The sequence below is a fragment of the Podarcis pityusensis genome (assembly GCF_964106645.2).
Source record: "Podarcis pityusensis genome assembly, chromosome: 8".
Classification (NCBI taxonomy): domain Eukaryota; kingdom Metazoa; phylum Chordata; class Lepidosauria; order Squamata; family Lacertidae; genus Podarcis; species Podarcis pityusensis.
Window position 1 is genome coordinate 10,153,512 of NC_138033.1, and position 60,948 is coordinate 10,214,459.

Here is a 60,948-nt window from a genome sequence, read left to right on the forward strand (position 1 = left end):
GGCTCTTTGGGTTAAACCACAGAGCCTAGGACTTGCCGATCAGAAGGTCGGCGGTTCGAATCCCTGCGACGGGGTGAGCTCCTATTGCTCCTGCTCCTGCCAACCTAGCAGTTTGAAAGCACGTCAAAGTGCAAGTAGATAAATAGGTACTGCTCCAGTAGGAAGGTAAATGGCATTTCCGTGCACTGCTCTGGTTCGCCAGAAGGGGCTTAGTCATGCTGGCCACATGACCCGGAAGCTGTACGCTGGCTCCCTCGGCCAATAAAGCGAGATGAGTGCCGCAACTCCAGTCGTCCACGACTGGACCTAATGGTCAGGGGTCCCTTTACCTTTACCTTACCTCTGTAAGTGAAAAAAATATATGAGGACCCCCCCAACACCCTGTAAAACCATTATCCCTGGTATTACTTGTATTGCAGGGGGTTAGACTAAATGACTCTGGAGGTATCTTCCAATTCTACGATTCTACCTAATTCAGCCTTTGCAAACCTGGGGCTGGTAGGAGCCACCCAAAACACCTAAATGGTGCCCGATTGGTAAAATCCTGACCTAATTTTACTGTGGTCAGTAGGCCAAACCTCTGACCACACAGCAGCAGGGGCTGGCTGAGAAGTTGGCAACTGTAGAACGTAGGAAGCTGTCTTATGCCACGCAAGACTAGTATTGTCTACACTGGCTGGCAGCAGCGCTCTAAGGGTTTCCACCTGAAGGTCCCTTTCATTTGGAGAAGCTGAGAATTGTCCCGGGCCTTCTGCACTCAAAGCAGCTGCTCTGCCACTGAGCTACGCCCCTTTCCCCTAGCGTCAGGGTTCTGCACATCTGCGAGTTCCTGCTGGACTGGGAACTGCTGGCAGCTGAACTGGTTCGAAGCTGGTTTGAATCTGTAGTGTGTAGACTAGGGTTGTAACTTTTTGACTCCCCCCGACAAAAAAAAAAAAAGCCATTTCCTGTAGCAAAGTGAACTTATGCTTAAACACGCCGGAAAAGGGAAATGAAAAGTTGGAATCACTGTAAAAGTTGGAATCTATTTCTCCTGTATTATAATACAGTCATACCTCGGGTTACAGACACTTCAAGTCTTCAAGTCGCGTTTTTTTGGGTTGCGGACTGCTGAAACCTGGAAGTACCGGAACGGGTTACTTCCGGGTTTCGGCAGTCGCACATGCGCAGAAGCACTAAATTGCGCTTTGCGCATGCGCAGAAGCAACAAACCACAACCCACGCATGCGCAGATGCGCCGCTGCGGGTTGCGAACGCTGAGGATTGAGAATGTGCATCCCACATGGATCACGTTCGCAACCCGAGCGTCCACTGTACATGCTATGCCTATTATACAGCTACTCATACAAAAACTGATTTATTGATTTTTGGGGAGGCCTTTCCTCAAAAGAAATGACCGTTCATTCCTTTGCTTCTAGGCAAAAGTTCATCTCACTAAGCCACAGGAGCATGAGGCTTTAAAAAAAAAATTAGAACCTTAGTGTAGACCAGGCATGGCCAAACTAGGCCCTCCAGCTGTTTTGGGACTACAACTCCCATCATCCCTAGCTAGCAGGACTGGCGATCAGGGATGATGGGAATTGTAGTCCCAAAACAGCTGGAGGGCCAAGTTTGGCTATGCCTGGTGTAGACATCTGCTGAGCCAGGTGAGCGATGGGGGGGGGTCAACTTTCAGACCAGTAGGATGCAGGTGATGATGGAGGATGCTGCGAGTACCTGCGGCCACCTACCCTGACCCTCCCTCCCTCTTGTCTCACGCAGCCTGCCTCGTGGGCTTGTGGGCTCCCCTGAGCCAAGCTACCATTGGCAGCGTCTCGGTCGTGTCCATCCCAGAGACCCCCCTCGAGGGTCAGAACGTCACGTTCGCAGTGGTCAACGTGACGGGCACCATCCGCGAGATCGACTGGTACCGAGGCGTGGCAACCGACGGCTCGACCCGGCTCTTCAGTTACTTCCCTGGGAATGGCAACCCGCAGCGGAACGGGGTGCAACATACGGGGAGGGAATTTGGCTTCCCCAACGGGTCCCTCCTCATCACCAGGGTCAGGCCCAACGACAGCAAGGTCTACACCGTGATGCTTCTCATGCGTCCCAAAGGCTCTCTCAAAGGGTCCATCGAGCTTCAGCTGGCACGTGAGTGTTTGGGCTCTCTCCCGCTGCCAATCTCATCGCCTCCCCCTGTTTCCTGTCTCCGTGGCTCAGGGCTGCAGCACGGAAATCTCCATTCCAGCCGCCGTTAAGAGTTTGTCAATGCTTAGCTTCGGAGATCCTCTTTTTTTTACCCCAACAGCTAAACAATTCTGCAACATTTCAAATTTAGCAACCAGTCTTTCCACCTGCGACTTCCACCTCCCTCCGTGGTCCCCCTAAAATTTCTGTTTATACCTTCACCTTATCACCAAAGGAAAACAAAAAGTTCACCCCCCACTCAAATCCTATTTGCATTTTAATATAGCGTATTTTTCGCTCTATAAAACGCACCAGGCTATAAGACGCACCTAGTTTTTGGAGGAGGAAAACAAGAAAAAAAATATTCTGAATCCCAGAAGCCAGAACAGCAAGAGGGATCGCTGTGCAGTGAAAGCAGCAGTCCCTCTTGCTGTTCTGGCTTCTGGGATAGCTGTGCAGCCTGCATTTGCTCCATAAGACACACACACACACGTTTCCCCTTACTTTTTAGGAGGGAAAAAGTGAGTCTTATAGAGCAAAAAATACGGTATTTACACTTAGTTGTTGTTATTTTTTATTTTAAGTATTCTGCAAACAGAATACTCTTCTGGGGTCTTTAAAAATTGTGGACGGGAAGGAATTTTGACTTCTCTCTTCCGCAAAAAGAAGTTGTGTCATCCGGACATTCCTTCCGAATCTCCTGTTTATTGTTTGCATGTATAACTTGGGAATGCTGGAGATGGCACGAGAAGATACTGGGCTGCTTGCTCCTGTTACATAACACAACTCAAAGCGCAATTAGCGTTATATAACCTCCCACTTCTTCCTTGTATGCAACTGTCAAATGGGGGCGTCGAATGACTGTAGCTGAGTGGTAGGAACATCTTCAGTGTGCGCAGAAGGTCAATTCCCAATGGCATCTCCCGGAAGGGGCAGGAGAGGATCGCTTTCGGAAAACCCGGAGAGTTCAGTATTGCCACAATGCCAAACTGGTGCATCTATTAGATCAGGGTTTGCCAGACTTGGGCCTCCAGCTGTTTTGGGACTACAACTCCCATCATCCCTAGCTAGTAAATCACTGTAAAAGTTGGAATCTATTTCTCCTGTATACATGCTATGCCTATTATACAGTTACTTATACAAAAACTGATTTATTGATTTTGGGGGTGGCCTTTTCTCAAAAGAAATGACTGTTCATTCCTTTGCTTCTAGGCAAAAGTTCATCTAATTAAGCTACAGGAGCATGAGGCTGTAAAAAAAGTTAGAACCTTAGTGTAGATCAGGCATGGCCAAACTTGGCCCTCCAGCTGTTTTGGGACTACAACTCCCATCATCCATAGCTAGCAGGGCCAGTGGTCAGGGATGATGGGAATTGTAGTCCAAAAAGAGGTGGAGGCCCTATTTTGGGAAACCCTGGGTTAGTTCAATCAAAGCAAAGATATTTAATGGGCTAAAGAGGTACCCTGTATTGCCCTGCATTGGGTTTTGCCAAACTACAACTCCCATCAGTGCCAACAAGCACGGCCAATAGGCAGGAGAGATGGGAGTTGTAGTTGAACAACATCTGGTGAGCCAAATGTTCCACACACCTGGTTTCAGTTGCCGGCAGAAGTGCACAGATTGAATAATAATAATAATAATTTATTATTTATACCCCGCCCATCTGGCTGGGCCTCCCCAGCCAATCTGGGTGGCTTCCAACACAAAATTAAAATACAGTAATACATCAAACATTAAAAGCTTCCCTAAACAGAGCTGCCTTCAGATATCTTCTAAAAGTCTGGTAGTTGTTCTCTTTGACATCTGGTGGGAGGGCGTTCCACAGGGCGGGCGCCACTACTGAGAAGGCCCTCTGCCTGGTTCCCTGTAACTTGGCTTCTCGCAATGAGGGAACCGCCAGAAGGCCCTCAGCGCTGGACCTCAGTGTCCAGGTAGAACGATGGGGGTGGAGACGCTCCTTCAGGTATTCTGGACTGAGGCCGTTTAGGGCTTTGAAGGTCAGTACCAACACTTTGAATTGTGCTCTGAAACGTACTGGGAGCCAATGTAGGTCGTTCAAGGCCAGTGTTAAGTGGTCTCGGTGGCAGCTCCCAGTCACCGGCCGCTGCAAGTCACTCATTTTATCAGCTGATGGGCTGAAATGCAGTTGAGGGTTCAACCAACAGGGGACCCAATGCATGTCCACTCCAAGGCTAGCCCCATTGAGTTCAGTAGGATTTACTCCTAGGATAATGTGTATAGGAGTGATGGGGAAATCTGGGCCTTCCAGATGGGCCATTGGCCACGTTTGCTGGGCCTGGTGGGAGTTCATGAGGCCGTCTTAAGGGTGGGATTTTGCAGGCAGTTGCCTTACACTGAGTTAGACCATTGGTCCATCGAACTCAGTATCGTCTACTAGGAATGGAGGAGAAACTGAAATCAGTCTGCATTAAAAGATGAACCTAGCAAATTATCACTTTCCGGAAGAATACAGGCACACCGAAACACAGCCATCCTTTGCAATCCACCCTTATCTGAATTTTGCGAATGGAGGAACAAGACTAGGATAAAACGTGCGACAAAATACACACCTTGGTGAAAATAACGTACAAAAAGGCATTATTCTGTGTGAAATTGTTCTGCAAAATGCACATTAAGCAAAAATAACATACAAAAGTGTGTTTTGGGAGAAATTTGTGCTAAGAGCATGACGAATTTTCGTGAAGGCCTTTTCCTTTTCTGAATGCAAACTGGTGAGGGCGTGTGGAGAACAGAATTTAAGACTTGCTGAGGGTGGGAAATGAGAAACTAAAACCAAAGGATTTGTCCATCCCTCTAGCCAACACTGAACAGCAGTTAGCTCTCCAGGGTTGTAGGAAGAGAGTCTCTCCCAGCCGTACCAGGAGATCCTGGGGTTAAAACCTGAGACCTTCTGCGTGGAAGCTGGATTGATTGATTGATTGATTTTATTTCCTTGCCGCTTTTTATTCAAACGAATCTCAACCAATAAATAACCATAATATAATAAAACGTAATACCACATTGCAAATACAGCATATATCATAATTAACAAATTATCAACTAAACAGTTGCCATCTATTAAAAAAACCTTAACAAAACAGCCACTAAAAAATAAGCTAAACTTCACAATTATGAAAACTCATGTGATTAACACATAATGCAGTGTTTAGAATCTATAAAACAATATTAAAAACATTAACAAAATAGCAATTAAAATATAAGCTGAGCACTAAACTCATTTTTAAATTTTTTTATTAGGAAATTTTATTTACAGACAAACACATAGACACAAAACAAAATTCATATTACACTAAGTTCATTCGCACAATCTCTGCACCCCCATGCTTCTGCCACTGAGCTACAGCCCTTGTCTAAAGATCACCCTCTTCTATGCAGCTGTTAGATGTTCAGGAAGCCTGTTCCCTTTTGTGTCCTACCTACTTTGCAGGGTCGTTGTGGAGAGCTGTGAGGACAAAGCTCTTTCCTGTCTCAAGCATTTGCTTGCTCCCTCGGTCGCTCGGTGGGACGCCTGCACCCGATTCTGGGTACTAACACCCATGTCCGTTCTCTTTCCTAGGCTCAACGACTACCACCCCACCCCCTACGACTCCCACCACAGAGCCGCCTCCTGCGAAGGAGCTCACCAAACCTCCTTTGATGCTGGGCTGGATTGTTGCTGGAGTCGTGGTTGGCATCCTGCTTTCGGGGGCTGTCGGGGCTGTCCTGGTCTACCGCTTCGTCTTACAGAAGGCAGACCCAGGCACAGGGTAAGGGGGAACAAGGGCTGTGTGTTTGGAGGGGTCATGAAGGTAGACCACTGAGTTGTAGAGTTTGGATGGGACCATGGAAGTCATGTAGTCCAAACTCCTGCAATGCAGAAATCTATCTGTATCTATCTATCTATCTATCTATCTATCTATCTATCTATCTATCATCTATCTATCGTCTATCTATCTCTATTATCTATCTAGCACTTTCTATCTATCTATCTCTCTATCTATCTATCTATCTCTATCATCTATCTATATCTATATCTATATCTATATCTATCTATATCTATATCTATATCTATATCTATCTATCATCTATCTATCTATCTATCTATCTATCTATCTATCTATCTATCTATATCTATCTATCATCTATCTATCTATCATCTATCTATCATCTATCTATCTATCTATCTATCTAATCTATATCTATATCTATCTATCTATCTATCTATCATCTATCTATCTATCTATCTATCTATCTATCATCTATCTATCTATCTATCTATCTATCATCTATCTATCTATCATCTATCTATCTATCTATCTATCTATCTATCTATCTATCATCTATCTATCATCTATCTATCTATCTATCTATCTATCTATCTCTATCATCTATCTATCTATATCTATATCTATCTATATCTATATCTATATCTATCTATCTATCTATCTATCTATCTATCTATCTATCTATCATCCATCTTCTATCTAACTATATCTATCATCTATCTATCTATCTATCTATCTATCTATATCTATCTATCTATCTACTATCATCTATCTATCATCTATCTATCTATCTATCTATCTATCTATCTATATCTATCTATCTACTATCATCATCTATCATCTATCATCTATCATCTATCTATCATCCATCTATCTCTATCTATCATATATCATCCATCTATATCTATATCTATCTATCTATCTATCTATCTATCTATCTATCTATCTATCTATCATCTATATCTATCATCATCTATCATATATCATCTCTCTCTCTCTCTCTCTTTCTCTCTCATCTCTCTCTCTCTCTCTCTCTCTCTCTCTCTCTCTCTCTTTATCTATCTAATTTAATTTTCTAAATTACATTTCAAAATATTCATTTAAACAACCTTAAATCAATGACTTCCCTTCTCTTTCGGTGGTTCATTTTGCATACCATACATCCGTGCATATTTTACATGAACTAAACCATTCAGTAATCTATTGCTACATCCATCAAAACTTATTTACGCTGTTGAAATTATCTTAATGCTACCAGTGTTTTTAAATAAACAAATCCCCCCCCATATATTCAGTAAACATTTCCCAGTCTTCTTTAAACATGCATTCTTCTTGTTCTCTTATTCTATATGTTAAGTCTGCAAGCTGCGCGTATTCCATCAGTCTAAGTTGCCATTCTTCTTTGGTTGGGACCTCGCTCGTTTTCCATTTTTGGGCTAACAAGACACGGGCTGCGGTTGTGGCGCACATAAATAGTCTTTTTTGACACCTGGGAATTTCCCTCTGAATTATCTCCAACGACAAAGACTCTGTTTTTGTTTGTTTTTTGAAAATGTACTTTTAATCATTTTTTTCAATTCATTATATATCATTTCCCAGTATTCTTTTACCCTTGTTAAAGGAGACATTGCTGAAATCTCAAGCATTTGTAACAGAGAGCCATCCAACCTCTGTTTTAAAACCTTCAAGGAAGGAGAGTCCACCAGCTTCTGAGGGAGACCATTCCACTGTCAAACAGCTCTTACTGCCAGAAAGTTCTGCCTCATATTTAGTCGAAATTTCCTTTCTTGTAACTTGAAGCCATGAGTCCTGCCCTCTTCCATGTGGCAGCCCTTGAGATATTTGAAGATGGCTTTCCTATCTCCTCTCAGTTCCCTCTTTCCCAGGATAAACAAACCTTGCTCCCTCAATCGTTCTTCATAAGCGAAATGTAGATACGTCAGTGGGCAACCTCTCACCCATTCAAATTTGTTTCTAGGATGCCCACAAGACTGGATCCAAGAGGGAAAAAGCCACCAGCACCCAAACATGGTGAGTGACCTCCTCTAGAGTATTTGAGAGTCCGGGGATCCACTTTCCCCCTGCAAACAGTGGTGCGTGCGTGTGCTTTGAGTGGGATATCGCTTTGTTCTAGCAAACGGGATGTTAGCCCTGTGTACCTGAAGAAGCGTCTCCACCCCCACCGTTCCGCCAGGACACTGAGATCCAGTTCTGAGGGCCTTCTGGCGGTTCCCTCAATTCAAGAAGTGAGGTTACAGGGAATCAGGCAGAGGGCCTTCTTGGTAGTGGCGCCCGCCCTGTGGAACACCCTCCCATCAGATGTCAAGGAGATAAACAACTATCTGACTTTTAGAAAACATCTGAAGGCAGCCCTGTTTAGGGAAGTTTTTAATGTGTGACATTTTGATGTATTTTTAATCCTTGCTGGAAGCCGCCCAGAGTGGCTGGGGAAACCCCGTCAGATGGGCTGCATATAAATAATAGGATTATTATTATTAGCCTACTAGAATCTTGATAAGGGACGCAGGTGGCGTTGTGGGTTAAACCACAGAGCCGAGGACTTGCCAATCAGAAGGTCGGCGGTTTGAATCCCCGTGACGGGGTGAGCTCCCGTTGCTCGGTCCCTGCTCCTGCCAACCTAGCAGTTTGAAAGCACGTCAAAGTGCAAGTAGATAAATAGGTACCGCTTCGGCGGGAAGGTAAACCACGTTTCCGTGCGCTGCTCTGGTTCTCCAGAAGCGGCTTAGTCATGCTGGCCACATGACCCGGAAGCTGTACGCTGGCTCCCTCGGCCAGTAAAGCGAGATGAGCGCCGCAACCCCAGAGTCAGCCACGACTGGACCTAATGGTCAGGGGTCCCTTTACCTTTACTTAGAATCTTGATAATAACGCAGCTCAGCAGCAGCCTAAGAACATAACAATAGCTCTATTGGATCAGACAGTGGCCTCTCAAGTCCAGCATCCCTTGCTCACAGGGACTAAGCAGACACCCATGCATGGGTGTAGCCATGATTTTTGTTGGGGGGGGTAGGACCTCATATTTGTATTGATTTGTATTGGTTTGATGGGCCACTGCTGCTCCCATTAGCTACGCTGGGGAGAGGCTGGGGAAACCCAGCCAGATGGGTGGGGTATGAATAATAAATTGTTATTATTAAATTACTATTTTGCCTTTGCACTCCTGGCAGCTGGGGGGGCAATGGCTCTCTCTCTTCGCCTGTAGTTTCCAGCAACAAGGTTGTTGTGAGAACGACATGCTATGCAGTTCTGAGGCATGTGCAGAATCGACAAACGTTACTGGTGATTTGTTCTAATCTCTGCTTTCCAGGTGACAAGGAGCCCATTTATGAAACGATGGATTCGCCTGTGGAATCGCCCAGAGTAGAAGGGAAGGAGCCTCCGCCAATGTCTGGACCTCTCCCTGTAAGTCAAGGCATGGATGACCAGCCAAACGCCCTTGACTCAACCGCTCCTTGGTTAGGTTCTGCAAATGGGGTGTGATGGGACTGAGAGGATTAGGAGTGGCTGGGAGCGGGATTTCTAAGTCAATGAACTCCACCGTGCAACTCCCTTGGTCCTGATCCGGACTCTTGGAATTCCAAAGGTTCTGTATGAATTCGTTGGAACGGCCCTTTCTTCTGCACATTTGAGAGTCTGTGTGCCTAAGGGTGAATTTGTCAGGGACCGTGCTGAGGAGGGTGGGAGCCTCCCCCTCCCCCTGCTCCTGATCCGGATCCTGAATCTTCCCAGGAGCAAGAGGACAGTATAGATTTGGAACAGCGGTTTGCAGAGGGACATAGTTCAGAAGGCAGAAGCTGGGAAATACTGGATGGAGAACAGCTAGGAGAAGAAACTCTGGAAGAGAGAGGGTTAACAGATTCACAGTCCCTGGACAACATTCACCCCCCCTTCTCCAAAGTCACGGAGAGCTCAGAAAGTGGCAGAACAGAAAGCACAGAGGGCACAAGCTCAGATTACAAGACGTAGGAGTGATGTAGATTAATAGGGACAGAAGGGGGTGAAATCCTTAATTGGGAGCACCGCCATTCTAGGAGATTGTTTCTTTGTTCTCTCGCTGTATAAAAGTTTCTAACTGGTAAGAAAACTCCTTTCCCTTTGCTCTGCTTATCTACTGCCACGGGGGAGGAAGCCTGACAGAATTTAAAGGACTCCCCCGGCCAGTGGCATAGCTAGAGGGGCAAATGTTGTGGATTGCCCCGGGCGGCACTTACCTTTGGGGGTGGCATGCCGAAGCCCAAGGTGGTTTTCCAGCCCAGACGCCCTGAGAGCCCAGCATGTCACTCGCAAAAGCTGCTTGGGGCTGGGTTCATAGTGTGTGCAAGCTGTTGTGTGTCCCCGGCGCCGCTCTGGTGGCCGAGAAGGATGCAACAGGCACGCACCAGCCCCATGAGTGGTGCTGAGCTTGCAGGTTCCCCAAAACACCACGTCCCTCCCCGCCACCAAGGAGCAAAATCTCAGCAAAGGGAGGATCAAAATGAAGCCCACCCTTTCACGATGATCCAATCTTTTTCATTGCCCACCATATTCTTTCTCTTCACAGCCTCTGCCGGGTCCTTGCCCCGGACTGGACACAAACTACATGGTAAGTTCTTAACCCTGTGGGAAGCTTAACTGGACTTTTCATTTCTTCCTATATCCATAGAAATGTAAGCCCGTCGTCACGCTTTGCAGTTTGCAAGCCGGCCCGACCACTGGGACTACAAAGGGAAGCATCGCCTGACATCGCTATGAAGTCAGGTGATTTGACAGGTGGGCATCTGTCACCTTTGGCCTGCCAGGAGCTTGGGAAATCAAGATCTGCCCTGCCAGCCAGGAAAGGTCCCAGACCTTTCCGCCGCAAGGGATGGGGCAGGTGGGGTTGTTGTGAGCTATAAGGGGAGGGAAGCGGGTGGCGGTGAGGTCTAAGGCTGGGTAGGCTGGGTTGGTGAGCAGAGGATCACCATCTCTGGGCAACCTTTGGAAGGTCATAGAGTAGAATCTTAGAGTTAGAATGAACCTAAGGGTCATCTAGTCCAACCCCCTGCAATGCAGGAATATGCAGCTGTCCTGTACGGGGACTGAACCTGCGACTTTGGCGTTATCAGTACCAAGCTTTAATCAACAGCTTGGGACCAGTTTACCTGTGAGATTGCCTTATCCGATTTATTCCCGCACGGCATTTATTCCTGCATTGTGGGGGGCTGGACTAGATGACCTTTGGGTACGTTCCAACTCTACAATTCAATTCTATGGCGGCTCCAATCTGTGGAGCTGGTGCCAGATAATATTCATTCCACATGAGAACTCCTTGTCTATTGACGCCAGGCAGGCACCTTCCTTGTACTCTTCTGCACACCTATTAGAAACATTTTTGTTTAGGCAAGCCTATTTAAGTCACGTAGAATGCTGGCGTGGACTTTCATCCGGTTATTAGCTTAGCGTTGACTCTTAATTATTTTGTGCAGGTGTTAAATTGCTGTTTTGAGCTGGTTTTTACAGTTGATCTTATAGTTTTATTCGTTTGGTGAACCGATTTGAGGTTGTTTTGCAATCAAGAGGTAGATCAGCTTTGTGAAATTAATAAACAGGGTTCCTTTCCTCTTTAATTTTTAGGAGTTGCTTCGCAGAGCAGAATCCATTTACGCCGAGATCAAGAGGTGATTCCTTGCCTTGAAAGATGCTCCTCTGACTGCCCCCCTCCCCCGTGCCAGCTCCCCCGCTCCCTGAGAACTGACCCATTCCAGTATTTTGGGATGTGAATTCTCCATCTCCTGTCATTTTGCTCTCTCTTGTCTGCTGCTGGCAGGATCTAGAATCCTTTCGCCTTAAGACTGTGCATACAGCGAAGAATTTCAACCTACCGCCAAGTTCAAAGGCGATTGAGCCCAGGACTTTTCTCCTGATGGGATGGAGGAGCAAGACAGAGCTTGCTGTTGCCTGGGCAGTTCGATCTCATCTCTTCCTAAAAATGGACCACCATGCGTGGCTAAAGTCTTGCTCCTTTTCAAGGAACCCTGGCGGCGGGAGGAAATATTTCTGCTTGCGATTGCGATTATTTTGGTCATCTGGGCTTTTTCGATAATCCCATTTTTGTGTGTGTTTTTTTAATAGCAGCAATCTGCTTTGGTGCTCAGAAAGTCTTTCTGTTTCCTGGAGGGCTGCTCTGCAAAGTGTTGGAGGGGTGCTCTGACTCCCCCCACCCACAAGAACTACTTTCTTTGCAAGCTGTAGATCAGGAAATGGGAGGCCACACACACACTCTTTCAGGTCATCCGTATAGTTCAAGCTATGGTTTTCCCAGTAGTGATGTATGGAAGTGAGAGCTGGACCATAAAGAAGGCTGATCACCTAAGAATTGATGCTTTTGAATTCTGGTGCTGGAGGAGACTCTTGAGAGTCCCATGGACTGCAAGAAGATTCAACCTATCCATTCTGAAGGAAATCAGCCTTGAGTGCTCACTGGAAGGACAGATCCTGAAGCTGAGGCTCCAATACTTTGGCCACCTCATGAGAAGAGAAGACTCCCTGGAAAAGACCCTGATGCTGGGAAAGATGGAGGGCACAAGGAGAAGGGGACGACAGAGGACGAGATGGTTAGTCAGAGTTCTCGAAGCTACCAGCATGAGTTTGACCAAACTGCGGGAGGCAGTGGAAGACAGGAGTGCCTGGCGTGCTCTGGTCCATGGGGTCACAAACAGTCGGACATGACTAAACCACCACCACCACCACAACAACAGGGCTCTTCCAGAACACCTCTATTTTAAGCCTGAATTCAACCGTGCCCTGGAAAATTCAGGTTAAACAGTGATCGTTGAGGGGGAGGTCTTGCTCAAAACCCTGCTTCCCCCAGAGATCTGACTTTTTGCAAGAAGGAAGCTGTGGGGGTGATTCTTGCTTTGACGCAACATCCTCTGACCTCCCCACAAAACAGATCGGAACGGATACTCTCTAAATCGCTGGAGTCTCTAATCTGTTTGGAAGTGCCCTTAGTTTAGGATCTTTCCTTCCTTCCTTTCCCACACATGTGAGGTTTGAAAAGTCTCTTCTGCGTAGTCAGCACTTTAGACTAAAGCAAAGATATGTATTAGATTGGAGGGGTGCGTGGATGTCAGCCTTGTCAGATTTTCTTCTTTCTTTTTTACATGAATCCCCAGAGCTACAAACCACTGCTGGTTATAAAAGATAGGCTGTAAAGGGTTTTTGTTTTTAGTCGGATGCTGTCAGCCTGGGTAGCTCAGTTAGTTAGAGCATGGTGCTGATGATGCCAAGGTTGCAGGTTCGATTCCCGTATGGGATAGCTGCATATTCCTGCATTGTAGGGGTTGGACTAGATGACCCTTGGAGTCTCTTTATGATTCTGAATACTCCTTGCTAGGAATCGCAAGCAGGCTTTGGGTTGGCCATCAATGGGACAGGATCCTGGAATAGGCTGTCCAGTGGCCTGATTCAGCAGCTTCTTCTTATTGCTATGCTCTTAATTAAAGAGCAGGATGCCCCCGTTCTGAGCCTTGGGATGAGTTTTCAGTGCCACAGCTGAACTGAGTTTACAGTCCTTTGGCAAAAAACAACCCCACCTCCGCTCCCGGTGAGCTTTCTTCATTTCAAGCAGTCTATCTGATATAGGGAATGTCGTGTTGTTATCACTGTCAAACAAACGGAGAGCCAGGGGACCCGGCTGCAAGTCGACCAGATGTCTATGCTTAGATATTGTTGTAGCAAAACGGTATATAAATTGTTGAAATAAATAAATGAAGTAAGGTATCAGTCGACCCTGATGTACTAGGACTATGGGAAATGATGGCTCAATTGGGCAGGCAAACCCTATGAATTGAGCAACGTTGTGGCTCTGAGTATAGCCCTTGAATTGGGGATCCGGACCAGAACTAGGCCCCTAAGTCCACACACACACAAAAATCCACTCCTGGTTTTCCCTCTTATCAAAGTGTTCTTTTTTCTTTAGCGTGCTAATTTGGGCTTGTCTACATTTCTGGTTAGGGATGTGGGTGGCGGTGTGGGTTAAACCACAGAGCCTAGGATTTGCTGATCAGAAGGTCGGTGGTTTGAATCCCCGCGACGGGGTGAGCTCCCATTGCTCAGTCCCAGCTCCTGCCAACCTAGCAGTTCAAAAGCATGTCAAAGTGCAAGTAGATAGATAGGTACCGCTCCGGCGGGAAGGTAAACTGTGTTTCCGTGCGCTGCTCTGGTTCACCAGAAGTGGATTAGTCATGCTGGCCACATGACCCGGAAGCTGTACTCCGCTTCCCTCGGCCAATAAAGTGAGATGAGCGCCGCAACCCCATAGTCAGCCACGACTGGACCTAATGGTCAGGGGTCCCTTAATCTTAACCTTTACACTTCTGGTTGGTCCCTGCCTAGCAAGCATGGGTCCGAGAGGTTTCCCCACACTTTCTAGGCACAGGTCTGAGCGGTTTCCTCATTCCTGGAAAACCTGGAAATCGGAACAAATGACAACCCTCAGAAGATCCAACTGCTGTTCCGACTCAGCACTAAACCACAGGTTTTCCTGGGGGAAGGCGGCGAGGCAAATGGAGGTGTCAAAAAGCCCTTAGAAGGGCTGGGTGCACTTTTAGTTTAAATACCTGGGCATCAAAAACCCTGGCAAGTCACCCAGAGATCTATGTGCAGGTCTTCCTGCCCACACCCGGCCTAACCCCTTTCATGCAGGGTGGGCAGGAGGAAGGACCAATAAGCTCTTTAGAAATCTGCCATGTGGCTGCAGCAACCTCTTGTTTATCAGACATCTAAGGCTGTTGCCACATGTTCTGCCTGAACAGGCTGGTCTGATCTGTAAAAGTTTCATTCTGATGTATTTATTATTTTCAACTAGCAACTTCATACCTGACAGTGCTTGGGGATTCTAAGGCTTATCCTCACTTCTGGGAAAATCTGTGATTCATTGCTGAATCTGAACAACCAGGAATCAGGTTTTCATTCCCCTTAACTGAGTTCTTCTTGCCCCCATCCCCGAGACACGAGAAATCCTCTTTCTGCTTAGAGTAACATCCAGCCTTTGCTGTGGATGCAACTCTGGCGACAGTCATTTTGTTTGGAGTCCAACCCCCACACTGACCATGTTTCGAAAGGCACAGCCTACCAGCTTGGTTTAAAATACCGTCCAATTTTGTGCCGTAATAAATGGAAATCTGCCCTTATTCCCTTATGGGGGACACAAGAGCCCTTATAGAGTCCTTTGCAGGTTCTCCATCGGTCGGAGAAAATAACAGAGGCCAACCAGAGAATATTGAGAAGCAAAGCAGCCAGTAAGCCTGATCTTTATTGAACTGTTGCAACAGGGTGCCCCCTTCACACGCAGAAGAAGGAGGAGGACCCAGAACCCAGGTGTGTCCGCCCTTATATAAGCATTTTAAATTGCCCACTCTGGAGTCCAAGACCACCCCTAGACACATCATACCTACATTACAGAAAGGGCGGTCTACAGCAGAAATCTGAGTGCATTGTTTATCTCCTGTCGTTGTTTATCTCCTGTCTGGCAGGTTACCTGTTAATACTTACTTGATTGGATACCCTGGGGAGCCTGGCCAGTCTTTTGTAATGATAAATACTTAGTTCCTGAGCCAGGTCACAGACTCACCCTATTCATACACAGATATACCCTTAAGACAGGTTTTGTGAAGGAAAAGACAATGGGGAGGCTTTTCCTTTTTCCTTTGACCTTGCAGAGAAAACATCTGGTCAGTTGGGGAGCCAAAATGGATCCAGGACTGCCCTCCTGTGCTGCCTCAGACATGTGGCTCGTACATTTATGTACGTGTTTGCTTGGTACCTTTATGAACATTTATTATATATATAAGACCTTAATATTTCTATTTCAGTGTGAACACAGACAAAAAACTATTCCCTGATCTCGTGAACCGTCATGCAAAATTCGGCCAAGGCATCCAAAGAGGTCCAAATTCACAGCGAACATACCGCTTTCCAAAGCAGGTATTAGACCCACCAATTTAATCTTTCCTAAGTGGATGCTGCTCATCTTGACTGCCGAGAGCATCCCTTGAGAGAAGACGCAAAGACGTTTCGGTGATAAGGGAGGCCTGTTATTATTTGTAATATGGGAGGCCTGTTATTATTTGTAATATGGGAGGCCTGTTATTATTTGTGACCTGCTACCCGAGAGTGTTTTGCTAGGAAATTCGCCCCAGTTGGTTTCAAGATGGGAAATGTTTAACAGAGTCACAAGATGTAACAAAGCAGGTTTCTGTTATGGGAGAAAGTTGCGTTTAGCCATTTAAGGAATGCAAATAGAGAGGAAATGTCCCTGACACTGGGGAGAGGGGGGAGGAAAAGGGGCAGAAGGTGTTTGTGTGGAAGGTCCAAGTGAGGCGTCATCGCTCACTACCTTAATGCTTAAAGCCCACAGTTCACTAAGGCTGAGGGTCTGGGAAGAGGATGGCCCCAGCCTTAGCGGCCCCATAGAAACTGGGCTGCTTTAGTGTGTGAATGTTATTATTTATTTAGTTAATTTGTATACAGTGGTACCTTTGTTCTCGAACTTAATCCATTCCGGGAGTCCGTTCGATTCACGAAACAGTTCAAAAACCAAGGCACGGCTTCTGATTGGCTGCAGGAGCTTGTTGGACGTTCGGCTTCTGAAAAACATTCGCAAACCGGAACACTTAACTTCCGGGTTTGTGGCGTTTGGGAGCCGATTTGTTCGGCAACTAAGCTGTTTGAGAACCAAGGTATGACTGTACAGTGGTACCTCTGGTTGTGTACTTAATTCATTCCAGAGGTCCGTTCTTAACCAGAAACTGTTCTTAACCTGAAGTACCACTTTAGCTCATGGGGCCTCCTGCTGCTGCCGCTGCGCTGCCACCGCCTGATTTCTGTTCTCATCCTGAAGCAAAGTTCTTAACCTGAGGTACTATTTCTGGGTTAGTGGAGTCTGTAACCTGAAGTGTATGTAACCCGAGGTACCACTGTACTGGCCGTCATCTGCAGATTTCCGGGTGGTTCGCAACATAAAAATACAATATAAAAACACCAAATACATGATAAAAACAAGAACAAAAATAATAATAACCAAATCAACAAGACCCTCCCCAAATACACTCGATGCTGTTCAAGCTGCTCAGGAAGCAAAGGGGTTGGAATAAGAGGGGGAGCTCTGAACCCCAACAGTGATGCTTATGAGGGACTGCATGCTAAGATTTGTGTGAGTGCAGAATTACAAAAATATTGAGGAAGGAACACCCTAAAGGGCCAGGAGTGAGCATGCTCGGAGCCAACAAAAGTGTTGTGGGGGCGTACCCTCCAACATTTCTCCGATGAAAATAGGGACGTCACATTCCATAATGATAATTTTACTGTTTATACCCCACACATCTTACTGAGTTGCCCCAGCCACTCTGGGCAGTGTCCAACATATATAAGAAACATAATAAAATGTTTAAAAAACCTTCCGTATACAGGATTGCCTTCAGACGGCTTGGGGGGGGGGTCGTATAACTCCATACCCTCCAGCATTTTTCCAATGAAAATAGGGACATCCTGAGGAAAAATGGGAAAAATCAGAAACCAGGATGGCTTCTATAAATCAGGGATGTCCCTGGAAAATTGGGACAGTTTGAGGCTCAGGGGGAGGGGGCAGAGATGGAAAACTGAGGGGAAAGCAGGAATGGTGTTGCAGGTCCTGGGATAAGGGCATGGCTGGCTGAGTTGCTGGAACCCTGAGCGGGACATTCCACGCTGCAACATTTTGTTGCTGGCCCTGTTAGTTAATCTTTATCCCAGTTGGAACCTTTCCCTGGGATTCAACTTGCTTTGGTTAGTCAGCTGCACCCTGGAGAGGGTTTTTATTCCCGTATTTGTTAACCGGTTAGCTAATGATCAATGCCAGGCTGCAATTAAGAAACTTCCAGAGATTCTTGAGCAAGGAGACGCCACCCCATTGCTCTTCCCGGCCGCCGCGTATGGCAGACACCCTGCTCCACTTCTCTAGGTGTCAGGAATTTGGAATGTGGGGCAGCCGCTTTCCAACGTGCTCCTGCGCCTTCCAGGGCAGCCTGCCGTGCAGAAAAATTATGGGTGCTTCCAGACTGCCGCGGTTTTGCGGGAGGGATTCAGGCGCATACCGGAAGTTTAGGTTTGTGCAATTAATGTGATTTAAAGGGCTCCGTCGCCCTGTCACAACAAATCCGGTTTGGAAAGTGGCGGAGGGGAATGATTAACGGGAAGGCTTTTAATCAACACCCTGAGAGCAAATTGGGAGGAATGCTCACTAAAGGCCGGATATAATCTCATCTCCACGTAAGGTTTCTGCAGGCAAACCAGGGCAAAGGTGCCCAGGAATTAGGTCACCTGGAGGGATCTGAATGTAGGCAGAGTGTTTCTCTCGGGCAAGGAGATGGGGGGCGGCGGAAGCTTCACCCCATAGCGACGTGACTGTGTCAGCCGGCAATTAACGGCGCAGCAGGAGAGTCCGTGAAAATAGCAATGACAACTCTGTCAAGGAAGTGGAACAAGGTCCTCTAGTTCCTGGCTCTCTCTGGAGAGGGCATACCATATCCAGGGGGCCACCACTGAAAAGGCCACTCACTCCCATCGGACCTAGCTTGGTAGTGTTGCAGGAATTTATGTATCGGTTGGGGGGGGGGGTTGCCCCTCCAGCAGATATCATGCACATGCAGCCCACTACCAAAATCAGCACAATCACTTTTGTGACTTTTGTGATTTGTCCCCACAAAACACTTCATCGCAGTTTCTTCCCATCTATTAAAAGGGCCTCTGCTGCATGACACCAAATGTAACAATTCACTGATAGATGTATCTGTGTGTACTGGCTCACAGGGAAAACTTCAGAAATTCATATAGACATGCGAGCTCAGCTACTCAGCAGCCCCTCTGCCTGAGTGATAATTCCTGGCATCCTGATATCTGAGTGCCAGACAGGTAGCCATTCCAAAAATAGTAAACCCAGATGAAGACAAAAGGGTGTGATTAACTTGGCTGGGAAACAGGGAAATGTAAATATCTCTTTTGCTTCACTTGATGGGTGTTTGGTGGAGGGCAAGGGGAACCATGGGGCAGGGTCCAGGATGCTCAGATTACTGCCACCAGACCTCCCCTTTCATGATGTAACCATGATGTATGAGTGATGTAGTTTGGGGGGGGTGTAACATTGGGATTAGCAGCTAATAAAAGTTTGGGGGCTCTTTTGTTTGGGGCTTCCATCTTGTTCTACCTTGTGGCAGGTGATAGTCCTGTCGCGACAGTCTTCAATAAAGACCAAGCCTACTGGCTGCTGTTTTGCTCTGGTATTCCTGGCTGGTGTCTTTGTTTTTTGTCCAAGGGAACCCTCAGATTTCTCCAGAGAAGATGTCTTGGACTGGCTGGATGCAGAGGAATGGTGGGAGGAGCCAGGTGGGGAACCCCCCCAAAGGAAGAAGGCTCAGAGCCCCGGGAGTGGTGGTGGGATGATGATGAGCGATCAGAGGGAGAAGACTGGGAAGAAAGAGGAGGTCAGGAAGCTGGAGGGGTAACAGGACTTAATGAGCAGGGAGAATCTGTGGCAGAAAGCAGTCCAGAATCAGAGGCAGAAGCTGAATCAGGAGAGGGCCAAGAGGCAGAGAGGAGTCAGGCTGGTGAAGAGTCAGGGGTGTTTTCACCCTCCTGCTGCGACAAGCTCCCCTCCTTGTCTCACAGAACCCGCAGAGGTAGGAAGAGGACGGAGCAAAGAGAGGCATGGCAACGAAGTCTCAGATTGCTTGGGAAGGCTACCAGGGAGGAGGATCCTGGGACAGCTGTGGTAAGGCAAGGACCTTTTGTCTCCCCAATAGACCTGCTGTGCTCATGGAGGCCTGGCTCCCCTGAGCAGACCTTGTTCCTTCTAATAAAGAGTTGACTTCACCTACTCCGTGTGATTTATTGCTGGCTGGCTTCTGTTCCACTTTCTCTCTGCCATGCACAATTTTATAAACTTCCACCATGTCAATTCTTTTACCCCACTAATCCTTTTATTCACCACCACCCCTTGACCCCTTTCTGTGCTGCAGACCCGGAGTCCATGCTGGGTGCAGAAGGCCCAGGAAAGTGTTAAAAGAACAGCAGAGATCTGTTCCAGATGGGTAGCAAAGGGCCAAATCATGCAGCCGAAATGAAAATTTGCAGCTTTAAGGCAGAAAAAAGCAACACTTTATTTGAAAAAGTATCAGGAAAAGCACCAACAGGCTGTTTACAATAAGTTTGTTCAAAACTGGGTAACATCTGATAAGTATGGGAAAACAAGCTACAAAGGTTTGATATACTTTTCTGAGTTTCTATAAGTTGCACATCTTGTGCACTGTCTACATCAGAGGATACCCAGTGAAATTAATGGGCCTAAGTTCATCATGTCTATTAATTCCAACGAGTGTACGCTGAGTTGATTGAATGCTGGATAGAAGTTTTAGAAACCTTTACATTTTTTTTTTTGTATTAACAGAAATGAAATAAAGTTTTTATATGTAAGACTGCACAGGATCCAGGATATTTCTTCATCCACGGCATAGAAAGAGGTAGAGAGGCCTTCCTGGTTATCGGGAATCTGTTGCCCAGATGGTGAGGCTGTGGAAAGATTTGGAGATTAGAATATTAGAATATTCATAGGGTGTTAGCGATGTGGAGCTTGTACAGTATAAGCTGACAGAGAGAGAGAGAGAGAGAGAGAGAGAGAGAGAGAGAGAGTTCTTTGCCCCAAACAACTTACAAAATAAAGTTTGCAAGAGGAGAAGGAAAAGAGAGGCAAGATGAACACGTGGCGAAATCATTTCGAGCTGAGTACCGTATTTTTCGCTCTATAAGACACACTTTCCCCCTCCTAAAATGTAAGTGGAAATGTGTATGTGTGTGTCTTATGGAGCGAATGCAGGCTGTGCGGCTATCCCAGAAGCCAGAACAGGGAGAGGGATTGCTGCGCAGCGCTCCCTCTTGCTGTTCTAGCTTCTGGCTTAGCCGCGCGAAGCCTCTTCAGGGCACAGGGAGCCTTCATCCCGCTGCCCTGAGGAGGCTTCACATGCCTATCCCAGAAGCCAGAACAGCGAGAGGGAGCTCTGTACAGCACTCCCTTTAAATAATTTTTTCCCCTTGCATTCCCCCTCTAAAAACTAGGTGCGTCTTATGGTCAGGTGCGTCTTATGGAGCGAAAAATACGGTAGCTTATTGTCGAGCATGAACAAAAAACTGGATGCAGCAGCAATAACCCACTGCCAGCAGGAGTCACATTCAGAGCTGCCAACTTTTCCTAGCAACCCCTGCTCCTGTGCCTTTTAAAGCAACTAGATCGGTAGGCATTCGTAGGTAACAATGCTCATTCCTGTGCGGGGTGAAACTTTACCTGCTGGTTTCTGCAGATCACCAAGGCGTTGGGGGCTTTCATGTGCGTGTTTGTTTGGCAATTTGTCTCGCAGGAAATGTTCAGCACCACTGGAGAAAATCATCCCCTTTTTGTAAGCGGGAGGCTGCCTTTGTGGTTGGTGTCAAGCCTGGTGCCACCTGGTGGCTACTTCAAGCTTTGCCACCTGCTCCAGGGGGGAAATCCACCCAGCTTTTTCCAACGCCACAATGGATTGCAGTGGCTTGTGCCTCTTAAAAAGACCATCCAAGTGCCCCTGTTTTCCAGGGACAGTCCCCGATTTACAGAAACCACCCCAGGTTCTGATTTGATCCCGGAATGTCTTGCTTTTCCTTAGAACCAAATGCTTTGGAAAGGCAGGATGGACTTAGCCTGCTGCCTAAAAGATAACCATCCCAGGAGAGGGTGTTCCAAAGATGGCAGGTTCCAATGCCAGGACGGAAGAAGGACCACTCTCTGGTAAGTCATAGGAACACAGGAGGCTGTCCTGAGTCCAGAGGTGACGGCAGGCTCAGGTGGCTCAGACGGACAAGGAGGGGGATGGGAGAGGAGGTCCAGAGGAAGCAGGAATTTCTCCCTCCCAAGATATGGCTGATAGGGTGGCCATATGTCCATAATTTCCCGAATATAGCCGGAATATGACAGTCATAAGCAGTGTCCGGCCGGGAAAACCATGTCGAAAGTTTAGATACGGAGGTATCCTTAAAAATAGCTCAAAAACTTCAGTGGTTTTGTTTTTTGGTGTTTTTTGCAAACAAACAAAAAAGCTCAGCAACTTTGGCCAAAAAACAACAGCAGCAGCAACTTTTGTGTCCGGATTTTCACTTTTTGAAATATGGCAACCCTAGCTCTGGATGGGAAACAGGACTTTACCCTAGCCAACAGCCAGGGTTGCAGGAAGCAGCGCCAGGAGTGGGGCACGGCTTGGTCACCCAGGCCCCGGTAGTGCCCCTATTTCTGGGAACAGACCTTCTTCCAACACAGTGACCGCCTTCCCTCAGGAGTCTTGTGTGGCAGGAGAGTCCTGTGAGTAAGCAAGCCTTGCCCCTTGGGACAGCCCTAATGCTTCCGCCCAGTTCTGAACTGCTTGTCCAGATCTTGGACTCTCTGTAAACTGGAACCGGCCCTTTCAGCCCAACTGGACTTGTCTTTCCTGTCGCTCAGGCGTGAGTCGCTACCTGTTGCTGAGACTTTACCTCTACTCTGCCTCAAAGAAGGCCCTTTCCTCACTCTCATGTCATCAGGGCCTGAGTGGGAATCAGGACAGAAGCTGCTTTGTAGCAAATCAGAACACCGGTCCATTTAGCTGTCAGGTGTGGGATCTCCCCCAGCCCTACTTGGCGATGCCGGGATTTGAACCAGGGACCTTCAGTGCGCAAGACGATTCTCCCTCACTGAGCTACAGTCATACCTCAGGTTACAGACGCTTCAGGTTGCATATTTTCAGGTTACGGACCCGCCAAAACTTGGAAGTACCGGAATGGGTTATGTCCGGGTTTCAGCAGTCACACATGTGCAGAAGCGCTAAATTGCACTTTGCGCATGTGCAGAAGTGCCAAATCACAACCCGTGCATGCGCAGACGGGCCGCTGCGGGTTGCGAACACTGCGGGTTGCGAATGTGCACGGATCACGTTCGCAACCCGAGCGTCCACTGTACTTGGCTAAGCCCCAAACCTAGGGTACCTGGAAAGCCTTTATTGATAGACAGGTCCACATGGGTTTTTGATGTCTTCATTGCTGTGCTTGAAAGCAGTTTGACTAGTTAATGTTTCATGCAGATCAAACTGCTGTTAAAGGCAAAAGAGCAGGCTGCGCAAGGTTCTTCTGATCAGTTGGCTTTGGATTTATGGATTTTCTTGGTGTCCTAGCTCTGGGCAGGGGAGGAGAAGCACCGCATGACACTGGTTTCCTACGAGCTGAATTTGAGCCCAAACTGGGGAAGGAGCAAACGCCCCAGAAGCTGTGGATCCTGTGAGATTGAGCCCCCGCTGTCACTACCAACCCAATAGGCTGTCAACATACCTTGCAAAAGTTAGGGACTTTCCGCCAAACTCATCATTCATTCACGGGATGACTTTGCGCCTCAGGGAAGTGAGGGAGCCTAAAAGGGCGGAGGAAATGGGTTCATTAAGTACGTCCACATCCTGCCCTTCCTCCAGTGATAAAGAAACACAGAGATTGTCCTATTTTAGCCTTGCAACAATTCTGCTAGGTAGGACAGGGCGAGTGGCTCAAGGTGGCCAAGGGAGCTTTGTGCTCCAGCGGAAATTCAAACCCTGGAACATTTATAGAACATTCCCCCTCCCACCCGATAAATCTTGGGAACTGTGGTTTGTTGTGCTGGGGGGTCCTAGCTCTGTAAATGGTACTGTTTTAAATGTGCATTTCATATTTGACTGCCCTTGGCAATATTTTCTTTTGAAATGTTTAAGATTTTTTTTGTCAACTTTGTTTGTGTCAAATATGTATTCTGTAGCTGACCTCCTTTGTAATGTTTCATTTTGAAATCTGTTAAGGTAATATTTTAGTTTCCTGTTAATTATGTTGCCTTGACTGTATACTTTATATTTGACTTTCTTTGGAAATGTTTGATTCTGGATTGTTTTAATGTGCTGTAAACCGCTTTGAGATTTTTTCTTAAAAATATAAAGCAGTATTGAAATGAAATGAATAATAATAATAATAATAATAATAATAATAATAATACAGTTCCCAGGCTTCTTTGGGGTGAACATGTTTGCTTTAAAGGTATGGTGCATTCCTGTCAACTGATCTGGAAAAAACTGGGACGTCCCGTTTCTTCCTGAGAGAGAAAGGCGGCCACTTTGGGAACCTTGTGGTTGTGCAATTTCAGGCTGAAAACTCACCCCGAAAAAGTGCCTTTCCCAGATCTGTGATCTCACACAGGCCATGTGACTTGTGCAGGATTTCAGACCCGAAAGATGGTGTCCCGGATTTGTGCCATGTCGTGTCGGAAGGTATGATGGTGTGTGAGCCTGTCTGTGTGAGAGTGTGGGATGGCCAATGATGAATGTGGCATATGGGCCAAAACAAAACGCTTTGCCACTGGTCCTTATTCCCATCTCTAGGGACTTAAGAAGAACCCCACTGGGTCAGAGCAAAGGTCTGTCTAGTCCAGCACCGTTTCCTCACAGCAGCCTACCAGATGTCTTTGAGAAGCCTCTCATTCCCCAGTGGCTGGTTTTCAGAGACCTTCTGCCACTATGACTAGCAGCCCTCAAGAGAGAGCCTTATCCTCATTTCTGAAGCTGCGTATCCTAGCGGTTTGTGTGCCACTCACAGAATAGCCCGGAGAAGACGGGCATCAGGGCATCTGCCCAGGCGAGCGATCCAAGCAAGGTCCCAGCGACGACGGCTGCACTGTAGGTCAAAGAGGCAGAGGCACGACCTTTTTGGGGGCCATGACCTTTTTGGGGGTCATGACCTGAAAGAGGGGGAAAAGGATTGGGGATGAAAGCATTGATCCAGAATTCGGCTCCAAACAGCTGCCCTGTTGCGATCCGGAGGTGCGTTCCAACACCCACGCAACCAGGTCTTTCCAACTGTTAAATAAACCTTAAATAAACAGCTTAGGTAGTGATTCAATCTGCGTAAATTAAATGTCTCCAAAACTCCCCACCACCTGGCCGTACAAGGTAAGTTGGCAACTTTATTTTGAAGAGTCAAAGCATCCTCAAACAGGTGCGCATGGGATGGCACTGATTTGCACATGGCTGAAACAATAGTTTAAAGTCCCAAGATGGCAGAATGAACGTTTTTTAGACAAGGCGTTCCCTCCGGTGTGAGAGAATGAGGCAGGGACGACTCTCCCAACCTGGGGCTTGCTGTCTTCCCTTTTAATAATAATAATAATAATAATAATAATAATAATAATAATAATTTATTTATACCCCACCCATCTGGTGGGGTACTTTATAGTACTTAATCTAAGTACCATATTTTTCACTCTATAAGACGCAGCAGAACACAAGATGCACCTAGTTTTTGGAGGAGGAAAACAAGAAAAAAAATTATTTTGAATCTCAGAAGCCAGAACAGCAAGAGGGATCGCTGCGCGGTGAAAGCAGCAATCCCTCTTGCTGTTCTGGCTTCTGGGATAGCTGTGCAGCCTGCATTCGCTCCATAAGACGCACACGCATTCCCCCTTACTTTTTAGGAGGGAAAAAGTGAGTCTTATAGAGCAAAAAATATGGTACTTCTTAGATCAAGGCCCTGTATAATAATAATAATAATAATAATAATAATAATAATAATAATATATTATTTATACCCCACCCATCTGGCTGGGTACTTCTTAGTACTCAATCTAAGTACTTCTTAGATCAAGGCCCTGTCTGTACTATGCAGTGGTACCTTGGTTCTCGAACTTAATCCGTTCCGGGTGTCCGTTCGGCTCCCAAAACCGTTCAAAAACCGAGGCGCAGCTTCCGATTGGCTGCAGGAGCTTCCTGCACTCAAGCTGAAGCTGCGTTGGACATTCGGCTTCTGAAAGACGTTTGCGGACCGGAGCACTTACTTCCGGGTTTGTGGCATTCGGGAGCCGATTTGTTCGGCATCTAAGCCATTCGGGAGCCAAGGTTCCACTGTCTGTTGAAAGGAGTACTGCACCACTTTAAACAGCCACGACTTCCCCGCAAAGAATCCTGGGAAATTTAGCCTGCTGAAAAGTTGCTGGGGATTGTTAGGAAGCTCCAATTCCCCTCACAGAGCTACCAGTTCTCCATTCCCTCTTGCAATGTTGTATATATTTATGTGGTTGCCGCCTAGTGGCCAAAAGGCAAACTGCTCTCTTAAGAAACAGTTGGAGCTAAGTTCTTGGGAGCTGGTCCAAAATGGATGCTGGACTGCAAACTGTGTAGCAGAAACCAATAAATAAGGACACATATTGGGCACCCGCTGGTATAGCATACATATATTATACCTCTTCCCAGGGATTTCTGGGAATTGTGGTTCTGTGAGGGGAAGGTGTCTCCTAACAACTCTCAACCACCATAGCAAATTACACTTCCCAGAATCCTTTGGGGGGAAGCCATGACGGTTTAAAGTGGCATCAAAGTGCTTTAAATACGTGGTGTGGGCAGGACCTAAAAGAGAGGAGGACTAGTTGATCAATTTATGGTCAGGATTCGCCTTCTGCTACTCTTGCCTGGCCTTCTCCAGAGACCAGACTCTCTGCATCTCCATAGCACAGCAACTCAGCACCTGCTTAAGATGCTCAGGACAGCAGCATGCTGTGAGCAACCCGCCAAGTTTGCGTTTCTTTCATTGGGAAGCCGGAGAGAAATTAAGACCTGCAACCAATCCCATTACTTTCCACCACTCTTTGGAAAAGTGCAACAGTGGTGTCAGAAGTTAAACCGCAGCAGGAGAGAAAGCACTACAAGGGACTCCTCTTGACCAAGGAAATGTTTTGCCCTGGAATGCAAATGTTAAGTTTGGCGCCCCCTAGCGCTTGCAGTGGGGTTTCAATGTCTAATCGATGGAGTGGTTTGATGATGTTAAAAACGCTTTTAAGGGGCCCAAAAAGGAAGAAGTCATTTTTTATTTAAGCAGGTGGCTGCCGTACGGTGTAGAGCTTTGGAGAGGATGGATACTTGCCAGATTGTTGGACGACGTCAAGATAGACCTGTCCCTTGTGCACCTGAAAGTCTCCTATTTCAGGCTGCTGCCCTGGTTGTTGCTGCTGGTTCAGAAGAGATTCGATCTTCACCGTGTAGTTGCCGGTGTCAGAAACATCAAGCTGCCTGATGTGCAAGGTGCAATCCTGCCTCAAAGTCGTTCTGCCTTGGGACAAGCTTTGCTGGTCTGTGTCCTCTGGGTCGTATTCGAGAACTTTTTCTTTCCCGCCCCTGGGGTGTATGACCCACTTGCAAAAGCTTAATTGCTTTGGGGCATTTTGCGGGGTCAGGGTGAGGTCCTGACCTTGAACAGGACGCTGTGGGTTGAGGTTTATGGACATGAGGCCTGTAAAAATAGAATTCGTGAGGATTTCACATGGCTCAGGATGAGAGTTGAATATACCGTATTGGCCTGAATATAAGCCTTGCATTTCCCCCCAAATTCCGACCGTGGAAAGTTAAAGCGTGGCTTAAATTTGAGACCTTACAAAATGGGCTTTTACGATATCACTGTAGGATTTTCTTGTACATTTGCCATTTACACGTGTGAGTGCCTGCAGAATTTTAAGGGAGCGGCTTATATTCGGGTATTGTCTCCGCCCCCCCTTTGAATTTTAAAGGTATGGCTTATATTCCGGCCAATACGGTATATCTATATTTGGAAAGCAGGTTGCCAACTTATTTCTCAGCTTGCACTCCTGTGCCGCAATCAGCAGCTGGACCCGCAGACTTTGCCAAATGTTATCACTGTGCTTCTGCAAACCTAGCTTGTGCAGCCTATCTCCTTTCCTTTCCTTTCCGGTCAACTAGCAACTTTATGTGGAAAGGGCCAAACTAGTCTTAAATAACTTTGCTCCCCCCCCCCCCCTTGCTGGATTGCCACTTTTTTCATAGTCCCTGCTCCTACGCCTTTTGGACAGTAGCCTTAAAATGAGCAGCTGAAGCTTTTATCAGCACGGGCAAAAATCCACACAGAGGTGTTTTTTTCCTGGCATTCAAATCTCAGATAGGTCTGGGAAACCCCGGAGATATAATAATAATAATATTTTTTTATTTATACCCCGCCCTCCCCAACCAAGGCCGGGCTCAGAGCGGCTTACAAGCAATAATAAAAACAAGATGAATGATTACAACTTAAAAACAAAAATAAAATACAACATTAAAATAATGGAACATTAAAATATTAAAATGTAGCCTCATCGCAGGAGGAGAAGGAAAAGAAAAAAGAAAGAGAGGGAGGAAGGGAATCAAATTGGCTCCAAGCCAAAGGCCAGGCGGAACAACTCTGTCTTACAGGCCCTGCGGAAAGAAATCAGATCCTGCAGGGCCCTGGTCTCATGAGGCAGAGTGTTACACCAGTCCGGGGCCAGAGTTGAAAAGGCCCTGGCTCTGGTTGAAGCCAATCTAACTTCCTTAGGGCCCGGGACCACTAGGGTGTTGTTATTTATGGACCTTGAGGCTCTCCGTGGGGCATACCGGGAGAGGCGGTCCCGTAGGTACGAGGGTCCTAGGCCGTGAAGGGCTTTAATGGTCAAAAGCAGCACCTTAAATCTGACCCTGTACTCCACCGGGAGCCAGTGCAGCTTGAAAAGCACTGGGTGAATATGCTCCCATGGCAGGGACCCCGTGAGGAGCCTCGCTGCAGCATTCTGCACCTGCTGGAGTTTCTGGGACAGCTTCAAGGGCAGCCCCGCGTAGAGCGAGTTACAGTAGTCAAGCCTGGAGGTGACCGTCGCATGGATCACTGTGGCAGATATGGCAGCCCTAGGCAAGTACTGGGGAAAATCTTCCAACAATGTTCTATGCCCCACCCCCAAAGGATACAGGAGTTGGTTTAAAAGGCAGAAAATTCCCACTGTCTTTTCTGACCCTACAATTTTAAATTTATTTAGAGCCAAAACTTCTAGAAATGGATGGTGAATTGATAGGAGTGCGCTGAGATCGCATTAGGGGTTGCCAACTGACCAGAAAATCTGCCTGCTGTTGTGCCCTACACACACACACTTATTTATTGATACTCATCCATAGATATACAAAAATACATATACATTACAAACTAGCTTTTTTTATAATATGCTAAGATAAAACAGCTACTTAGTCTAAAAAAGAACAAAGCCAGAAAAAAGAAAATACAAGACAAGGAGAGACCGAAAGAAAGAGAAAGCGAGAGAGAAGAGAAAGAACAGACTAAAATAAAATAGAAGAAAAATGACTTTTGGCTCTCTGTCCTGCGGCTACACATGACATTCGTTTCTTAAACCACAACCATTCTGTCTTCTATAAAGTAGTGTTTTTAAAATATCCAAATCCCAATAGTACACATTCATTTCCTCTATCCTGCAAAAAGTCCATAAGAAATTTCCAGTCCTTAACCAGTGCCAGCAATGATTTTTCTCTAATTAAACATGTCGGCTTTGCCATCTCAGCCAGCTCCAATAATTTTATCTGCCGTTCTTTTAGAGCGGGTCTCTTGTGCCCTTGATATATAGGAGGCCTGCCTGCAGAGAGTGGCAGAGTCAAGTCTTTCATGGTGTCAAAATAACAGTAGTAGTAGTAGTAGTAGTAGTAGTAATAATAATAATAATAATAATAATAATAATAATTTATTATTTATATCCCGCCCATCTGGTTGGGTTTCCCCAGCCACTCTGGGCGGCTTCCAACAGAACACTAAACTACAATAACCTATTAAACATTAAAAGCTTCCCTAAACAAAGTGCCGTTGCAGTTGGCAGCAGCGAGAACATTTGCAGCAGCGAGTGGCAATCCAAGGAGCTGGGGGGAACCTCCGGCCCTCCACAACTCTCTCGCTGGCCCCTGGAATCCTCCCCAGGCCATGCCTTTCACGGGTGCTGCTGCTCCAGAACCTCCCTGGGGGCGTTTGCCTGGCGGGGCTGGGCCCCCGAACTTCAACAGTGCCCCTTGCTTGCCTGGACAGAGGATAGGGAGGTGTTTGTGTGGAGACTAACCTCCTGCGCAAAGGAAAAACTGAGCATTCTATGTTAATGGCTAGAAATTGGAGGGGGGGGGGCAGGACACCAACAAAGGAAGATGGCAAGATAAATTGTGTTTGGAATTAGCAAGAATGACAGAGGCAATTAGGAACCAGCCAAACCAAAATGTCAAAAGAGGGGAAAAAAGAAAAAGAAAAAAGGAGTGGGAACGTGTAAAAGATTATCTGGGGAAACATTGTTCTCAGATAAGAACCCTTGATATGTTCCGACTAAATTTTGCAACATGAAGATCAGATAGATGAGATATATTACCTATTAGAAAGGCAGTAAGGAAAAACAAGGGACGCGGGTGGCGCTGTGGGTTAAACCACAGAGCCTAGGGCTTGCCGATCAGAAGGTTGGCGGTTCGAATTCCTGTGATGGGGTGAGCTCCCGTTGCTCGGTCCCTGCTCCTGCCAACCTAGCAGTTCGAAAGCACGTCAAAGTGCAAGTAGATAAATAGGTACCGCTCCGGCGGGAAGGTAAACGGCGTTTCCATGCGCCGCTCTGGTTCGCCAGAAGTGGCTTAGTCATGCTGACCACATGACCCGGAAGCTGTACGCCAGCTCCGTTGGCCAATAAAGTGAGATGAGCGCCACAACCCCAGAGTCGGTCACAACTAGACCTAATGGTCAGGGGTCCCTTTACCTTAAGGAAAAACAGCACAGCTGAAAAGAGAATGAAGACAGAAAAAGCCGCACTGAGGTGGTGGGAAGAAATATTGTGTAGAAATGTTGTTATTGTTTGGTTTTTATATGTGTGCAATATATGTTAAAAAGTGAATGGAATATGTAGATGAATTACCAATTTAAAACTCAATAAAAAGCAATTTAAAAAGAAGAAGAAGGAAAAACTTAACGTTCTCCACCCTACTCACTTTTGCCTCTGGTGCAACGCTAAGAAAAAAGGATGGCCCTTTCCCCATTACATTGTGGTTAAAGAAACAGGAGCCTTTCTTTGTAAAAGGTGGCGACCGAGCGGTTTGGTACTTACTTGAGATTTGCAAATAATAAGAGTCTGAGAGGTTTCTCCCTACAAATTGTTGCCCTTGGCCTGTTTGCTGGTCTGGGCCGAGCTGAATCACCACGGTGTAGTTCGCCGCATCGGACTGCGTCAACCTCGCGATATACAAGGAGCACCCATCTCTCAACGTCTCCCGTCCGGTGTGTCCGGGGCCTTTTTCTGGCTGCCTCTGCCCAAATTGCGTGAAGATGTTCTCCACTCTCCCCGAGCGGCTTTGCCGGAACCACTGGCACTGCGCGAACTGCCGGGGGACGTTCCTCAGAGACAGCTTGACATCCTTGCCCACAAAAGGCTCAATTGGCTCAGGGGTCAAAGACAACTGGGGTTGAAATTGTGCTGGCACCAGCTGCAACATGCAGCTTAGGAGGAAACCTAAGGAAAGGGGAGGAAAAATGGAGTAAGACTTCTTCTACAGGGCAGTGGTCTAACACACACAATAACATACCCTCCAACATTTCTCCGGTGAAAATAGGGGCGTCTTATTCCTTAACACTCCTGCCAACCTAGCAGTTCAAAAGCACATCAAAGTGCAAGAAGATAAATAGGTACCGCTCCGGCCGGAAGGTAGACGGCATTTCCGTGCGCTGTTCTGGTTTCGCCAGAAGCGGCTTAGTCATGCTGGCCACATGACCCGGGAAAACCGTTTGTGGACAAACGCCAGCCCCCTCAGCCTGTAAAGCGAGACGAGTGCCACAACCTCAGAGTCGGTCACGACTGGACCTAATGGTCAGGGGTCCCTTTACTTTTACCTTTATTCCTTAACAACAACAACAGTTTTATTATTCTTGCCCCTGCCCATCTGACCGGGTTGCCCCAGCCACTCTGGGCGGCTTCCAACATATATAAAAACAACTTGAAACATGAAACATTTTTTTAAAAAACTTCCCTATACAGGTCTGCCTCCAGATGTCTTCTAAAGGTTGCATAGTTACTTATCTCCTTGGCTCGGGGTGTGTGTGTGTTTGGATAGCTCCATACACTCCAACATTTCTCTGATGGAAATAGGGACACCCTACTGTACACTCCGATATTTATCAGGTGAATAGGGATCTCCTAAGACTCTTGAGACTCCCATGGACTGCAAGAAGATCAAACCTCTCCATTCTTAAGGAAATCAGCCCTGAGTGCTCACTGGAAGGACAGATCCTGAAGCTGAGACTCCAATACTTTGGCCACCTCATGAGAAGAGAAGACTCCCTGGAAAAGACCCTGATGTTGGGAAAGATGGAGGGCACAAGGAGAAGGGGACGGCAGAGGACGAGATGGTTAGACAGTGTTCTCGAAGCTACCAGCATGAGTTTGACCAAACTGCGGGAGGCAGTGGAAGACAGGAGTGCCTGGCGTGCTCTGGTCCATGGGGTCACAAAGAGTCGGACACGACTAAACGACTAAACAATAACAAAGGAAAAATGGGGCATTCCAGGATCAATTCAGAAACTGGGACAGCTTTGGTAAATCTGGGGCCGTCGCTGGAAAAGAGAGGCACTTGGAGGGTTTGCCATAAAGGACAAAGGAAGCTGGGTCTTTCTGTGCTTCAGGGTGTGGCAGAAAATGGTACCTTGAAGGGGAAAAGAGGAAGTTTGCTCTTCCGAACTGAAGATATCGGGCCAGCCTGCCCATAAGAAAGAGAAAGGCGGTCAGCTCAGGAGGCAGATTTGGGTCCAAGGAGCACACTGCCTACTGCCATGGCACGCCTCTGCCCCACTAGGAGTGTGCCCTCCTGCTGAGGGCACCCCCTGCCACCTCCCCCATCATGGGTGCATCCCACCACTTGTTTCTGCCTGTCACCATTTCCTCCATTTGTGCACCCTAAAATCATAGAATTGGAAGGGATTCCAACCCCCTGCAATGCAGGATTCTCAGTGAAAACAAGCTGTTCTGCTGTGGCGGCTGCTTTGCTGCCAGCACCTCAGCTGCAGGTGTTCCTGCTGCAAGGAGGAGGCAGATTGTGGTCTGGGGGCAGCAGGTTCCCCCCCTCCCCGTCTCAAGTGGCAAAATGTCCCCTTCTGGCCCTATGCCTTGTGCAACCAGGCTGTTGATCCATCTAACCAGGGAGCCACATTTTAAGAAGGATATCGGCAAGCTGGAACGTGTGCAGAGGAGAGTGACCGAGAAGATCAAGGGCCTGGAAACCAAAGCCTTATGAGGAACAGTCGAAGGAGCTGGGTTAAGAGGAGATATGAGAACCGTCTTCAAATATCTCAAGGGCTGCTGCCACGTTGGAAGATGGAGCGAGTTTTCTCCGGCTCCGGAGGGTAGGACTCGAACCCAGGGCTTTAAGTTACAAGAAAGGAGATTGCGACTAAACATCAGGAAGAACTTTCTGGCAGTAAGGGAGTTCGACCAACAGTGGAACAGACTCCCATGAGAGGTGGTGGACTCTCCTTCCTTGGAGGTTTTTAAGCAGAGGTTGGGTGGCCACCTGCCAGGGAAACTTTTGCTGGGATTCCTGCATTGCAGGGGGTTGGACTAGATGACCCTTGGGGTCCCTTCCAACTCTACAATTCTGTGATTCTGTGACTCTTTTGCCTGCACTGAACGGCAGCGGCTCTCCAGGGTTTCAAAGAATGGACAATCCTAGCCTGACCTGGAGAGCCAGGAATTGAACCTGCAGCCTTTTGAGTGCAAGAAAGATGCTCTGCTGCTGCCCTTTCCTCAGCTTACCTGCTAGAAACATGACCTTCCGTGCTCCCTGTCGGCTGTTGGGAAGACCCATCGCCTTTTTCGCCTGCAGCCTGAGAAACTTCAAACACTTCCAGGAATCAGGACAGACGGACGGACGGGCAGAGCCTCTTCTCTGGACAAAGTCTGGGTCCCTCTGCTCCACGTCCCTCTGCCTGCGACACTCGCTTCCTCCCCTCTGCCTGTTTCTCCTTTTGTCCTGCAGAAAAAAAGGAAGGAAACGGGTACCGTAACGCAAGGTCGACACATCCCTGCCTTCTTTGGTTCGTTTATTTTGCCGTTTCTGAGTTACACCATCTCAAGGTGACTAAGGCTGAGTCCTGGCAGTTCAGCCCTGTAGTGCAACTCCAGAGGTGTGGGGGAAAGCGGGTCACTGGGTTCTTGTGGGGCTGGCAGGGGAGATCAGCTGTCGCCCCTTCCATGCACAGAAGGGATTATTTATCAGTAGAGTGTCCTCAATGTACATTGTTAGCCAGGCAACACAGACAGGTCTCTGCTCTCAAAGCGCTTACAGTCTGCTATAGTGACGCAACAACACAGGGAGGGAGGGAGGGAAGGAGGGAGAACAGGCAACTACCATGCTTTAGTCTTGGCTGCAATCCTAACCGCACTTACCCAGGAGTAAGGCCCACTGAATTCAGTAGGACTTACTTCTGAGTAGGCACAGTTAGGAAACATGGCACAGTTCATAAGGATGGAAAGGCCTGTCAATTTTAGGTCTCTCAGTGCCTCATGTTTCCACTCTTAAATTCAGTTCTTACATTCAGAGGGGGAGATTTTCAGCCCTGAGGGCCACATTATTTGCTTCGAAACCTTCTGGGGGCCACATGCCAGGGCAGGTAGGGCCAGAGGCAAACAATTCATGCAAATATTACCTTTGCGCAGTAGGCTGCTTTGCGGCTCATCTTCAGGAGAAAGGCTCAGGAGTGAACGCTACACAAATGTGGAGTGGAGTCTCTAAGACGGTTGGATGGCACCTTGTACGCCTCCTTCCGGCAGCTCCTGCTGCCAAGCTGGTGTCAAACTTTTGTTCTGCCTTCCTTTGGACCACATCAGCGAGGCTGAGAGGGGGGTCTTGTCCTCTGGGCAGCTCAGGACCTCCATACACACTGCTCAGGATCGCACCCCAGGGAGTTCAGTCTGGTGCTGCAAATGCAGCCAAAACAACGCTGGAGGCAGCAGTTACGAGACTCCACAGCCACAGCAGGCGCTGCGATTCTCCAGCACTTTGACTTCACCTCCAGAAGCGCACTCCATTGTCTCTTGAGGCAGATGGATGCCAAAAGCTGTAAAACAGCAGGCTAATTCGATGCACGCCTTTCTTCAGCACCCAAACATTCAAGAGGCATTATCGGATTTCAAGGACGCATTCCACTCAGGCCAAAGCACTCAAAGGGTGTAAGGAGGGGTCTTGCACGTGGAGCATCCCAGGGGCCAGGAATAAACCCCCGAAGGGTCACATTTGTCCCCAAGGCCTGAAGTTCCTCAGTCTACCAGATGCCATGGTGGAATCTGGCTGGTGGAAGAGGCACCTGGTAAGAAGACGGGGAGCAGGAATGGGCAGGTACCTTGAGGGCCAGGTTACGTGTAGGACTAGGACCTGGCGGACCAGGGTTCGAATCCCCACTCAGCCATCAATGAACTGTGACCTTGGGCCAGTCACTTTCCCTCTCAGCCTAACCTACCTCACGGGGTTGTTTGGGGGGATTCGTTGAGGAGCAGGAGAACCACGTGCGCCACCTTGGGCTCTGTGGTGGTGGTAGGAAAGTGAGTATAAAAGCAAGAAGTTTGACACGATGCCAAATCATCCAGGGCTTTGGCAACAGGGGTAAAGGGAAGGTAAACAGATGGAGGCCTTCTCCTTCAGCAGCCAAACATGCTCAAAAGGGATGGCAGATTGGCCAGATCGATTTGGATGCTGTTGGGAGGTTGTTGTTGTCTTGTTGGGCTGTATATGAAACAAAGGGGAGCCACACTGGGGTGAAGGTGTCCTCTTTTCTTTGTTCCTGTGTTCATTTCAATTTTTATTTTATTTTTTTGGTTAGCTTTTCTTGTAGGGCTGTTTCCCATACAGTTTGGTACCAGCCGTCCATGTTCATTCCTGACAGGTCCCTCCAGAGTCCAGCTGAAAAGTACTCGGAGTCGAGAGTTGGATTTCATGCTCTTTATTCAGCTCATAGTGGTGAGGAGGAATGCTAGTTCCCCCAAAGTACGGTATCTGTTTTATGTACATTATTTACACAATGGGCTGCATGTGATTGGCCAATTCCGGGATTCTCCTGTAGGCCAATCAGGTTGTGGATTCACTTCCACCTGGAGCTGGATTGGGTGGCTCCTGCGGACCAATCATACTGCTGCATTGTTCTAGGACCAATCAGACTGCTGCATTCTGAATCCTATTGTTCTAGGACCAATCAGACTGCTGCATTCTGAATCCTATTGTTCTAGGACCAATCAGACTGCTGCATTCTGAATCCTATTGTTCTAGGACCAATCAGACTGCTGCATTCTGAATCCTATTGTTCTAGGACCAATCAGACTGCTGCATTTTGGATCCTATTCAACTCAGTACATAACACCAGTTTTGACACTCTTAAGCAAAACCCAATGCAGTCAGCTAAATACAACCAACCAAACTCTGGGCTCTCCAACCTCTCGCACCACCAACGGAAACAAACAAACAAACAAACAAACAAACAAACAAACGAATGAAGAACCTGCCCTCACAACTCTGAAACCAAACTCTGCTATCGTCTTCATCTTTGGTTGTTCATTTTTGTTTTTCATCATTGTGCTGGTTCTGCAGACTGAAGTGGTCGAAAGGGTGCATGTGAGGCTGAACATCTGGTTTAGCATCATGTTGGGAGTGGTTTTTCAGGCTGTGAAAGCTCTCAGCCTTACCTGGAGAGGCCAGGTATTGAAACTGGGACCTTCAGCATGCAGAGAAGGGGCTCTGCCACTGAACTATGGCCCTTCCCTGGCTCTCTATAGGTGTACGAGGTCCACCCCCACTTTACCTGTCTCCCACCACCCTATGCCACTAAGAAGTGCAACCTCTATTTCCTGTTGCTCGCCTGCCCGTTGCAAAACAGCAGCATCGGTTCCATGATGCAACGCGTGGCTCTTGCTAGCTTCCTGGCAAGAATTAGGAAAGAAAGTTACGAAGTCCGTTTCCCTGCTGTCACCACCGCCTGACAAGCAGCCGTTCAGACTGGAGCAATGCAGCAACTGAACTGACGAAAGTCACAAAAAGAGACACACTCCGATGGAGAGACGGGAGAAGTGAACGCTGCCAACTAGTGGCCATGCTGGGGTGCGCAGCTTGTTGTGGTATCCTTGCAAGTCTTCAAGCAGGTGGTTGAAACCTGTGGCCACTGGTCTGCTGTGTGGACTCCAGTCCCCACCAGCCGCAGCCAGCATGATGGGAGTTGTAGTCCAGCAATATCCAGAGGGCCACAGGCTCCCCATCTCTGCTTTAAACAATTGCATAGTTTATATCATTGTTAGGTGCTCACCTTCACAATGGCCCTGCTAATGGTTTTTAACAGAGCAGGAAATGATTTGGGAGAGGCAGCACTTCCTATGGTGTACAGACATATTTTATTTCTCTCCCCATTGCGTCCAGAAAAACAGGCGCTGCCGGGTTTTGTAGTTCATGCAGGTCCTGCTGTCCAAATGCTTGTTAAACAAAAATTCGCTTGTTGAAATATGAGGCATTCGTACCTAAACTTTGCTATGCACAGTGAGATTCAGATATCCAAACAGCCAGACCTGTGTGTGTTACTGTAAACAAATAAGCAGCCTTAATCTGGAAATATAGAAGCATAGAATCATCGAACTGCAAGGGACCCTGAGGATCATCTAGTCGAACCCCCTGCAATGCAGGAATATGCAGCTGTCTCACCTGGGGATCGAACCTGCAACCTTGGTGTTATCAGCACCATGTTGTAACAAACTGAGCTATCCAGTTGCCCAAGCACTGCTGCTGCGAGGGAGGGGGAGTGATCAGACAAAGAACAGAGTATATTTCCCCTTCCTTGTTTGGCTTTTGCAAGGTTTCAGAGGGTTTTCCTGTCCGACACCCCCCCCCCCATCATTTTTGGTTCAAAATTCTGTGGTTGGGAACACATTAGAAGTTTACCCATAGGAATCAATGGAAATCATTGACTTGTTATCCAAACACTGACCTAAAAAATGATTCCCTGACAATGCGTTGTGTTCAGGCAGCAGGACCTGCATGTAGCTCAGAATCCTATCTAACCTGTTTACCGGAGGCAGAAGTAGGATATGTGTTTGTGACCCAATAGCCATCTGACTTTTAAAGAATTTTCAGGCATGTTCTTGGCCAGGGTGGGGGTGGGGATATCTATTGCCTTTCTGCAACCTTAAGTGTTCGCCTAGCATTCCATACCCCTCTTCAACATCAGCTTCATTGGACTGGTCATGTTGTGCAGATGCCTGATTATCGTCTTCTAAACTTACTCTATTCCAAACTTAAAAATGGGAAGCGTAATGCTGGTGGTCAACAACAGAGTTTTAAAGACTGTCTCAAGGCAAATATTTAAAAATGTAGTATAAACACTGACAACTGGGAAACACTGGCCTGCGAGCACTCCAGTTGGAGAACAGCCTTTACCAAAGGTGTCATGGGCTTTGAAGACACTCAAACTCAGGACACAAGGGAGAAACATGCTAAGAGGAAGGCACACTTGGCAAATCCACACCGTGATCAACTCCCGCCCGGAAACCAATGTCCACACTGGAAGGACGTGTGGATCCAGAATTGGCCTCCACAGTCACTTACGGACTCATTGTTAAAACCATGTTTATGGAAGACAATCTTACTAGCCAAAGAAGAAGAAGACATCTCATTGAGAGGAGGATGTATCTTAATCCAATGCAAACAAACAAGTTGTATAATCCAGAATGACTAGGTTTATTACATTGCAAACACAATACAACGAGAAGAAGCCAGCTGCCAAATACTTGGCCAGCTGCTTCAAGACAGTCTCAGTTCTCGGTCTCTGTGGCCTCTTTGTTCAGCCTCCTCTTCCACATCTTTTCTTATGTTCCCGTTTTGATGCACCATCTGCTTTGTTGCCCTTCTTTAGTCCTCAGTTCTGGTGCCAGCTGGCCAGAAGAAAAATGCAGGGAGGAAGGTCAAGTTTGTTAACCTCAGCTTGAGCAGCAAAAAAGGCAGGGCGTGATGCTTCGTATCTCGTGCATGTAAGCATTACCACCTGCTAGCGTTCACAAAAGAAGGTGGGGTTGCGGGCACAGGAGTATGGGCTTGCCGCAAAGTTGTCTTTGGTGATCACTTGTAGCCAAGTAGGATTGTCTTCCATAAACACGGTTTTAACAGTGACTCCGTAAGTGACTGTGGAGGCCAATCCACACATCCTTCCAAAGTGGGGACATTGGTTTCCGGGTGGGAGTTGATCATGGTGTAGATTTGCCAAGTGTGTCCTCCTCTTAGCATGTTTCTCCCTTGCGTCCTGAGTTCGAGTGTCTTCAAAGCCCACGACACCTTTGGGAAAGGCTGTTCTCCAATTGGAGTGCTCACAGGCCAGTGTTTCCCAGTTGTTGGTGTTTATAACTACATTTTTTTAGATTTGCCTTGAGACAGTCTTTAAACTTCTTTTGTTGACCACCAGCATTATGCTTTCCATTTTTAAGTTCTGAATAGAGTAGTTGCTTTGGAAGACGATCATCAGGCATCCGCACAACATGGCCAGTCCAACTAAGTTGATGTTGAAGAATCATTGCTTCAACACTGGTGATCTTTGCTTCTTCCAGTACAGTGGTATTAGTTCGCCTGTCTTCCCAAGTGATGTGTAAAATTTTTCGGAGACAGCGTTGATGGAATCTTTTGAGGAGTTGGAGATGGTGTTTATAAGTGGTCCATGTTTCACAAGCATACAGTAAGGTTGGTAGCACAATAGCTTTGTAAAAAGCATTTTGGTTTCCCTGCGAATGTCCTGGTCCTCAAACACACTGCACTTCAGTAGGAAGAAAGCTGCACTCACAGAGCTCAGGCGATGCTGGATTTCGGCATCAGTGTCAGCCCTTGTGGAAAGATAACTGCCCAGGTAGGAGAAGCTTAAAGCCACAAAGTTGGCCACCCTGGTCTCTAAGCTCCTTGTCCCATAACTTCCTTAGTTTTTTCTCCCTGTCCTCCTCAGCCAGAGCTACGCCTGTCAGTATTTCACTTGGACTGTTATGAGTTCCCTGGTCCAAACGCAGCAAGGAAACAGCACAATTCTCAGCATTTTTTACTCAGAAGTAAATCCCATTGTATTCTGCAGGGCTCATTGCAGGGGCAGATCACCTATCTGAAAGTGCCAGGTGTCAGTTACCTGTAGGGATTGGGGGAGAAATCCGGGCCTTCTTCATTTGCACATTCTGAAACAATACAAGAACCCAGACTCAGCCATCCTATGAAATTTGCAGTTCCCTGAATTTTGCAATGCATTTCTTCAACATTATAATGTGTACAAAATTGCATTTGATAGGATAACACCTGCACAAACATGTATTTATATACCAGCAAAAACAGCAAATGAGAACACATTATATAAGAGAACACTGTTTTGCAAAAATGTTTCTGTTAGGGGAAACGGCACACGAGCACCTGCATATTGGGAGAACTTTGCACACAAATGCTGATGATTTTCATGACTCCCCCCAACCCCAACGTTAATAAACGAATGAGGAAATGTGGAGATCTGCTGCCTCTCCTGCCCTTAGAGAGTGATAGCAATCTGATAATAATGCATGAAGAATTAGGGGCATTCTTATTATCAGCTGCTTGAATGGACAGTTCAGCTAAGTGGCAAAGAGGAGCTGATGTGGTGTAGTGGTTAAGAGTGGTGGACTCGTAATCTGGTGAACCGGGTTCGTGTCTCCGCTCCTCCACATGCAGCTGCTGGGTGACCTTGGGCCAGTCACACTTCTCTGAAGTCTCTCAGCCCCACTCACCTCACAGAGTGTTTGTTGTGGGGGAGGAAGGGAAAGGAGAATGTTAGCCGCTTTGAGACTCCTTCGGGTAGTGATAAAGCGGGATATCAAATCCAAACTCTTCCTCTTCTTCTTCTTCAGTGTGGGATAAATAGAATATGAGAAATAGTTCTCTCAGAGCATCTCACTCACCATAAGAGTGTGGTTTGTGGGCAATCTAAAAAGAGCCGGTTTGATGGAACTTGCTTTCTGTTCCTCAATTCTGTAAGCAAATCCACCAGCTCAGTGGATTTCTGTTCCTATATTATGTCATTGTTTGGAAAGGGAACTTTCAGGTTGATTTGCAAACCTTAAGCCATCCCAAGAAGCAGGGCTGTGAAAAGACCCTTTGTTGGACTCTGGACAGCACCATCAGGGCAGCCCAAGCAGACACCGCTACACTAGATGGACCAAATGGGCTGACCAAAAAACAGCTACACATATGTTCTGCCTGATTTTGCTGGAGTCAGGAACACAGGCAGAGCCCAGGTGAAGAAACTTTGAACATTCCGTGACATCACCTCGCCTCACCCAATCAGCACCAGAGGACTCACTGCTGCAGTTGCTATGCAGACACGTTTTCGTAGAACACACACACACACACACACACACACACAAATATCAGCGGACACTTTCTCTGTGCTTTATTTCTTGAGACAAGACGTTTGGGAACAAACTTCATCTTGATATTTGGCCCCTTATTTACAGAAGTGTGGAGCGGTGCCTATTGTTTTTCCGCAGTGATGGTAACACACACACTGCACCTGTTCAGAAATGCTGGCTGCTTTGCAGTTAATAGGGTTGCCATATTTCAAAATATATTTTGCAGCAAAGTTGTTGAGCGCCTTCTTTTTTCTCATTTGCCAAAGCAGTTGTTGTGCTCTTTTTGCAAAAGACCCATAGGCCTGGGTCTTCCTGGACATTTTTAACGATTCCACCCGGATGCTGTTTCTGACAGACAAATCCCGGACATGTCCAGGAAATTCTGGACTTATAGCAGCCCTAAATTACAACAAAGCCTTTGTGACGTTCCCTTGCATGTTCAAAATGGGCCTCGAGGGCTAGTGGCTGCCAAGCCTGATCTAGAACGGAAACTTTGTCACCCGAGATACTTGATGCCTCCAGTATGCAAATAAGGCATGGTAAACAAATGCTTCATGGGAGCTCAGTTTTGTTGAGAGATGAAAGAGACCCCTCTGACTTTTCTCTGCTGCCCGCATCCCTTGAAACAGTGTCCGATGGGGTGTGTCTTCAACCTTGCACCACGCAAGCCTTCGTTGGACAGAAGTCTTCATTGTTCCCTCTCTTTGCATAACAGGTATCGGCTGGGATTAACTTGTTTGTGACTCTGAATGGGTTGAAAGGGAAGCACCACAGCACATCTTATTCTGGCACCTCTGTCCTCCCAGACCCTGGCTGCCACCCCCTCCCTCGTGGACACATCTCTCAGCAAAATAGGCAAAGCATAGGTGGGATTTGGCAAAATAGACAATTGAAACCCCATTGCGTGCTAATGTCCCAGACAGAGATCTGATGCAACAGAAGCCATCCACACACTGGAGTCTTCTCTTGCTTGGGAGAAGAAGCAGGGAAAGAGGAGAATTTAGGGAGAGAGTTTTTTTGCAGGGGGTCAAAAAGTAGGGTAAGGTTAGCAAATCAGCCTGAAAGTCCTCTTGACATTGCACAAACGGTGCATTTGCTCCAGCTCTGAGCGTGTGAGGAAAGCCAATGGAACATCTATTTGCCAGCCCAAGGTCAAAGCTTTGGTCAATATTTCTTCTTGCAGGTAAGGAAGATCCAAACAGGCAAAGGAATTGGCCACAGTAATTTGGGTCAGAACCATAGAACAGTGGTCAGAGGAGCTTGCAAAGATGAAATGAATGACTTTCCTTGCCTTTATGCAAATGTTGATGCTGAATTTCCACTTGATGTTGTGGATATTCACAACGTTCCCAAGATTCGTCAAGTATTTGTTGTTTTTGTGGTTGACCTGGAATGGTATGTAGGCTTTCGGTCTTTGCCAGAATATGGTGGTGAACATGCAGCGGTGTCTCTAATACCAACAGTATATCATAAATGAAGTGAAACGGTAAAAATACCAGGTGTTCTGGAAGTTTATATTTGACACCTGACGAAATCTAATCGAGAGACGACAACAAGTTGTGGTTGAAGTTTCACATTTAGAATTTTGAGCAGGGGAATGGAATACGACATTTTGGCATGTTTCAAATGGTGGGAAATGTTTAGTTCCAGTTTTAGCAGATTGCACCCGGAAAGCCTTCAACAGCTGATGAGGAACAGAGTTACACCTTACGGGTGCATAGTTGCACGGCTATTTCCTGTGTCTACAGGTGAAATGCCTTAGTGCAAAATTTGAGATCTGGGGTGCTCATGAAATAAGTTGCTGGACAAAGCACTTGTCATCTGGCTAACCCTTCAACAGCTATGGGGCAGGTAGAAATTCAACAGGTAGGGGCATTTCCCATTAGTGCATCACCTTCTTGGGAATCATCGGTTTAAATTTCTGCTTGTTATACTGCTGTTAAAAACACAGGAGCTTTGCAAGAAAGAAAAAAAGGGCAACTTTATTAGGGATACTGTACAGTGGTACCTTGGGTTACATGTGCTTCAGGTTACATACACTTCAGGTTACAGACTCCACTAACCCAGAAATAGTACCTCTGGTTAAGAACCTTGCTTCAGGATGAGAACAGAAATCGTGCTCCAGCGGCGCAGCAGCAGCAGCAGGAGGCCCCATTAGCTAAAGTGTTGCTTAAGGTTAAGAACAGTTTCAGGTTAAGAACAGACCTCCAGAATGAATTAAGTACTTAACCCGAGGTACCACTGTACATCGTGCATGATTTGGAGTGGAAAGATGAGCTATCTGAGGAAAGAACTGGAAAAACTGCTGGTTCAAAAAGGGGAAGATCCATCAATATAAGATTTTGCATTTACTTTGATTTTATTCTTGCAGAATCAATCATCCTGAGCTCCTTCGTCCCGATGGCCCTGGGAGAAACAGAGAGGGTGATTTCTGCCACGGACCAGAGTGGGATCTTCACCACAGAGGAAACATCACAAAGCTCCCAGTTTTGTCAGTGATCACTGAGACCACAACCACCACCCTTGTTTCCTTACCACTTAATTATTGGGTGGGGGGGTTAGATCCTCAGGACAAAGGGATGGGACCAGACTCTCTTTCCCCAGTGCCATTGCTTCAGCCAAAGTTTGAGTCCGACACAGCTTCTTTGAAGTGTGAAAATAAAAACAGCCGGGGGATCCCATTGTGGATCCTTCACATCGCATGGAGTTTGGCCCCTCATAACTAAGCCTCAAGCCTGTTTCTGGAATGTTCTGGAATGTGACTAGAACGTTCCAGAACATTGAGAGAACATGATGTTGGGAACGAGGTTTTGAGTTCTGTGGTGGGGAAAAGGACATAAATGTTCTGTGGAGGGAGAAAACTGGATTATAAATAAAGACACCCCCCCCCCAAAGCACTGAAGCAGACCTTATTTTAGGGATTGCACCTTTCATCCTGACCTCACTGTTGATTTCTGTTCCTTTTTTTAAATAAAAAAAAAATGTAGACCGGCCAAAATCTGCCACAATAAGTCCCTCTGGAAACATCAGCCAGCTGTTGGGTTCCAGTCTGACTCTCATCTGTCGTGCTGCGGATTCGAATCCTGATATACAGTATAGATGGTATTTCAACAACACCGATGCAAACGTGACAAGCAGCAATCTGACCATTGAATCAATCTCCTGGAAAAACGAGGGGACCTATGTCTGCTGTATATCCTACCCTCAAACAAATGTCACAGCCTATGCGACTGTATCTCTGAGGATAAAAACAGACAATGGTGATTTTCTTGGCTGTTCTGTCTGCCGGAGAGTTGCAGGGAGCTCATTCCAAGTTCAGTCTAAACATGTTTACTCAGAAGTAAATCCCACTAGGTTGTGTCCAATTAGGTTTCCCTCAGAGTAGTCCCACTGAAGTAGGGCACAAAAGTTGTCGAGCTTTTTAAATCCCCAAGGAAATTTGAAGTTTTTGAGCTATTTCTAAGGAAATTTGCCCCAAAGTCAACACTTCTGGCGTGGGGGGGTTGCCATACACTTGGGTGCTCCCAGACATTTTTTTACAGACTTTCGGAAATTCAGCAATTTCCGACGGATGAATCCTGGATATGTTTGGATGTATGGCAGCCTGACACTGAAGTGACTGCGCCCAATTTAGGGTTCCTCTTTGCCGTATCCCCACAAGGAAAACCCACAGCTTATGGCTGAATTGGAAAAAACAGAAACTGGGTCTTTTTTGGCACATATTGTCATTTGTTCTGAATTAGCACTAAACAGAGAAAGTCAAAAGAATTCTGGGAGTTGTAGATTTTTAAGGATGCTGAGAGTTGTTAGGAGACCCCCCCCCCAAAAAAAATTTCCCTCCCAGAGCTACAATTCCCAGAGCGGTTTAACAACCAATCCTTCTTAAATCCAACAGTTTTAAGGTAGAGCAAATATAGTATTAATATATATTGTTAGTATTTGGGCTTTCATTCTCAAGAAATGAACTATTCTAAAAGCATGTAAATAATTCCTGTAGGCCAATATGATTTTGATAGTGCACTATGAAGCTAAAGGTTTATTTTTACAAATTTTAGGGTTTCAGGTGTTATATAGAGCTTTACAGAGCTGATTGTACAAGAATGTAAAAGCTGCTGTTTTAAATTTATCTAGATTCTTGGACCAACTTTAAGTATTAAATCAATTGCATGATTGTGATATTAAGCTAGGCAGTTTGGCTGTTCGTGTACTTTTGTACTTGTAATTTTAAGAAAAGGAAATTCAATGCAGAATAGTACATTTGAATTTATTTGATGGTGAACAAGTCACCTCTCAAAGCAATGAAAGGTGTAATTTTGATATTTTAAAATTATACATCTTTTCATTAGGAATTTCATACTGTCTCTTACACAAGGTTTAAAATAAATTTTTGTGGGACGGGGTGTGGGGAGGAAGGAGAAGGGGATTCTGAGCTGTTCGACAGTGGAACAGTCTCCCTCAGGAGCTGGTGGACTCTCCTTCCTTGGGGTCTTCAAGCAGAGGTCTGGTGGCCATCTGTCATGGATGCCTTAGCTGAGATCCGGGCATTGGAGGATGGTTGGCCTAGATGACCCTTCCAGCTCTACGATTCTGCGATTTATTTTGTTTTTCTTCTGCTTTAAAAAATAACTTTTTAGCAAAGAGAAGAAACTGCAACTCCCTCCAACGCTGACCCTGCTTGCTGGGTCCAGCAACCTCTTGAGGGTTTCCTCACGCCAGACTGGCAGGGTGGTACTGCTGCAGCCGCAAAAAAGGGCGTATGCAGCCCACAGGATATGAAAACAGCTTCCCCTTTGTGATGACAAACGGTGTGTCCTGTGCTGGGTTGCGATATCCATTTCTGACACATGCGCCGGGATTGGGCAAAGAATGCACAATGAGACATCTTGCTTAGCCTCTCAAAGCTAGAACGTGAGAAAAGTCTGGCCAAAGACCTATCTAGTCCGGCGTCCTGTTTTCACAACAGCCACACAGAAAAATAAAATAATAATAATAATGTGTGAGAGAACAAGAAGTAAAATCATAGGGGTAAAAAAAGAGGGGGGAATGTTCACACCACTCTTGCTTTTCTGTTCCAGAAACTTCTTCCGCTCAACTGCAACTGCCTCTGACGGTGTTTGTCGGCATCGTGTTTGGGTTGGCGGCTGGGATTACTTTGATTGGTGCCTTGCTATACTGTTTCTGTGAGTAAAGCCCTTGAACTGGGAAGACTCGGACTCCTGGGTTCTGTTCCCAAGGGATGAGTGTTAGGAATGTCAAAGAGACTCTCGGCTTGCTCTGTATTTTAACACAAACCTACCTAATCTGCAGTCCGTGAAACTATCCTTCAAAGTTAGCTTATCTTCCTTGATACGATACGATACGATAATCTTTATTGTCATTGTCCCATACAGAACAACGAAATTGAAAAAGTCTACATCAGACATTCAAAACCAACAAGCCTGCTATCCCAGCTATCCCAGCCTGGTTAGCCCCCTAAAAACTCTGATACCCCATAATTAAATGCAATATATTCCCATAGAGACTACCTTACACTGCGTTTAAAACCAAAATCGCATTTGGATAGAAACTGTTTCTCAGGTGGCTAGTCCTAGTTTTTATAACCCTGTACCTTCTTCCAGAAGGCAGAAGCTGAAAGAGATCATTTCCGGGGTGCGCACGATCCTGCGCTATCTCTGCAGCTTTCTTATGGCACCTGGAAGCATAGATTGGTGAATCAACGAAAAATCTTCAAGCCCTGGTCTTTGTGAAATATTATTTATTTATTTGTAAAAAATAGTTACACGTCACTATTCTTCTTTGTGTCCCTCCTCCACGTGATGTCCAGAGGGTGGCAACATGAGAACAGGCCTTTTCTGCAGTGGCTTCCCGCTTGTGTAGAGCTCTCCTCCGGGCGGCTCGCCTGACCCCATCATTGCGTTTCTTTAGACACCAGTGGAAAACGTTCCTCTTCAGCCAGGCCTTTGACTGATTGACATCTGATGCCCTTTTAAATCTATTGTGGGAGGAGGGGTGGGTAATTGGTTTTGTCCTGTTCTTAACTCTATCACGTGTTTTGTGTTTTTATATTCTGATTTTATGTTGTGAACTACCCCGGATGAAGGGCGGTATACAAATTTAAATAATAAGAATAAAAAAAATTCATTTAAAAAGCCGAGTGGTTTACAGCAATTGAACCTGAAACACTACAATAAAAACCACATTAAAAAGTTTTAAAATCTCTATAAACAGGGTAACCCAGAATACTGAGCCAATGGCACAACAACGGTTTCTTGTTGTTGTCAATCAGACCTTTGCCAATTTGAGGAGAGATCAGTGACACTCCTGTACACTCCTGTCTCAGTAGTCAAGCTAGGCTATAATTATAAAAGGACCTTGAATCCGGCCCACTAGACAGAAGAAGTCCTTTTCTCCATTCTTACCTTGTCTCCAGGTGTCTGCATTCGGAGGAAGAACCTGCAGCCGCCGCCACCACCACCGATTTCGACAATCCCATCCTTACCTAAGGACTTCTCTCGATCCAAAATGCTTGGTAGCAGAACCAGAGAAGTGAGTGATGTTTGAGACACATTGCAGCTAGAACAACCATTTTCACCCTGGCACAGCAGAGGTTCAGCTAGTGCCCTCAAACCCAGGGCTGTGGGTTAAACCACAGAGCCTAGGGCTTGCCGATCAGAAGGTCGGCGATTCGAATCCCGCGGCGGGGTGAGCTCCCGTTGCTCGGTCCCTGCTCCTGCCAACCTAGCAGTTCGAAAGCATGTCAAAGTGCAAGTAGATAAATAGGTACCGCTCCGGCAGGAAGGTAAACGGCGTTTCCGTGCGCTGCTCTGGTTCGCTAGAAGCGGCTTAGTCCTGCTGGCCACATGACCCGGAAGCTGTACGCCAGCTCCCTTGGCCAATAAAGCAAGATGAGCGCCGCAACCCCAGAGTCGGTCATGACTGGACCTAATGGTCAGGGGTCCCTTTACCTTTAAGCTACTGAAGGTTATGGGGCCCTTTATATAGCAGGCTTACATCATAGGAGCCTACGCAACACAAAACACTGTTGCTGTATGTAGGTTTTATTTTATTTGTTTGGAAATGTACATCCAGTTCTTTTTTCCTTTAAATTTTTTTGGGCACCCCAAGAGAGTGGGGCCCTAAGCTATAGCTTGTTTAGCTTATACGTAAATCTGGCACTGCTCAAACCCAGAGCTCAGCCACCCACTCCTGCCCCATAACTACCCAGGGAATGGCAGCTGTTAGGGGCAGGGGCAGTCTTGGCACTGAGAGACAAGAGAGGTTTTTGTTACATTTGATTGTAGCACAAACCAACCTCGTTTGCACTCCCTGAACTAATACCTGCACCCTGAATTATTCTGTGCATTTCTTCAAGCAAAAACACTGTGCACCAAAGGGCATTTATTAGTTAAAACATACACGCTATGTGTATGAAGACTTAATTCTGTGGGTTTTTTGGGGGGAGGGGAATGCATTTATATGTTAAAGTAAACCACACACAAGGGACGCGGGTGGTGCTGTGGGTTAAACTACAGAGCCTAGGACTTGCCGATTGGCAGTTTGAACCCCCGCGACAGGGTGAGCTCCCGTTGCTCGGTCCCTGCTCCTGCCAACCTAGCAGTTTGAAAGCACTTCAAAGTGCAAGTAGATAAATAGGTACCGCTCCGGAGGGAAGGTAAACGGCATTTCCGTGCGCTGCTCTGGTTCACCAGAAGCACTTCCAGCCCTCCACAGAATTGCTTCAGCAACCTAGGAAACTTTCCTGTTTTCCTTTGTTTCAGACCAAGCTTGAGAACCCTGCTGAGCCCAGCACCATCTACCAGGTAAGTGTACACTTCCAGACTTAGGAAGAAAGAGACTAAGGGAAAGAGAATGAAATAGAGCCGGCTGCTCTTTTTGGCAAGCCAGCCGTGAGTCCGTTCTGGACTGTCTAGTCTGCTAGACGTGACACGAGACAAAACCCACCACCACCCACTGCTGTCTGTGGCTTTTACGGGCACAAAGGTTGCGCAGCCGCCCTGCTGCTTAGGCAAAGAATTACAATAGCGGTGGTTGTGTTGTTGTTGTTTTTGTGTTCCTTTGGCAAGGCTGACTCATGCCACACTGTGACGCAGGGTTTGCTCATTGCATGACTCAGCAGATGGCTCAGAGCCTAACTGGCCATCGTTCTGCTTGTGGGGGAAGAATCCTGCCCACTCTGACTGCCCCGTGCAGGATCCTGCCTTGTTTTGAGTCAGCATTACCCACTCAAGTCTCGCGGCCACCCACCCAAATACCTGGTGCCCAGCGAATGTTCTTGGACCACAGCCCTAAACTGGACATCTCCGGCGCAATATGATCTCAGGCTGCCTTTGAAGACAGTTTGGAAACTGCAGATGGTGCAGAATTTGGCGGACAGATTGGTGTTGGCTTTGCAGAGGTCAGCAGGAGGCTGGGGAAAAGGCTGGCTTGCTGCTGTTTTCTCATGCTCTGAAGGGTAGGGCCCAATAGCTTCAATTTACAGTGGCACCTCGGGTTACATACGCTTCAGGTTACAGACTCCGATAACCCAGAAATAGTGCTTCAGGATAAGAACTTTGCTTCAGGATGAGAACAGAAATCGTGCTCCCGCAGTGCGGCAGCAGCAGGAGGCCTCATTAGCTAAAGTGGTCTTCAGGTTAAGAACAGTTTCAGGTTAAGTACGGACCTCCGGAATGAATTAAGTACTTAACCCGAGGTACCACTGTACAAGGAACTACCAAAATGATTAAGGTTTTCAATGACATTTTTAGGTTATATTTTAGTGATCAAGATTTAATATATATTTTTAACTGCCACTATATCTGAATAGTCTCTGTTATACCCAATCGCAATTCAGTGTATTCCTGTTGTGTTTTATGGTTTTCCTGATATTGTAAGTGAGCCGGAACTGTGACCGTAATAATAAAATTCATTCATTCAATTTACAAGGAAGGGGATTCTGAGTGAAAAAAGCTGTCTGACAGTAAGAGCTGTCCGACAGGGGAATGGTCTCTCTCAGGAGGTTGTGAATTCTCCTTCACTGGAGTTTTTTAAGCTGAGGTTGGATGGTCAATCATCAGGGAAGCTCCAGCTGAGATGAACCTTGGGGTCCCTTCCAACTGTACAATTCTATGATTTCATGATTGTACTCCGACACGCAGCAGCTCACTCAGGCCCCGATTCTATGGCAGAATGGTCGGCTAGGCCTACTGTCTTAAGATCCCTTTAACAGGAGAGGGATGAACCTAGGCGTCAGGTGTGGATTGCAACGGTGGTCTATGCCCCCCCCCAAAAAAGTTGGTTAAGCGTGCAAGGCAGGCAGATCAAACCCACAGCTGAACTGTCTCAACCTTTTGTCTTCAGGAGGTGCTGTGTGACGACGGGGCTGTGTATCAGGAACTGGAGAGGTAAGCCCCCGCTCCGTTTCTGTGACTTCTCCTGGCTTTGGAAAGGAGGAAGGAGGACTCTAGGACCCTGCCAGAGCGCTCACATCTCCTCCCCAAAGCCCAGGGCCGCACTTACCCGGTTCTGAGATGGCATTCCCATGGCTCAGAGCCCAGTGTACAGCCCTAAACCTGCCCCTGCCACCTTTCCCCATACAGAAGGTGACTGGACCAGCAGTTGAAAATTTAACTTCTAGAGAACATAACTCTAGTGAAGGGGCAATGCCTTCCCCTGCCCCTTGGGGGCAGCAGGATAACTTAGGGGGCACTGGGCACCCACAGTTCTGCCCTGCCCCACAGGAGCTCACTGCAGCTTATTGCCTGCCCCACCCCACATTTCCTGCACATGCATTTCCTCAAATCCCATCGCTGAGTTTTTGGCATTGGAAATAAATTCTGGGCCAGATCCTGCGCCCTTGACACACATTCTCTCTCTCTCTCTCTCTCTCTCTCTCTCTCTCTCTCTCCAGGTGATTTCCGAGTGTAGCATCTACTGCATAGCAATAAGGACTTACGATACCTTCTCCCAGCTGAACGTTTCTGCCTAGATGCCTGTCAGCTGCAAACCCCAGCCAGGCCCTCTTTGATATACCTGCCGTAAAAACCCAGACTCTTCTCTAAATATAGTGCTTTAATTACATGGCATGAATGTGGCCTTAATGTGCATCCCTGCAGATCATTCTGAGGTAGAACTTTGAACGGTTTCATCTTCAATGTGTTGTTGTGTGGTTTTTTTTTTACTTTAAAAGAAAAACGCATTAGACACTTTGTGCTTGTTTGCTTAAATATCAAAACGGTTAGAGAAAATGCATTAAACAATTCATATTTCACCATTTTTCTACTGTCTTATGTCTCTTTTTGACGGCAACCTGAAACAATCCAAACATTGGGTAGTTGGGTTAAATTACCGAGGACTGTTTACCATAAACTTGAATTGAACTGTGAACTGAGCGTGAACCGAACTAGGCTGTTTTATACAGGATCGAGCATGAACTGAAGTTAGTTCCTTTCTGGACGTGTCAAGTTGGAGCTAATTCCTTTTTAAAATTATATTTCCGAGATCTGGGCCCCACCTAGGACCCCTGGAGCCCCCTGGCTCGGCCACTGCTGTTCACACATCCTGTCTAAGCAAGTAAAGAATGTATTGGATTTGTATCCCACCGCCCCTCCAAGAAGCTCAAGATGGCAGCATACATGGTTCCCACCCCCATTTTATCCTCACAACATCCCTGTGAGGTAGATTAGGCAGAGGGCTCATCCAGGCTGAATCCGAGCAAATGGCAATCAGCTTTCCCAGGGACTGACATTTGCTCCAATTCACAGCTAAAGAGTGGGTTTTCTTGGGGCAAGTTGTGGGGCAAAGAGAAGAAGAGGAGGAGGAGGAGGAGGAGGAGGAGGAGGAGGAGGAGGAGGAGGAGTTTGGATTTGATATCCCGCTTTATCACTACCCTAAGGAGTCTCAAAGTGGCTAACAATCTCCTTTTCCCTTCCTTCCCCACAACAAACACACTGTGAGGTGAGTGAGGCTGAGAGACTTCAGAGAAGTGTGACTAGCCCAAGGTCACCCAGCAGCTGCATGTGGAGGAGCAGGGAATCGAACCCAGTTCACCAGATTACAAGTCCACCGCTCTTAACTACTACACCAGACACATGACTAGCAGAAGCATGGATGAGCCCTAAGAACCAGGCAGAGGGCCTTCTTGGTGGTGGCGCCCACCCTGTGGAATGCCCTCCCATCAGATGTCAAAGAAATAAACAACTATAGGACATTTAGAAGACACCTGAAGGCAGCCCTGTTTAGGGAAGTTTTTAATGACTGATGTTTTAATGTATTTTTAATCTTTGGTTGGAAGCCGCCCAGAGTGGCTGGGGAAACTCAGCCAGATGGGCGGGGTAGAAATAAATTATTATTATTATTATTATTATTATTATTATTATTATTATTATTGGCATTGACTGGTCCAAGGTCACCCAATGAGCTTCATGACTGAGTGGGAATTTGAACCCTGGCCTCCTAAGCTCCTAGTCCAACATTCTAACCACTGCACCACATTGCCAGGAGGTTGACAAAAGAGCACCAAGCCTGTACTTGCTTAGGAAATAAACAACTATCTGACTTTTAGAAGACATCTGAAGGTGGCCTTATTTAGGGAGGTTTTTAATGTCTGATGTTTTATTGTATTTTTTTAATATTTTGTTGGAAGCCGCCCAGAGTGGCTGGGGAAACCCAGCCAGTTGGGCGGGGTATAAATATATAGCCATCGGGGTATAAATTCTTCTTCTTCTTCTTCTTCTTCTTCTTCTCTGAGAATCCTCTGGAAAAATAATCTCTCAAAGGACCTCTTGATGGCATTCTATCATTGTACTGTTGAGAGTGTATTAACTTATGGTCTGTGTGTGTGGTTTGGGAGCTGCACGGTCAGGGATGCTGTCCAGGGTTGTAAAGACTGCAGAGAGAATAATTGGGTGCACTCTTCCCACCTTGGATCAAATCTATGCTTCCAGGTGTCATAAGAAAGCTGCAGAGATAGCGCAGGATAGTGCGCACCCCGGAAATGATCTCTTTCTATAGGAGTATATTGTATTTAATTATGGGGTATCAGAGTTTTTAGGGGGTTAACTAGGCTGGGATAGCTGAGATTGCAGGCTTGTTGGTTTTTGAATGTCTGATGTAGATCTTTTCAATTTCATTGTTCTGCATGGGACAATGACAATAAAGATTATTGTATCGTATCATATTATTATTATTACCATCTGGCTCTGGGCAGATTGGGCCCATGGAGAGAGAGAGAGAGAGAGAGAGAGAGAGAGAGAGCGCAGGTGAAGGAGCAGCAACAACCCACAAAGGTGAGATGGGTCCAAGGAGCCAGCTGGAGGCATCTTGTCCAAGGATCTCCCTCCCCGAAAATCCCTGGAACCAACACTGCTCATCACATCACTTAATGGAACAAGGGAGAATGGGTGTCACTAAACGGGCACTGGAGGCTTTTATTTCACAGGTGTATATATGATGTTATTTTCTGCCTCTGGGGGTCCAGTTGGCTGTAAGGGTTGGTGCTCAAGAAGCTGCCAGACTGTCCTCAATAATTTCATTCACGGTTTCCAGATAGATGGAGCTCCTCCTCTTGTGGTGGGGAAGGCAGTGACTCATACAGTCTGTGGAGTTGGCTGTTGCAGCTCCAAAGGCCACCACTGTACTGGAGAACGATGATCTCTTCTGCTTTTCCCCCCCTCTAAAAGAGAGCTTGTCTTGAATCAGAGAAGGGAAACCAGAAGGATCCGTATCCTACTCCCCTTGGGACTAGAAGGGTAATCTCCAACCCATTAGGTGCCACATCCACCCATGTTCAAGGCCAAGTCTAGCCCCAACCCGCTCCTGCTGTACACACAGCTTCCTTAACTGAAGTCGCCATGCTCTCGTTGACATCTGGTGGTGGAAATGGGCCCTCAGAAGGAAACTGTGACTACCAACCTCTGTGATTTAAGGCAGGGGTGCAGAATCTTTGGCCCTCCAGATGCTTCTGGACTCCTGGCTTTTGCTTCAGATCAGAATTGAATGGGCTTGTTCAGGATCAATTCTACCCAAGGAAAGAGGGAAAGGAACAACGATTTCTGGAGTGAGAAGCTGGTTCTATTTCATATTATTTGAAACATCCCTATGCCGCCTTTGAGAGTAAAGGCAGCTTACCACAGAACACAGAAATACAATTTATTTATTATTTGTTTTATTTTTAAAAATTTCTATACCACTTTCTATTTTAAAGAAAAATCCCAAAGCGGATCACAGCATATTAAATCAATAAAACAATACAATGCAAGTACAATGCCATGGATGCGAAAAATTACGGGAAAAATGAAATATTAGGAAAGGGCCACCAATAAGACAGGAGCAAAACCTACACAGTAGGATCCTGGCATAAGATGATTGGACAGCACATTGTATACACCTCCTTCACTTTTTGGTCAAAGAATATAAACAACACCCATCGGAACTGGGGACTATAGAGTTAAATATAGTCTCCGGTTGTTCTGGGTTGGGGCAAAGGTTCCATTTTTAGCCTGTCTTGCTGGTTGCTTTCATTCTCCTGTGTGGTTGTGTATTGGCCTGCTCATCCGTAAAGCAGCCTCTCGTTCCAGACCTGCCTTATATTATACTTAACCAAAATGAAATCAAAAACAAGCAAGCGTTACCTTGCATAGTTGCTCAACGTGTAGTAGGAAGTGACGCCTACCAAGAACAGGGACAGCGAAATACATCCGACGACAAGCCCCGCCGTGACTTTGGCAGGTAGAATATGCACCTTCTTTTTTCCTCCCAGATCTCCACATGCAGACAGCAAGAAAAAAATGTGCATATAATAGGAATAATAGTACAGCGGTGTGGCGTTTGCCCTCCTAGGTGTGTGACATCATACTGGGTCATAAGGAAAGGGTTAACTAAGTGTAAAATGATAACCAATAGGAACCCAAGGGGAGGAGTTAGAGTTAGAGTTAGAGTTGTTAAGAAGTCAGTCTGGAGTTAGAGAAGGGAGAGGGAGGATAAGTCTGTGGGTAGGGCTAGTTTGATTTGAGGGAGTGAGAGAATCTGTTAAGAGGAGTCAGTTAAACAGTTGAGATAATCAGTCAGAAGGTATTAGGAAGGTATAGGCCGGTAAAGAAACTAAGGTTATGAAACTGACAAGAAAAATTGTCTGAAACCATAAACTTGTTAATGCTTATAAAATAAACTTGTTTATTTGGTTTAATGTTAACAACTGTCTGGACTCAGTGTGTAGCCGAGAGAAACGGGTTGGTGGCAGCGGGGAAGCGAGCACAGTGGTGGCACAGGGATCAATAGACCGTCAAACGTCCAGGGACCCTGTGTGATCGCCACAAGCGGTACCTCGGAAGTCGAACGGAATCCATTCCGGAAGCCCATTTGATTTCCAAAACGTTCGGAAACCAAGGCGCGGCTTTCGATTGGCTGCAGGAGCTCCTGCAGCCAATTGGAAGCCACAGAAGCTGTGTGGGACATTCGGGTTCCAAAGAATGTTCGCAAACCGGAACATTCACTTCCAGGTTTGAAGCATTTGGGAGCCAAAAAATTTGACTCACAAGGTGTTAGGGATCCGAAGTATGAGTGTAATAGTAGCAGCAGCAGCAGCAGCAGCAGCAATTTATTACTTATACTCTGTCCATCTGGCTGGGCCTCCTCAGCCACTCGGGGCAGCTCCCAACAGAATATTAAAAACACGATAAAACATCAGACATTAAAAACTTCCCTAAACAGGGCTGCCATTAGGTGTTTTCTAAAAATCAGATAGTTGTTTATTTTCCTTAGCTCTGAGCATCCCTGTCCTCTGCATCAGTTACAGGTAAGGGTGAGGGAGAAAATTGATTCAGTTCACAAGGAAAGGTGAACCCACATCTTTCACATTTTCCAAAATAATACAAGTACAGGGGTACCTCAGGTTACAGATGCATCAGATTACAGACGCTTCAGGTTACAGACTCTGCTAACCCAGAAATAGTATCTCAGGTTAAGAACTTTACCTCAGGATGAGAACAGAAATCGCATGGCGGCAGCAGGAGGCCCCATTAGCTAAAGTGGTACCTCAGGTTAAGAACAGTTTCAGGTTAAGAATGGACCACCAGAATGAATTAAATTCTTAGCCTGAGGTACCACTGTATGAGGGCCGGACCATCCATGAAGCAAGGTGAGAAGACTGCCTCAGGCGGCAGGATCCATAGGGGCAGCAGTCCTGATGTAGATCTTTACTCCCCCCTTGTTCCTTCATGTTCACCCCTTCTTCCCTGGCAGGGAAAAGGGACGCCATTTTGTGGTTCACCCCAGGTGCCAAAATGCCTTGGACTGGCCCTGGCAAGAACTGAAACATAGCTCTGCAAATGCGCTGCTCTGAATTTTGCACGGCAGTTCACTAGCCAAGGGTTTTGTACAGAAATACCTATACAGTGGTAGCTTGGTTTGCTACAGCTTTGGGTTACAACCATTTTGGATTACAACCACATCAAACCCGGAAGTGCGTGTCCCTTTTTTTGGATTACAACCAATTTGGGGGGGGGGAGGCCCCATTGGCGAAAGCGCGCCTTGGGTTACAACCTGTTTTGGTTTACAACTGGACCTTTGGAGCGGATTATGATTGTTAACCAAGGTACCACTGTACTAGGTCAAAGTGTGCATAAAAGTACATACGTTGGTGAAAATATTTTGCGGACGCGCACTATATTTAGGGAAATTGCCTTGCAAAAAAAGTCACTATTGCATACATGCATATATATATATATATATATATATATGGAGAGTTTACATTCAAATGCTGATGAATTGTCATGATGACCTTTTTTAAAAAAAATAAATAAATTGCAAACTGGTGTAAAAATGTGGAGAACTGCACCTAAGACTGGAAAAATGAGAAACCGAGAAATATACTCACCTTTGACCGCCAGGTATATCCTCCCCACTTCGGATGAGTCCGGCAGAACTCTTTTCTTTTGTAGCATGTAGTAGCCGCTGTCCAGGAGGGTTAAATTAGTGATGTGTAGGGAGCAATGTGGATTGATGTCCACCCGCCCAGTGTAGGCCCAGCTGATATTGAATATGGAGACTGGCTGAGGTTGGTAGGTCACAATATTACTTGCCTCTGATATTTTCCCTCGGAACCAGCCGCAGAATGAGACCCTCTCCATGCTACTGACTGGGACCAGTGTTACATCATTTCCCAGCGATGGGCGCCACGGATCCAAGACGATGGGAATTCTAATGTTCTCAGCTTGCACCAGTACAAAGCACGAATTCAGAATGTGGGCTAGAAGAGCAGGGGTTGGGCGGAAGGGGAAAGAAGCAAAAGTTCAGTTCAAGGAAGAGGTTGGCAGCAAGTCGGAGACATCGGCGCTTGCGATGTACCGTATTTTTTGCTCTATAAGACTCACTTTTTCCCTCCTAAAAAGTAAAGGGGAAATGTGTGTGCGTCTTATGGAGCGAATGCAGGCTGCGCAGCTATCCCAGAAGCCAGAACAGCAAGAGGGATTGCTGCTTTCACTGCACAGCGATCCCTCTTGCTGTTCTGGCTTCTGAGATTCAGAATATTTTTTTTCTTGTTTTCCTCCTCTAAAAACTAGGTGCGTCTTGTGGTCTGGTGCGTCTTATAGAGCGAAAAATACGGTATTTATCGAATTCATTTATCGAATTCTTGCCCTGTGCAATTTCAAAACAAAAGCAAGCAGATTGCAACATTCTGGAAATTCGGAAACAGCTGCGGTTTGAAATGTTCTGAAACCAATGAAAACTAAAAACATGTTTCCGTTATAGAGCAAGAATCAAGAGGGTTTTTCAGTGTTATGTCTTGGAGAAAAAGGGAGAAAATTTGGGAGGCATGCCTTATATTGAGGCTGCAGCAGAGCTCATTGCAAGTGCCTTAAGAACAGACTCCCTGCCCAAGCCAGAGTTTTAGACCCCAGCCCTGAATCCTGTTACCAACTGGGGAAGGGGTTTTCTGAAAACCCTGTGCTCCATCTGCACTTAAAGCAGCACCATAGCACTGCAAAGAATTCTGGGGACTGTAGTTTGTTGCTAGGAGACTTCTTTAACAGTATATTATTATTATTATTATTATTATTATTATTATTATTATGCCGCCCATCTGATTGGGTTACCCCAACCACTATGGGCAGCTTCCAACAAATTAAAACACAGTGTTATTATTATGATGATTTATTACATTTCTTAGTAGCTTTATCTTGCCCAGTGCAGCCCAAAGTAACATACAACCAAAGTAACATAGGAACCAAACTCGCCACATAAAGACATTAAAACCAAGGGGGGGGGGTGTCCATAAATTACCATATAGCAGGTCCATAAATTACCATATAGCATATATTCAACACACAAAAAACAGCGACAATTTGTTGTTGACAAAGGACAGCTGGACATTTAAAGGGTCCCATTACCTTCAGTTGTTTAGGGCCTCATCAAACCTAAATCCGGCTCTGTTTGTGAGGCACACGAAGGAGGACCTCAAAGGATGGTCAGTTCATATGGGGAGAGGCAGTTCTTGAGGGATTGAGGCCCTGAGCCTTTACATTTGAATTGGGCCTGGAAACTACCGTATTTTTCGCTCCATAGGGCGCACCGGACCATAGGGCGCATCTAGTTTTTAGGGGGGGAAATCAAGGGGGAAAATCTTATTTCCCCCCCAGCCCCAAAGAGCAGTGTACAGGCTAAAGAAGCCATAGCCCCGTGCAGCTTCTCCCTGCCGGAGGGGTTGTGTGCGGCTATGGAACAAGCCAAGGCAGCCAGCGGGATCCATCCCGCTGGCTGTTTTGGCTTCCTCTTTAGCCCCACGCAACCTCTCCCTGCCAGGAGACACTACGCGGGGCTAAAGAAGCCATAGCCACTTGCAGCCTCTCCCTGCCGGAGGGGCTGCCCGGGGCTATCCCTGAAGCCTGGAGAGTGAGAGGGGTCGGTGCGCACCGACGCCTCTTGCTCTCCAGGCTTCAGTGAAAGCAACGCAAAGCCTCCGGAGCATGGAGGGAGGGCTCCCTCTGCGCTTCGGAGGCTTAGCGTTGCTATCGCTGAAGCCAAGGAGCCTGCATTCGCTCCATAGGACGCACACACATTTCCCCTCAATTTTTGGAGGGGAAAAAGTGCATCCTATAGAGCGAAAAATACGGTAATTGGCAGCCAGTGCAGTTGGGTCAGGATTGGTGCAATATGCTCAAACCGTCTTGCTCCGGTGAGCAACTTGGCCGCCAAATTTTGCACCAGTCAAAGCTTCTGAACCGTCTTCAGAGGCAGCCCCACAGATGATGCATTTGCCACAGTCTCTCACCTGCTAGAAGCAGCATTGGCCAAGGTCTTCCACGGCCAGAGGGGGCCCCAGCTACTGGGTGGGCTCTCTGCATGGTGTTGGTGACACTCTTGTAAGTGAGAGGGCTTGGGGCATCCTGGGAGGATGATTTTGTGCCCAGCCATACACATGGGTTCCTCCCCTGTCCGTAACCACAGATGCCCAGGAACACCCAGCCTAGGCCACCTGTTCCCACCCCTGCAAGATCTCCTCAGCTTTAGCCTAGGATACCTCACTACAGCCTCCCTCACCTGTTAGCTCCCAGGTAACCATAGGAGGTCATAAAGCTGGAGTGTGAGCCTTGGTGAGTTGGGTGGGGAAGACCCCATTTGGGGGGCCCATCTGAGAAAGGCGCATCAGTCCAGGGTTTAAACCACAGCGAGCTGGCAGGGTTTATAATGAGCACAAATAATGAATAGACTTTTTAAAAGTCATATTTCTTGGTTTCCAAAGATGTGTAGCAGGCTATAACTATGTGGCTAAATACACCGATCCTGGCCTGACGGCACTGGCTACCAATTAGTTTCCGGGCCCAATTCAAAGTGCTGGTTTTGACCTATAAAGCCTTAAACAACCCAGGACTGCAATACCTCAAGGACCGTCTCTTTCCATATGAACCTACCCAGACCCTGAGATCATCTCCCAAGACCCTCTTTTGTGTGCCTCCTCCTAGAGAGGTCCAAAGGGTGGCAACATGAGAACGGGGCCTTCTCTGCAGTGGCTCCCCATCTGTGGAATGCTCTCCCCAGGGAAGTTCGCCTGGCGCCTTCATTATATACACCTTTAGGCTCCAGGCAAGAATGTTCCTTTTTAAGCAGGCCTTTGGTTGATCTTACTGACATCCAACACCCTTTTAGAATGTGGCTTGGGGGGGTGTTATTGGGTCACTGCTTTTGGTATGATTTTATATGTTGTGGTCTTCTTTGTGAACCGCCCTGAGACCTCTAGGTATAGGGCAGTGTATAAATTGAATAAATCACCACCACCACCACCATCATCAAACCCCTTTCGCCCTCACGTCAATCTCAGCAACAACCAGGTACATACCATACTTTTCCGTGTATAAGATGAGGTTTTATCCTGATAATATTATATATTAAATTGGGGCTCAGCTTATACATGGATAGTGCAGAGTGGTGGTGGGGGATTGTTTTTTGTCACAAGCTGATTGGTGGTTGTGGCAAGGGCTGCTGTCGATTGGCTGTTGTTGTGGCAATTGGGCGGGCGATTGGTGGCTTCTGGTGGCGATCGGGCAGATGATTGGTGACCTCTGTGCCATGTGCTAATGGCAGCGTTGTTGGGGTGGGTGAGCGATTTGTTGCAACCCATCTTCAAGAAAGCTCAAAAACTGTAGAAATAACGGAGACGACAGGAGGTTGGATGCAGGTGAGCTGTGCAGG

At 46.7% G+C, this 60,948-nt stretch overlaps 4 protein-coding genes across 12 annotated transcripts in view; 2 read left to right on the forward strand and 2 right to left on the reverse strand.

The window, feature by feature from the left end:
- Positions 1-12,210, forward strand: part of CEACAM19 (CEA cell adhesion molecule 19) — a 14,959-nt gene extending 2,749 nt beyond the window's left edge. For 3 of the 4 annotated variants that reach the window (XM_081019234.1, XM_081019235.1, XM_081019236.1), the window contains exons 3-8: positions 1,762-2,133; positions 5,747-5,936; positions 7,933-7,985; positions 9,283-9,377; positions 10,516-10,557; positions 11,568-12,210. In XM_081019234.1, coding sequence (XP_080875360.1) covers positions 1,762-2,133; positions 5,747-5,936; positions 7,933-7,985; positions 9,283-9,377; positions 10,516-10,557; positions 11,568-11,615 — 800 coding nt within the window. In that variant the 3' untranslated portion in view covers positions 11,616-12,210. Of the gene's footprint in view, positions 1-1,761; positions 2,134-5,746; positions 5,937-7,932; positions 7,986-9,282; positions 9,378-10,515; positions 10,558-10,617; positions 10,738-11,567 lie in introns of those variants that run through there. The other variant, XM_081019237.1, reaches the window with a different exon arrangement.
- Positions 12,211-20,112: 7,902 nt separating this feature from the next.
- On the reverse strand, positions 20,113-34,341 carry LOC308483123 (cell adhesion molecule CEACAM3-like; the record flags this gene model as incomplete). The annotated part of the gene is made up of 7 exons (XM_081016709.1): positions 20,113-20,537; positions 23,349-23,427; positions 24,628-24,771; positions 26,946-27,311; positions 30,952-31,353; positions 33,646-33,862; positions 34,279-34,341. The coding sequence occupies 6 exons, from the start codon at positions 34,339-34,341 to the stop codon at positions 23,390-23,392; spliced, it is 1,230 nt and encodes a 409-aa protein (XP_080872835.1). The 3' UTR covers positions 20,113-20,537; positions 23,349-23,389.
- Positions 34,342-38,685: 4,344 nt separating this feature from the next.
- On the forward strand, positions 38,686-51,507 carry LOC308484414 (uncharacterized protein). 3 transcript variants are annotated; one of them, XM_081019353.1, is made up of 8 exons: positions 38,686-38,859; positions 43,634-43,753; positions 44,250-44,522; positions 46,338-46,442; positions 47,693-47,808; positions 49,041-49,082; positions 50,623-50,666; positions 51,173-51,507. In XM_081019353.1, exons 2-8 carry the CDS (start codon positions 43,663-43,665, stop codon positions 51,174-51,176), a joined length of 675 nt encoding a protein of 224 aa, XP_080875479.1. In that variant the 5' UTR covers positions 38,686-38,859; positions 43,634-43,662; the 3' UTR covers positions 51,177-51,507. The 3 variants fall into 3 exon arrangements, with proteins under 3 accessions (XP_080875479.1, XP_080875481.1, XP_080875480.1); XM_081019355.1 differs by lacking the exon at positions 38,686-38,859 and adding an exon at positions 39,307-39,589; XM_081019354.1 differs by lacking the exon at positions 38,686-38,859 and adding an exon at positions 42,516-43,128.
- A 2,157-nt stretch (positions 51,508-53,664) lies between these two features.
- LOC308484441 (cell adhesion molecule CEACAM21-like) lies at positions 53,665-59,783 on the reverse strand. Of its 4 annotated transcripts, none has more exons than XR_013989915.1 (5): positions 59,531-59,783; positions 57,137-57,508; positions 54,894-55,023; positions 54,175-54,280; positions 53,665-53,935 (listed from the first exon to the last, which is right to left on the reverse strand). XR_013989915.1 is itself a non-coding variant. In XM_081019403.1 (4 exons), the coding sequence occupies exons 1-4, from the start codon at positions 59,601-59,603 to the stop codon at positions 54,244-54,246; spliced, it is 612 nt and encodes a 203-aa protein (XP_080875529.1). In that variant the 5' UTR covers positions 59,604-59,783; the 3' UTR covers positions 53,665-54,243. The 4 variants fall into 4 exon arrangements, 1 of the variants encoding a protein (XP_080875529.1); XR_013989916.1 differs by having other exon boundaries at positions 53,665-53,951; XR_013989917.1 differs by having other exon boundaries at positions 53,665-53,919; positions 54,162-54,280.
- Positions 59,784-60,948: the final 1,165 nt, after the last annotated feature.

Excerpts from the sequence above, each read along its gene's own strand:
- LOC308484414 (XM_081019353.1), top strand. The coding sequence starts at position 43,663 with ATGGCCCTGGGAGAAACAGAGAGGGTGATTTCTGCCACGGACCAGAGT. Across the intron at positions 43,754-44,249 it reads ATCACAAAGCTCCCAGTTTT|ACCGGCCAAAATCTGCCACA; the intron begins GTCAGTGATCAC and ends AAAAAAATGTAG. Across the intron at positions 46,443-47,692 it reads TGCCTTGCTATACTGTTTCT|GTGTCTGCATTCGGAGGAAG; the intron begins GTGAGTAAAGCC and ends CCTTGTCTCCAG.
- LOC308484441 (XM_081019403.1), bottom strand. The coding sequence starts at position 59,603 with ATGCAGAGAGCCCACCCAGTAGCTGGGGCCCCCTCTGGCCGTGGAAGA. Across the intron at positions 55,024-57,136 it reads GATATACCTGGCGGTCAAAG|ATCTGGGAGGAAAAAAGAAG; the intron begins GTGAGTATATTT and ends CTGCATGTGGAG. Across the intron at positions 54,281-54,893 it reads ACGTTGAGCAACTATGCAAG|AATTGATCCTGAACAAGCCC; the intron begins GTAACGCTTGCT and ends TTCCTTGGGTAG.